The sequence below is a fragment of the Nycticebus coucang genome, chromosome 2, assembly GCF_027406575.1.
Source record: "Nycticebus coucang isolate mNycCou1 chromosome 2, mNycCou1.pri, whole genome shotgun sequence".
Classification (NCBI taxonomy): Eukaryota; Metazoa; Chordata; class Mammalia; order Primates; family Lorisidae; genus Nycticebus; species Nycticebus coucang.
This window is the reverse complement of record NC_069781.1, coordinates 65,933,396-66,005,484: the sequence shown is the minus strand read 5'-3', so window position 1 is coordinate 66,005,484 and position 72,089 is coordinate 65,933,396. Positions and strand designations below refer to the sequence as shown.

Below are 72,089 nucleotides of genomic sequence, written 5' to 3'. Positions count from 1 at the left end.
TTTGAATTGTGGTAAATCTATAAATTAATCTTGGAGAACTGATATCTTAGGTGTGTTGAGATTCCAATCCAAGAGCTCAGTAGTTCTCTCTGTGTATGTGATTTTTTTCCCTCTATGCAAATCAGAGTTTCGTACTTTTTAGGTACAGATCTTGCACATTTTGTTAGATTTATACTTAAGAATTACACTAGTTGGAGTTATCATAAAAGGCATTTTTATTGAAATTCTTCGTTATGAGTACAAAGAAGATGATTGATCTTTGTACATTGGCATTATACAATGGGAACTTGTTAAACTCACATAGTTTTTGGAAATTTTTTGTAGATTCCTTTGGACTGGACTTCTTTCTTTCCATAATGCACTGGCTGAGACTTCATTACTTAGTTAAATAGACTTGGATAGAGTGGACATCTACCTTGTTTACAATCTTACAGGTAAAGAATTCATCCATCTATCATTAAGAATTATGTTAGCTAAAGGTAGATGGGTAGATATTATTATCAGCTTAAAAAGGTATTCTGGGGCAGCACCTGTGGCTCAAAGGAGTAGGGTGCTGGCTTATGCTGGAGGTGGTGGGTTCAAACCCAGCCCTGGCCAAAAACTGCAAAAAAAAAAGTATTCTGTATTTTAATAGCTTTTTCAGAGTTTTTATCATGCATACATGCTAAATTTTGTCAAATACAATTTCTACATGAATGATTATAATCAGGTGGCTTATGTTTTTAGTCTATTAGTATGGTGCACTACTTAAATTCAGGGGTTCTCAAACTTTTTAAACAGGGGACTAGTTCACTGTCCCTCAGACAGTTAGAGGGGTGGTCTATAGTTTAAAAAAAAAACTGTGAACAAATTCCTATGCACACTGCACACATCTTATTTTGAAGTAAAAAACAAAACGGGAACAAATACAAACACACGGCCTCATGTGGCCCATGACCCATAGTTTGAGGACCCCTAGATTGTTTTTAAAATGAACTTCTTTTGGATCCCATAATAAATCTCACTAAAGTGTTACATATTATTCATTTTACATGCAGCTAGATTCGGTTTGTTAATATTTTACATGGGATTTTTGAGTCTGATCATGAGGGAAATTGGTACCAGATGTCTACTGTCCTTTAATATAAGGGTAATTGTGTCATCACAAAATGGATTTGGAAGTAGTCTCTTTAATTCCCTGGATGATACTGCATAGATATGATTCTATTTCTTTTTTCAAAAGTTTGATAAAATTTACCAGTGAAAATATATAGGACTGGAAATCTCCTTTTTGGGAGATTCTAAACTACAAATTCATTTTCTGTGATAGACATAGTCTATTCAGGTTATCTACTTTTATAATGAGTTTGGTATTTTATGTTTCAAGAAATTGAGCTACTTTATGCTGTTGAATTTTGTGCCTCACATTGTTCTTGGTTTTCCCTCACTATTTTTTAAATGCCTATAGTGATATATCCTGCTTCGTTGCTGATAGTGAAAATTTTGTCTCTTCTCGTTTTTCACTTCATCATTCCAGCTAGAACTTTATTAGCTTTGTAGATCTTTACTAGGAAAAAACTGATTATTTTTCACTGTTTTGTTGTGTTTGCAATTTAATTGATTTATGACATTACCTTTATTATTTGATTCTTTCTGCTTTGTGCTAATATTGTTCTTCATTTGCTAGTTTCTTAAGGTGGACATGTAGATTGTTGATTTGAGGTTTTTTATTTTCTAATATAATCATTTTAATGCAGTGGTTCATAATCTTCCTAATGCTGCGGCCCTATAATACAGTCGTGACCCACAGGTTGAGAACCGCTGATTTAATGCTATCCATGTATTAGCTCTATTCCATACATTTTCATATGTTGTATTTACATTTGGTTCAGGTCAAGATCTTTTCTAATTTCCCCTGAGGTTCCCTCTTCGATCTCATAGTTTATTTAGAAGAATTTTTTTTTAGAATTTATACTTAACTTGGGGATTTTTCAGATCTCTTTTGCTATTGGTTACCAATTTAATTACATTATTGTCAAAAACTGTATAGAAGCACTTACTGTTTTTACCTTGTGCATAGTTCCATGTTTAGGCTTTGTTTGAGTTCACACAGGAAATATGGATAAACAAAATGAAACAAAACAAATCACAATCAGGAACTCACCACGCGATCATTCAGGTTTTGTGTTCTTATTTCCTTTCCCTGTCTGCCTCCTGCCACTTGGTTCTGCGTCCTCCGACAGTGGCTGCTCCACGTGTCCAGTTCAGTTTTTAGTTGTGGTTAGTGGGAGAGGTGGGAGTGAGCATGTTGACTCAATTTTGTCTTGAACTACAAAATAAAATTTCAAAAGCAGTTTAAAAGCATAAAGGTATTTCTGCCTCTCCCAGTTTTTCATATCTTCTGTTTTGACATCTTACTAATTCTATATACGAAGCTATTTAAACTGAATAAATCCAAAATAAATATAGTTTTCTATTACTTTGACTTGAGACTTTCTTTAATATATATATGCATATTGGGGGAAGGGGAAGAAGACCAAGCTCGGTATCAAGATTATGATTACTTCATATATTTTAGAGATTATATTTTTTGGAAAGCACATTTAACTAAATTTCAACCGAAGTTGAAGTCCACTAGCGCCTCTAAAATGGATTAGGATACATCTATTTACCTAGCTGGATGATTTCAATATGAACACTTACAAACTAATATTGGGCACAAGAGATAGACAACAGTCTACTTACCACAGAGTCCAGGAACTGTGTATCTAAAGAACATTGCCTCTTGGAAATAGCTACTTATACACAGAAAAAATTATTAATTGTGTATATAGCCTAACGCCTAATTCATAATTCTTAGAGTAAAATATTACGTACATTTTAACATTTATAAAAGAACCACAAATTTATTCAAAATGTAGGGGAAAATATTCAACAAATCCCATAGCAGAATTTTGAGAGAATTGTTAAATTAGCCTCGCAGGAGTCTGCAATGATTTTGTAGATTTAGATTTTCTGGAAACATTTTATTAAATCGTTTTCATAAAAGCACAAATACATTAGTCATCCTTTTGTTTCTAAGAGAATACTAGTGAAGCACTCTTCAATAATCAGAGACAAAATGGATAAACTTTCATGGCATTTATTTTCCTTTTTAAAACATATTTCAAAATATTACAGGGGTACACGGGTTTGGGTTATATAATTTTCTGTGTACATTTTAAGTCAAAGTTATAAGTGTGCCCTCACCCAGAATGTATGCATTGTACCAGTTAGTCATGAATTTACCCAACCCTTTCTCTATCCTCCCACCTACTTGTTATCTATTGAGTTTTACTTCCATTTGTGCACATAAGGGTTGATCAATTAGTAACGACTTAGTATTGAGTACATATGGTGTTTGTTTTTCCATTCTTATGATATTTCACTTAGAAGAATGGTTTCCCGTTCCATTCAGGTTGTTATAAAAGTTACTATATCACCACTTTTTATAGCTTAGTAGTATTCCATAGTATACACATGCTACATCTTACTCACTCATGCCATGATGGGAATTTGGGTTTTTTCCACATCTTTGCAATTACAAATTATGCTATTTCCATCCTTTTGCCTTGAGTCTAAATGAATTTTTGTGAGTTAGATGTGTTTTCTGGAGACAGCAGACACTTTAGTTTGTATTTTTGTAATACATTCAGCCAGCCTGTGTCTCTTCAGTGGAGCTCAAGCTGAATTCACACTTACTGAAAGTATTGACATGTATGGTGGATTTCTGTTCCTCTTACTGGAGAGACCCTTGTTACTTTGTTTTATCTTTTGAGCCATCATGGGGCCTGGGTTCTGAACTTTAGCTTTTGCATGGTTTTACACTGGTGGGTGTCTATTGTGCTAATCAGTGTACAATGCAGTTCTGAATATTCCTGTAGGGCAAGTCTAGAGTTCACAAATTTTTATACTCTGAACCTGCTTCTGAACCTGGGCCCTGAAAAAAACTAGAAGGTTCGCTAATATGCTTTGGAGGGCATGGATCTTTAAAAAGTGTAGGCAAATTGAATAAAAAGAAATTGTCATTTTTCCCCCTTTTCTGACTATAAAAATCTCCAATAGGACAGACTGGACATTTCTCTTTGGTTCTAGCAACTTTTGTCTGACTGTGCCCTAATCTCACTTCTCAGATCAAGTTCATCAAGGAAAAGTAGGTAGCCAGCTCATTGGCTGGCATTCTATGTTTTCATAGCAATGAACTACTTTATTCTTCATGCACACAGCAGCACAGAACCAACCATCTGAATCTGAGAACTGATCCTCCTCGAAGTGCTTGGTGGGAGATTTGTCTTCCGTTGCCCGCTATCCTCTGACTCTGCTCACAACCCCCTTTTTCTGCCCTCTCAGCACAAAGCTCCAGCTATTTAAATAGATACAGTCCTCAGGTTTGCCAGCTCTCTTATATAAGGAAAGAAATAAATAAAATTGGGCGGCGCCTGTGGCTCAAGGAGTAGGGCGCCGGTCCCATATGCCGGAGGTGGCGGGTTCAAACCCAACCCTGGCCAAAAACCACAAAAAAATAAATAAATAAAATAAAAAGCTATATATTTAAAAAAAAAAAAAGAAATAAATAAAATTATGCTCTTCAGGGAGCATTTGCATTTTGATATACTCTTGCCAAAATAGGTTACTTCTTTAAGTTAGAGAATGAGTCCCTTCATTTGATTGTCTAGTACCCTTTGACAAAAGGAAGGAAGATTATAAGGCAGAGACACCCCTAACGTTAAAGAAAGCACTTCTGTTAACGTAAAAGATTTACAGTTAGAAGGGTATCTTTGTTTTGTTTGACTTTGTAGGGGTGGTGTCTATGTAAGTTTGAAGAAAGGCAATTTTTTTGTTGTACACAACATCATAAGCTTCAAATACTTAAAAGAACAGGTAGAGAAATGAGTGACAGAAAATTACCATATTTCCTTAAGATGTATCTCTGATTCTCCCACTGAACTGAATGCATAAAATCTCATCGCATGCTGTGCACAGGGATAGTACAGTGGAATAATGATCCATGATGACTTGTAATACATTTTCTAGTCTTTGGTCATGTGAATGATCTTGCAAGTACAGAGCGAAGATCCATTTCATCCACAAACAACAGTTACAACTGATTACAGATGAGTGTTACGGGTTTTTAGTTAAACCATATGAAAGTATTGCACAAAATGTTTTATGTAGAACAATAATCTCACAGAAGTTTCTAAGAAAAGGGGTTTCCATGGCTATATAAGTTTGGGAAAAGCCATAAAACATATCCTCTCTTGGAGATTTTAAATGTACTTGACCATGTAAAAAACTCTGAGTAGCTTTGCGGTAATAAAATTTAACTGTTTTTTGTTTTATGCCAAATTGATTAGACTGCTGAACTCTTTTTTTACACGTAATTTCCATTAACTTAGGGAGCCAGTAGACTGCATAGCATATTATGGGAAACATTCTGGTAGACCCTTGTCCATTGGGAGGGATATATTCTGGGATTTTTATAAATCCCAGAATTCTTGAATATTACTGTAGCATATGACCTCTATCATAAAATACACAAATGTTAATATTTATTAAAGCAGGCACTGATTCACTGTGTTGTATTGGTTTTTCTATTCCTTTGATGGCTACATGGTAGAATCATTCATATCATGAATCCGAAATACCTTCACTGAATTTAAGCAATAAATTCCTTATTTACCCCAAACTTCTTCATTTCTATCACAAAGATTAGCAGCACATAGTTTTAGGAAAAATCTCTCTCTCTCTCTCTCTCTCTCTCTCTCACACACATACACACACACACACAGACAGGCACACTAATATACAGTTTTGGTGTTTTGACTTTTTTCTGTGCAGCAAGAGAGTAAATTGTGACCCAAGGTGTCAAGGCAGTCCATATAGTAAAGCATCTATCTACATCTATATCTATACCTATCTATATATAGATATATATACATACACACATACACAAAGGTTACATCAGACTTACTCTTTTAATGCATAATGATCTACCAATGTGCCAGGAATTTGGGGGAAATGGTGGTGTCATATTTGAAAGGTTTTTTAGCCAAACAAAATGGGGTGAATTCTAGGTGACCTCAAGCAAGTTACTTGATCTCTTTGAAATACTGTCCTTATCTGTTAAATATCACAATAATAGTTTGCTGGGCATGATGGTGCACGCTGTAGTCTCAGCTAGTATAGAAGCTGAAACAGGAGAATGGTTAGAGCCCAAGAGCTGGAATCTAGCCAGAGAAACACAGGAAGACTCCTCAAAAAAAAAAAAAAAATGTGAGTATAGGTAATAGTTTAAAGCCTAATAAAGATAACACATGTAAAATGCCTTGCTCCTAGTAAGTAATCAAAAGGCAATTAGTAACCACATAAGGAACAGCCCATAGCAGAAATGCCAATAACATCTAAGTCTTTAAAACATTTGTGTGTGAGCACCTATATAGATATCAAGGCCAATAATATGTTTGATTTAATCAATACCTCTTGCAAGCTAATTCAAATGTACTCAGCATAAAAGATTCAATAAACATTTACCGGGAAGCTCTTTTTCATCTGTAAAGAGAGAGGGCAAATACGCCCTAACCCAAATTCTAGAAGCAAATAGAGAATCGCTAACTCCCTGCACCAGTGTTCTTTTCTTAGTGGAGGCAAACAGGACACTAATTTTAAATATAGGAGAACCTCCGTAGTGGACCACCTCCCTACACTGATCACCTCCTCGAGTTGAGCTAATGTGTATAGACCAGACATGCACAGGAGGCCTCATTCCTTATGCTGATCAGTGTGTCACAGTCTCTTGGGTAGTCACAGGGGTTCCCCTGTACTTCTCCATTACTTGTATTTTATCACACGTTACCAATCTTTTTCTTTGAAAAGATACCTGGATAATAACTTTCCACCAATTTCTATTTAGGTCAGCACTCAGTATGTATTTTTTTAGTAAAGAAATAAATATTGAATGAAATTACAGGTAGTCTAAGGCAGCTGTTCTCAACCTGTGGGTCGCGACCCACAGGAACTGTATTAAAGGGCCGTGGCATTAGGAAGTTTGAGAACCACTGGTCTAAGAAGTAGGAATTTATAACAATGACTGACACAGGCAGAAAAAAGTCATACTCATGTACTTATTTTCTGAAGTACAGTTATTTTTCTCCTTCTTCTCATATCCTCTGTTTGGTCTCTCAAATACTTTCTATTTTGCCTGAAACAAAACAAGAAGTGAATGTAGAATAATAATAGAAAACCTTCGTGTCTAATCCTCTTTTGTTCAACTTTTCTGTCTTATGGTAGTGAAATGGGAATCTATATGGGACAATGTGTCACAAAGGACAGAAATGCAATACTTAATATACTGTAATCTATGACACTCACAGAGAGACAAATGAAACCCGTAGCATAGTAGACGATGATTCCTGTAGCTGTAATCAAACAAAACACAAACAATGGCTGGATTACTATGACAACAGAGTCCACGCCATGGTTTCTGGGAAGCTTTGGCAGCTGTCTTTAATTTTCTGGTGTTTGCTTTGCTACCTAATATCATGAAAGCAGCACTGTGAGCCTCAAAATGTGTGACTTGGTCATTTAAATATGTTCATGCATTCTGTGTGCTTCTGCTCATATGATAATAAGGCCACAGCAAGTATATAATACTCAGGGATGAGCTATTTCACAGCCTCCCTTGGAAAGAATCTAGAAGGTCCTCGCACTTGCCCTTTAGCATATGGAATCATTACAGTAGTAAGTTTGTGTGCTGGTCATACTTTTGCAAATTAACTATTTCAGAATTCATAATTTCAGGGAAGGATGTGTTTTTCATGTCCTATCATTGTTTCTTTCATAGAAAAAAATTTGATATGAAAGAAGAGGTCATTTAAACAAGATAGTTCAGTAAAATTAATTTAGCCCTCCAAACCATCCTGCAATGTAGCTGTTATTACCTATATATGATAGATGATAAATATCGGATTCAAGGTTAAACAATTTGCATCAGACTTATAACAGAACCTAAATTACGGCACGAGTACTCTGAAACCTAATTTAATCCTTTCCAATTTATGTCTTCTATGACTTTAACTGTATTCATGAGCCTGGTTCAGAAAAATTATGTTTAGGGAACATCTTTGCCTAAGAAATATTTAATGAGGTCAAACAATACAACTAAGAATAGAGCTATTGGGCGGTGCCTGTGGCTCAAGGAGTAGGGCGCTGGACCCATATACTGGGGGTGGCGGGTTTAAGCCCGGCCCTGGCCAAAGCTGCAAAAAAAAAAAAAAAAAAAATCAGTTGAGATCCAAATATGATCATTGGGGAATAAACCCAAACTACAGCAGGGTCAACATGACACAAGAATATTTTACTGAAAATAGAAAAAAAATCAGTGGGGTTTGATAGTTAAGTATGTGTGGTGATAAAGCAGGTAGAGACATAGTAAATATTCCAAGATTTCACAACGGTGGAAGATGGTCCCTCACAAATCACGGTGCCATAAATTAAATGTAGGAAGGATGGAAAATAGTTGGTTTGAGGAAAGTGACAAATGTGTATGCTGGATAAGATGATCTTAATATAGTGACGAGAAATTCAAAGGGACATGCACCATGAATTTTAAAAAATAAAGGAATAGAAATAATGCAGATCCAGCTAACTGGATAAGAAAAAGTATCAGAAAGTATAAGAAAAGACAAAGGGCCTCATTTTACAGATCAAATCAGTACAGCTGCTAGTTCTGGGCAGAGCATGGAGAAGGAACTCGAGATGTTGAATTATTATTTTCATTAACTAACTTAACATCTCCACATGTTTCTACTGCTTAAAATATTAAAAAGGTACATTAATTCCTGCTATAACTGCTACCTTATGAGGAGAAAACAAAATGGTGATTATTGGAATTCTTAGCAACTGTCAAATCTTACATGAGTTATAAATTGGAGATCCGAGGCAGAGGTTTACATTGTTGCCTGATCCATACTGACGTGGTTCCTCCGCTCTTTCTGGGATCTTACAAAGCAAAGTTACAGTTGTACATTTACTTTCAAGGGGATGGAAGATGGAAAAACTGTAGAAAATGCAGATTTTATTTTCTGAAACAGCAATCCTAGGAGTGGGTTGAGATTTCTTCTTCCAACCAAGTACCTCTATTTCTAACTATAAAATAAGAACAAGACATCCTCTATCCATGTAACAAATGTGTTCTTCAGGCTTCATGAAATGCAAGAACAAGGACCCTGGGTAGGTAGAAGAGGGAAGCGGTGGTGCTGGGTGACAAGGCTGTAGGGCTCTCTACGTAATAGCAGATCTACAAAAAGCTAGAATCAGGTAGAGAAAAAGTCCTGATTACTGGGGATTCTGATTAAGGAAAGAGAGGAAATATTCAATAATGATTCAGCATATAGACTCTGATATAGTCAGAGGGCTGTTTGTCTTTAGATAAAACAGAGGTCCTAGCTGTGTAGCAATGGGATATTTGCTGAAATTAGCTAAGCCACTAATGGTATCACGGGCACAATAAAAGAACTTCCCTCCCACAGCTGTTGTGACAATTCCATGACACACAGAGTAAGCACTCAGTATCCACTAGCTGACACTACCGTAAGCAAAGAGTACTAAATATACTTTACCCAACATCAGCATACCACTCTTTTCTGGTTGAAGTTATAAATATAAGGACAAAGAAAGAAAAGGAGATGGGGAGAGGACAGAGAAGAAGAGAGACAGAAAATTACAAGAAAGAAAGGGTGTGAACAAATGGCAAGTAGGGATAAATGAAGAATGAGAAATAGGAGAAGAATGAGCGGGAATGAGGAAGGAAAGGACAAGAAAAAGCATGGAAAAGAGCAACGGTAAAAGGGAACAGAGGAACAATTTTTTTTTTTTTGTAGTGACAGAGTCTCACTGTACTGCCCTCGGTAGAGTGCACACAGCTCACAGCAACCTCTAACTCTTGGGCTTAGGCAATTCTCCTGCCTCAGCCTCCCGAGCAGCTGGGACTACAGGCGCCCGCCACAACGCCCAGCTATTTTTTTGTTGCAGTTTGGCCAGGGCTGGGTTCAAACCCGCCACCCTCAGCATATGGGGCCGGCGCCTACTCACTGAGCCACAGGCGCCGCCCCAGAGGAACAATTTTTAAAATTAATACTCAAAGTTCGAAATTTGTATTTACTTTTCCATAGCTATCATAATAAAAGCAAAGCAAGATAAAATATAATTGTGAATAAAGCTAGATAGAAAATTTAATGGAATATTCATTGAAAGCTAAAGGAAAACGGAAGAGCGAGCTTTGGTTTTGGACATGTACGAATCAATTGAAAATGTGAAATATGACTTCATCTAATTCTTTTCTGTCTTCTTTTTCCATATTTCTATCACTATATAAAAAGACTATTTAAGTACCATGCAATGCAAGCCTTCTTAATCAAATAGGACTTGGCCTTTATACACTATTTTACACAAAGTACACTCATATAATTAAGAATGGTGGTATAATACAAAGCAAAGGTATTATACTACACCAGGAAACTTCAGTTCTATAAAACAGAGGCTACATTCCAGCAAACTAGCAGATCTTTTTTTTTTTTTTTTTAAATCCCTATTCATACACAATTCAGAATGATGTAATGCCAGGTTATATATCAACTAAACCATTCTTTTAATGAATCTCTGACCCAAATGCCTGTGAAATATGTCCGGAGTTGATAGCATGCTAAAGAAAAGAGTCAACTCTGTGCTCTATCTCCTATAGGTTACCACAGTTCTCACACAAGAATAAAAAATAACTCACGTTAAGATGCTCACATTATGCCTAGAAAATGAATATTAATACCTGAGGCAATCTTATTGAGTTAGGCCTCAAAGTAATTTTCTTGTGAATTGGCATATCCTTTTTACAAGTTGAGATTTATAAATTTAGTGACCAAGAGAGTTTTAATGGTGAGATGCACATATTCAGGGTTGGCCACAGGCAAAAGTACGTAGTGCCTGTGGTTGTATTTGATGATCCATTACTTCTCAACCCCGTCTCCCACCCACTCACCCAGGCAGACATCCATGCGGAGTCATCTGTCTTCCCCTACCCAGGACTCCCAATCAAGTTCCTGTACTCTAATCGTGGTTTTGACTATTTCCAATCCTCTCCCCCCCCCCCCCCACTCAGTTCTTTGCTACCCAGCATGGCATAACACGAACTAGGCAAAGGATTCCTGAATGTGTGTAGACTGAATTCCTTTCTGGTTAACATTTGCAATTAAAGCGGGAAAGTTAGAAGAAATGAAGTGCAATGGTACTATTGGGAAGATACTAATGATGGATCATTTATTAAAAATGTAGAGCACTTATTATATTGTAAAAGTCACATCTACTCTACTTTTGACTATCTTATTCCACATAGTTATACATTCTGCAATAATCTTCTTCAATTTCTAGAATTATCCTTGGCTCCCTACTTAAAATAGCTTTTCCAACATTAAATAACTTGCCAGAATAGGCAGTCTGATTGTCTATGGGAGAGATAAAAAGAAAATTTTCCAGTAAGTAGCCAGAGAATGATATTGTTGGCACTTTTTAGCAATAGCTTTTTATATTCAGTATTAGCAAAGACTATTTTAAAATTGTCCTAATTAAGATATAGAGTTATTGGGTAACATTTTAACTTAGGAAAATCCTCAGGATTCCCCTTCTAAAGTATTCCACCTAATTTTTTTTCTTCAGACTGAAACCAACCAAAACAAACATTTATTATAAAAGTTACACAGAAACATTAAAAATAGTAAAAAGAATAGTTTAAAAGCAATGTTCAGAGTTATTTATATAATTAATCAAAGTTAATAAAAATAAGAAAGCACAAAGATAAAATTAAAATGTCCCATGATCTCATCACCGACTGCTAGCATTTTCAGTATTTGGTAAATATTCATATCTACTTTATACTACTTTAACCGTTGTGTATGTGTAGGTGTATGTATGTATATGTTACATTGCTGACACGTTTTTAACAATACATTGGCAATATTTCCAAAGTCAATAAGTATTCTTCTATCGCCACCCTTTCATCCTTTCATTGGTTACACAGATATTCATAATTTAATTATTTTCCTTTTGAAAAAACTTTACGGCGCAATTTTTGCTTGCCTCTTTTTTTTCTCCCTTAGATTTTGTATTGAGCATATTTATAAATAAATTTCAGTTCTGCAAATGAATGGTGGTGATGGTTGCACAACATTGTGAAGGTAATAAATGGTGCTGATTTGTATACTCGATGATGGCTGAAAAGGTAAATTTGCGTCGTATCTATTTTACCACAATAAAAAGTATATATTAAAAAGTGAAAAAATATATATTATTTGCCTAAGTTATCTTTAGCACAAAACCAAACTGAGAAAGAAACAAAGGCAGAAAGGAAAGGTATAATTTCTGCTCCAAATTTCCACACAGCTGTCAAATGAGTTTGGCTACTATTATAGCAGAATGACCATTCTCCTCTGCAGGAAACTGTGAGGGTTTTCCTCTGTCAGAACTCTCTCTTTCTATCTTTCTTTCACCTGCTCTTTTTCTTTCCTCTTTTACTTCATCTCTCTTTCTTTTTAAGAACATATCTCTTCTGCTATAGTGCTTTAGATATTTCTGATCACACCTTCTAAAGTGATCCCTTAAGAACCAGCATAGAGTCAGAAACTCAAAGCAGGTATGAAATTCTCTCTAATAGATCATAATGAAATTTAAATAGAACTTAGCATGCTCTTAAAACAAATTTTGAAGTGTTTAACTACCAAAGCCAAAGCCTATTATGGAATTGAGGGTCAGCTACCGCAAAATCAGCTACAATGCACAGATTGGGTACAGGAAGATCACCAAGAGACAGAAGAGGCTGAGCAATTGCACTTTCGGCTGCCTTTTATCTTCTGGAATAGCAGAAGGCCTTGGACTCCCCCCTATCTCCATGAGTCTGCCATGCCCTTGGCATTTACCACATGATACTGGCAAGGACCAGCCTCTCCAAGTAAAAGTCATAAACCCTTCTGCCCAGCTCTGATTACTGCACCAACTTTCATACAGAACGCTTTCCTGAATGCTTTGCTTCCCCACCTCCACACTTCTTTTAGAGCCATCACTTTTTTTTTTTTTTTTTTGTAGGGACAGAGTCTCACTTTATGACCCTCGGTAGAGTGCCGTGGCATCACACAGCTCACAGCAACCTCCAACTCCTGGGCTTAAGCGATTCTCTTGCCTCAGCCTCCCGAGTAGCTGGGACTACAGGCGCCTGCCACAGTGCCCGGCTATTTTTTGGTTGCAGTTCAGCCGGGGCCAGGTTTGAACCTGCCACCCTTGGTATATGGGGCCGGTGCCTTACCAACTGAGCCACAGGTGCCGTCACTTTGTGGACCAAAGAATGAATGCCCACATCTGGTCTCTACCCAACAGCAGATTCTGTCTCAAATATTGGCCCAGTGCTAGAGAACGGTGTCACAGTTCATATGAAATCAAAGGTAGAGAATGCAAAGAGCCTTCTAAAATATTCTCATATCCCATAATGATTCACTGTAAATGACTCTTCCATAAATACAATGACCTCCTTCTTTTTCACTTACAACCTTTTTTTTATTTCACACATTTTTGATCCCTACTGTATTATTTGAAATATGAATTTCCCCCAAATTATCAGCAGTAGTAACACATTTTGGTTTCTTAATAAAATCACGCACTGCTTAATGATGCTTCAGTCAACAATGGACCCCATACATGATGTTAATTCCATAGAAAAATTTCTAATCACCTAGTGACATAGTTGTCCTAAGGGTGCATGTAGCAAAAAACATTACCTTTTCGATGTGTAGATACTCTTAGTGACACAAATACCTATTGTGTTACAATTGCCTACAATATTCAGTACAGTAATATGCTATACAAGTTTGTAGCCCAGAAGAAATGAGCTGTACCATATGGCCAAAGCGTTTAATAGGCTACACCATCTAGGTTTGGGCTACACCATCTCAGTTTGGGGAAGTACACACCATGATAGTCTCAAAATTATCAAACCACCTAACACTATAATTATCAGAATCTATTCCTGTCATTAAGCAGGGCATGACTATATACATGTAGCAATAGAACCTCTTAATGGTTTTGAAAAAAGGCTAATGCCTACTTGTAGGTAATAGAAGAGGCATGGGCTTGGGAGTAAAATATAATTTAGGAAAAAAATCTCAGCTTCCTCTCTTGATGCAGTGGAGCACTGGGTGAATGGTTTCACTTCTTGGAATTCAAATACATTTTATCAAAGGAAGGTAAATAACATTTGTTTCTCTAGGTTGTTATGATTAAATGACACAAAACACATAGGGGTCAGTCATAAAATAGTGCTTAATACATGCCAATTCTCCTTGGAGCCAACATTTTTTCAGTTTGTTCCACATTATCACTGTAATTTGTGTTTCTCTGATTTAAAGGTATTTTATTACTTTAAAAAAGATTCTTGCTGATTCATCAAATGGATATAATGACTAGCAATCATCTGCCTTGATATTTTGAGGAAATAATAATATTTTGAGGAATAAATGTATTTTATATAAAATATATTTATATAGAAATACAGACCAAATTTATCATTATGGTCACACAAATATTATCTTTGAATCACACCTACTTTTGAAAACATCACACACACACTTAACATGTGGCAACTCTAGTTAATAGCTTAAGAAGGTTAATTTTCAATAGTAGAGTAATGCCCTTAAATCATAAGACTAGAATATGTAATTCTGATATAAAGGGTTCTTGCGTTTTAACTCTCAAATAATGTCAGATGATATATGTGTATCCATGCATAGAATCTTTGTGTTCTTTTTTAAGATGGAAAAATGCATAAAAATACTGTACTCTTCATTCCCTTCCTCCTATGATAATAAGAAACTAGTAGCCTAAAACATGGGCTGGAATGTATATATTCATAAGATATCTCCAGCAATGAGCATTGATCATGAAGTCGTAACATTCAAGTAGGAATTCTACGGCATATGCCACATCTACAGGTACAAACCATAGTGGAATATCATAGTTTCTCTTTAGACCTCTGAGACACTATCCTCTTCTGTGAACCACTGCATTTCTTACCCTCAATAATGTCATCAATGTTTCCATTGTTTAGCTTCTGTGTTGTATTTATAAAATCAATACTTCAATTAAAATCTGTAAATTCTTTTTCAAATCAAATTTATAGGATCATCTCTAAGTTAGCACATAGAAATAGGATTTTTTTTAGTTCTTTAATGTTTTTTTTTTTTTTTGGCCGGGGCTAGGTTCGAACCCGGCACCTCCGGCATATGGGACCAGAGCCCTACTCCTTGAGCCACAGGCACCGCCCGTTTTAATGTTTATTTTAATGGTTATTTTATATACTGTGTGAGCTCATCTCAGATCAAATCTTAGACACAATAAATGTATTTGATGAAACATACAAGGGCAGAGTACATGATTTTGTCCATGACTATGTCACTGGATTGCAAGATAAGGATGCCCCAGTGATTAGTTTTCTAGTCTATAAAAGCACAATTCAAAAAAATGCTAATGGCAGTTATTATCTAACTCAAAGTAATCATAAGCAATAGATAAAGTAGCCTGTCATTTTTAATGTATAAAAATGTGTAAATGTATTTTTACATTTTAATGTAGAAAAAAGTTTTTTATCTAGCCAGATGTGGTGGCTCATGCCTGTAATCCCAGCACCTTGAGAGGCTGAGACAGGAGGACAACTTGAAGCCAGGAGTTCAAGACTGGCCTGGGCAACCTGGGGAGACCCCTTATCTATAAAATTTTGAAAATTAGTTGAGCATAGTGGCATATGCCTGTGAACCCAGCTACTCAGTAGGCTGAAGCAGAAAGTTTGCAATAGCCCAGGAATTTGAGATTGCAGTGAGCTATGATGATACCACTCTACTCTAGTCTAGGCAAGAGAGCAAGACTCGGCCTCAAAAAAAAAAAAAAAAAAAAAGTTTGTTATCTATTCTTCCCTGTGGCTATAACCTTCTGGGTTACCTATCACCACTGCAAAAAAGAAAAAAGAAAAGTATGAAAAGTATGAAACAAATAGAAGATTCCAGTTTTCCCATATTACTCATAGCCTTTGTCTGAGGTATAACTCCAAGACCTGACACCACAGTGTTATGGGAAGCATTAGGTCTTCTCCAAAAGACATATTGAATTCATAACTCTATGGTACTTCAGAATATAACCTCATTTGGGGAATGGAGTCATTGCAGTTATAATTTGCTAAGTCTTGCTCTCTTGTGGACCCTTAATCCCACATGACTTGTGTACTTACAAGCAAAAAGAAAATTGGACACAGACACAGAGGGGAAATAGCCATTTAAAGACAGGAATGATGGTTGAGGATATATTGCAACAACCCAGGAATGCCTGAGCCTACTGGATTGGAAGCTGGACGGGGCGAGGCAGGATACTCTGCTAGAGGCTTTGGATGGAGTGTGGCCCTGCCCACACCTTGATTTTGGACTTTTAACCCACATAACTGTTAGACAATAAATTGCTGTTGTTTTGAGTGATTTGGTTTGTGGTATTTTGTTATGGCAACCTAGGAAACAAATAATACACAGATTCTCAAGTTCTTTAATCTTCCTGCTTTCTGACCTTGAGACTCATTTTCCCAATTATGATTTTGCCCAACTAACACTTAAAACTCCACTAATTTTTCTGGCTCTCAGTTTGTATTTCCTTTCATAACCATGATTAATGGTATCATGCCAATGAATTTATAAAACAAAGGTTTCCTGGTATCAGCCCATATCACTTTGCAGTTGAAAACTGTTAAATTCCAGGAATTTTGCAAGCCAATTGCTAAACACAGTCATTATTTTAAAAATTACATTGAATAATATTTAAATTATGTAAACAAAAACAAAAGTCATAAATAACCCAAAATCATCACTTTCTGATTATTTGAGTACATTTTACTGCTAACTGTGCTATTGAGGTTATTTTTATCTGTTTTATCTGTTTGATGGAATCACTATATAATGCTGAACTCACACTGGCAGCTTGATATGGGCCCAGTGGAAATATTTACAGCATGAAAATTGTTAAAAGCTATGAATAAGTTGTTTTTATATTTTCAGAGAGTTACTTGTAAACATTTACTAGCACGGTATTGAAATACCCTATAAAGCCAATTCTACAAGCCAAACTGGGATGGCTACAGAGGAGCAGACCAGAGTTAGATGAAAATATCTCTGTTCTGGGCCGTATGTTGTACCCTTTAGTAGGCATTCGGAGCTCAAGAAAGTAGGAAAAAGCAAATAAAAGGCTGTATTACAAATAATAAAGCAGAGAGATTTGACCAGGATTGTGAAGAAGGGATAAGGAAGACTTAGATGCTAGTGACCTACTTTTAGTATTGTCTACTAAATCTCCCAGGGAAGTATTTAGCTCTGATTATAAATATTACCTAGATTTAAATCAGAATACTATTTAAAGGTTCTGTGATCCTGGTAGAGAGACATTTCAGATAGAAAAATAGATGAATTGATAGACTGATATAGAAATATAGCAATATATATTTTATACACATACAAGTTGTTTAAGATGGTAATAAGTAGATTATTTCACTCACGAAAACCAACACAAGCCAGTTACAAAGTTACAGGTGAATTAAATGACTCCATAAACTGGCAAAATAAAGCCTTAGTTGCTTTAGCAAGTATATAATTCCACGATATATGTGTAAGGTCAACATTCTTTAGCTTTGCTATATCTTCCTTGCTATGCATATAAACAGAACAAAAATATTTATAGAAATATGAACTCTACATATTTAAAACAAAGATTAAAAGAACCTTATGCTCATTAAATGGTTACTTCCTTAAGGGTAATTTGAGGCCATTGGCTGCTTGATACTATTCTGCATTGTGGCAATGGAGTTTCAGGTTAGAGACTCTGCCCTAGTCCTTGACCTCTGTGCCAGCAAGAATTGGGAATACTGCAAACTTTCAGTCAGTGCCAGAAAGAAGGTAGAAGGCCTTTCTTCTAACCACAATGCCAGTAGCAGGTTAAAGAGTGGCATTACCCACAAAGTATTGCTGAATCTACCTTTGCTGTAAGCACTGTGTCGCATACCAGGAAGTATTCTAAAGGTGGATATGTGAAGCATGCATCATATCAGTCTGTTGTGACTAAGGCAGTATTTCAAAACTTGTCATCTGAGTCCAACTATGTTCCTATTTAATTAGCCACTATGTTTTATTTTTTTTTAATGATAAATAAGAGACTCCGTTCCTTCCCTATGAACACAATCCAACTGGGAAAGAAACTCAGTCTCCATAGTTTAACACCCATTCTTAGATTCCTTGTACATTCTAAATAAAAGAAGAAGGCAAATCTAGCTCATACATAAGTCAGCCTCAAAAGGAAGCATATAATAAAGTATAAAAAATTATATCACAATACAAACCATACAAAAACTATTTTTATAGTTTTATTTTTTGGCATATTAAGCTTGGGAAAATCTGCTGAGTTTCAGTTGTGGTTGACAAATGCTTATTCTTCAAAGAAAGGGATGTAGTTGGAGATGGACCAAAAAGATAGAAATGGAGAGGGAATGATGCTAAAAGTGAAGGCTCAAAATTTTTTCTCTACCTCAGTTCTCCCCAGAATCTCTCTTCTACTTGTGGAACTCACTCCCAACATTTATTCTGACCCAGGACTGCAAAGTCTTGTCAACTGACCTCTCCAGTCAAGATGTATAATTCACATATCTGGCTAATAGCAGGTGGTAAAACCTCTCACATGTTTTCTTTAAATTATAGATGAATCTTGAAAGCAAACAAATAAAAATATGCTCAAGATCCAAAGGTTTAAAAAAAAAAAAAGTCCTTTATTTTAAAATACTTTGAGTAAGAAATATCCTCAGATGAGACCACATAAAGGATTAATGATAGGGTTAGCACCATCTACAGTTTGCCTACTAAAAGTTCTGTGAGTCTAGTATGTTCCGAAAAGTACCAAAACACACATTCAAATGTCTCTATTTTTAAGTAAAATGTCATGAGGCATTAAACTAAAAAAAAAAAATTAAAGACAGCATATTCTAATCTTCTTTAAAAGTTTACGTTTGTTTATATTTCTTTGGAACAAAGTGTTCCTTTACATATATATCACATTTTTACTATCAGAGAAATTTTCTCTGTAGATTTCTTTTAAAAAGTAAAATATAAATTATTTTTTAGTTACCTTCAGCATCAAATCTAACATTACTATCTATGACTCATAACTAAGTGTTCCATTTTTCCATATTAGGCTATGATAATTTTGACAATAAACCTTTTTTACTGACCAAGTTCAAAGTAGATATTTACATCTGAAAGCTGCTCTTCTCAGCTAGCTTTATGTGAAACTTTGTAAGAGTTTTATAGTAATAATTAAAAAAAAAAATGTTCTTGACTGAAACACAAGCCTTCCAAAATTACATGGGCCAGGGCAATTCTTATGCAATGAGCTTGTGGTTTTCCAAATTTAGGTCAAAGCATGTAGTTTTATCAGCAAGTTCAGATTTAGTCTTGTTCTCCATTGATTCCATAAATGGTGGTTCTGACTTTGAAATGGGCCACCTGACTTAGTATTTTCTTCATTTCTTTTTAAAATAAAGAAATAACATAAAAACTTTGGGCACATTGATGAGAGAATCCAACAACTTTTCCCCTTACATGAAATATTTCATTCAGAAAGCCTATGTTTTCTCTCTTTAGAAGGTTTCATAGAGTAAGCTATGATAAAAACAAACTCTGGGACACATCTTTTCACCATCTTAAATTGTAGAACTTGAGTGACGTCTCTGGGAATGGAGCCTGGGGGGAAGCAAGAACAGAAATACTTTTTTGTTGCAGAAGTGGAAGGGGACATGCTTTGAAATACGGACACCAGAACGGGTAGTTAACTAGATTGAAATTAATATCCTCTACTGGAAGAGTATCGACACAAACTTAATGCTGACCCAAACCTATAATTCATGTAACTCATAGTAACCTAGTTAGTAGAAGTATTTTAGATTAATAAATTACACGATTTGGGTTTCTTCAAAGAGCTGAAAAATTATAGGTAAGTTATCGAAGACAAAATTTTTACCAGTAATGCTCAATATTTTTTTCTGTAATTAAAGTGTCTCAGCAAATGTCTACTTTTAAAATTGAATGTCTCCATAGTCATATAAATTATTCTGGCTACCTAATTATTTGCTTGGCTTATAATAATATTTAGTGTTACAATAGAGTTGTACATCTTTATTAAACTTTTGGAAAAGTCTTTTTCTGTTGTTAATATAAAATTATCCGGAAAGGATAAAACTAGGATTTTTTTTCCTTTTAATAAAGTAAGGAAGTCGGAAATGACATCAAATTTATAGTCCTCTGTCTCTCTAATTTTGTAAAACCATTTTAATGGAGATTTATTTTTTTAACTGAAAATCGAATACACTAACTTTGGGACTCTTAACTAAGGCCGGACACGGGAACTGTGCTGCTGCTGCTGCCAGCCGCGTTGTGCAGATTGAGCTGCTCTTCTTGTCTGTGATATACGGTACAAGGGTTGGCCCTGGTTTGGTCCACCTGCCAGCGGAGTTTAAAGTTTCCGAGGCTCCAGGCTCCCAGGAACACAATGATTTGGATCAAACAGCCTAAATGAGAGGAAGGGCATTTCTGCTGCCTCAAGGAAGCCGTAAACTCCTGCTAAGCTAACTCTTTTTTTATGCGTCTGTGCACAGGACCGAATTCTTCCTTCACTGACCAAAGATTATTTCTGACAATTCGGGATCACTGGAAAGCTGGAGACATATGGCTGGAGAATGAAACGACCCAGGACATCGTTTCTGACCGCATCGTTATTTTGTGTCGCCTGCTACCAGATGGGCAGTCAGTGAACGGCGCAGGGATGCGAACGGACAGTTTTATAATGTAAAATCCCCCCTCTCCCATAAAGCTAAAACATTTCATTTCTCCCTCTTTTTGGTCTATAGTACTTGCTTTCCCTCCTCTTTGCAGTATCAATTAACTCAACTTTGCAGTGAGGTGGCCAAAAAGAAAGAGAATGAGGCGATCCTGATAATATTGGTGAGTGTCGGAGGAGCCACCGCGGTCGGGGGACCGCGGCCCGTGACCGCCGCGTCCTGCGCGGATTTCGGCGCCCAGACCGCGCTGGAGGTTATGGAGCGGACGCTGCACTCCCTCCGCCGAGGATAGAGACCCGGGCGCCGGGAGGGGTCTGCGGATCTCAGCGCAGCCTTCGAGGCCGAGCCTGCCTCCCACCGCTGCGTTTTATTACCATTTTCACGGTTCTCGGGAAGTCATGGAAGACAGCCCGCTGCCAGACCTCAGAGACATCGAGCTGAAGCTGGGGCGCAAAGTCCCCGAGAGCCTGGTGCGCTCGCTCCGTGGGGAGGAGGCGGCTCCCCTGGAGAACAGGGACCCCTGCGCGGGGAGCGGCGGCGACGGCTGCAGCAGCAGCAGCAGCAGCAGCAGCAGAAGCAGCGCCTGCAGCTTCCCTCCCTCTCTGTCGTCCTCCTCTTCGTCCTCCCCAACCTCTGGCTCCCCGCGACGTAGCCACTCTAGCGCTCTGGAGAGGCTGGAAACCAAGCTTCACCTCCTCAAGCAGGAGATGGTGAGTGTGGCGCGCCAACCGCCAGGGTGGGGGCCGGGATGGGGTCCCCAAACGTGGAGATCAAAGAATGAGGCTGAAGAAAGAGCGGCAGGGCCTGCAGAGCACAGTGGTGGGCGCGTGGGAAATGCCGGGTGAGGGGACGCGCGGGGGGTGCGCGTCCGGGGACAGCTGCTCCAAGGCTTGTTTACCCTGGACTTTGCTCAGTCACGGTTTGCCACAACAGCAGTGTCTGCTCTGTTCTGTGTACTTTCAGGGAACGCCCACTCGCGGAGCCGAGCTCTGACTTTTTAGCTGCCGGCCCACAGCCTGCAGAGAACCAGCTCGCCATGGGTTTGTTTGCAGGCACTGCACCCATCTGGGGCCTGTTGTGCGCCGTTTACACTTTGGACAGGTTAGAAAGGTGGCTCAGTCCGACCCTCTTGCTGCAAAATCACTTCCTGGTTTGCCAGGAGGTGGCGCGGAGAGGTCCTTGCAGCCCTCCCCGCTGGCTCACGCTTTCACCAGTCCTGCTCCGCCCTCTTCCCTTCTTCCCTATTTGGTGAGGCAGCTGCAGCTGTTCCAAGGCCAATGTAGAGCAGATCTCCACAGCTGGTCCTGAAAACAATGGCCCTCTCGTCCTTGGTCCTTGATGTGCATCCGAGTAGCTGGTTCCTCTGTTTTGATCCCAGGCAGCAGGTGATCTCCCTTTCCAGGGATGACCATCTGTCATCTACCTCAGTCCTCAATCTGCACTTGTTTTCACTGCTGTTTTCAAAGGTTAGGCTAAGCATAGGGCAGTGAGAGGAGTATGGTGTCTAAGAATACTTGTTATTAGGGCAATGAGACAAGTACAGTCTCTACAAATACTTGTTATTCCGGATGTGCTTAGACTAAGACACTTAATTACTTGCCGTGAGCTCCTGGGCAAGTCACTTCTCTTCTTTACATCTTAGGGTATTTGTACGATGATGATCTGGTTGGGGAAAATAATTCCTTCCTAAATCCTTTGAAGAAACTAACCATATAGCAACAGCATTTTCTTAGCGATGAGGAAAGTTGTATCAGCAGGCCTCCAAAAGAGATAATTTCTTTACATTATCTCCACAATTGCTTTGGGCATGCTTCAGAGTTGGCTAGGAGATTTCTGTCGCTCAGACAGAAAGAACAGAAATCATTTTTTGTCATTCTATGATTTAGTTATCATGAAGTTCTGCCATTAAGTTATTATTCTTTTTTTTCGGGTTGAATAAAAATGTAAGGATAACCCTTAGGCATATAATTGAGAAGCTGGAAAGTGGAAGGCATCTCCCTTGATGAGTTTATGAAAGAGATGAAAGATAAAATAGGCATATAATTTGGGCAAAGATTACAAACTAACACGTTAGCGGCTGCCTCATGCCATAGAACAGATCTCATGTAAATATTGAGACAAACAGATAAAGCTGAGACTATTTCTCACAGGAAACATGTTTTGCCCACAGAATTAAAAATGGTGCTAACTCTGCAAATTAAGCATCTACTATTAGGAGTAAAGACACCAGAGAGAGATGAGGAAATTTGATTCCTAACTGTGACTTCTGTCATTTTGTCCAGGGGATGTTAATACACTTAAAGTAATAAATAAATCTTGTTGGAACACATTTCCTTGCCCTATGGCTCCCAGGTTGACAGCAGAGCAGACAATGGCAGTAATGTCACTATGCTACAAACTCATAGACACAATTTAGATTTGAGGCCCCCAATCCCTGGATCTCCCAGTCCATAGCTTGTTAGGAGCCTGGGCCACAGAGCTTCACCTTCCCTATGCTCCACCCCAACCCCATTAGGAAAAATTGTCTTCCATGAAACTTAGGAATTAGGCTGCACAGCAGGAGGTGAATGGTGGGCAACTGAGGGAAGCAGCTTCATCTGCACTTACAGCTGCTCTGTTCCCCATCCTCACATCACTGTCTGAGCTTCACCTCCCTCTATCCTTACTTCACCCCTCGCCCCCACCATCCATGGAAAAAAATTGTTCTCCATGAAACCAGTCCCTGGTGCCAAATGGTTGGGACCATTGATTTAGACGATGTGTATAACTTGAAAACAGTAACATTTCAAAAATCAATGAGCCCCATCGTGCCCCTAGTAATGCACATTTGAATGATTGGTACACATATAAAGAACATTTTCTGATGAAGAAACAATTATCTCCCATTTAGGTTGCATAATGACATTATCCTGACCAAGAGAAATTTCAAGCTGTATGATAATTTTTAAATTGATGTTCATTTCCATTATAAGATAACAAGATAACGTGTATTTTGCCTTCCACACCAGTGATGAGCCACAATTAAAAGACTTTTGTGTATATTAAAACTTTAGTTTTTTGAGCCCCTACTTCTGGAAATGGGATTCATGGGGACAGTCTCTATGGTCCCTAAGAATTTATTACCTTTTTTATTTTTTCTTTGAAGAATATTTCTTTGCTTTTCAAATGCTAGCCCTCTAGTTTGATGAAAACTTCCCAGGCTTGGGAGCCAGATACACTGGGCCAGACACGTTTCCTGCAAGTTTAGAGTAGGTCAGGATACAAATCAACAAGGTTCAGAAGGCTGTCAGAGTTTCCTGGCTCCGGAGACTTCTAGCTCATCTTCCCAGGTAGAACGTCCTGTGCAGCTCTCTATGGCCTTCACTCTAGTCTTGACTCTTATATTTGCTGTTATGTGGCATTGAGCAAGTTATATAATCACTCCAGGACTCAGCTTTCTTGTAAACATACAGATAAAAGCATCTCTATTATAGCATTGTAAGAATTCAATGAAATAATATAAGAGAAAGAGCTATTATGCGGGCATTCAAAAACAGTGAAGATGGAGGCAGCAAAGGGCATATATAAATGGCATGTCTATTCTGTTCATTGTACACAGGTAGCCCGAGAAGGGCAATGTGGCTTTGGGATGAATATGGAAGTCTAGGCACCTTCTCTACCATGGCACTTGCTGTGTCATCAGGTCTTTCATAGAAACCACCTTTCTATGCAAAAGCAAAAAACAAACATGTGCGGCTTCCTCAGATTTACTGCAGCTGGAAATCTTGATTTTTATTTTAGTATTAGCATTTTTTAAGCACATGCTGTGTGCTCAGCATGCTGCTGATTGAAGTAGCATATATTAAAGACTTGTAGACCTGATGTCTGGCATCCAAAAATTCTGAGGAACTGAGACTAGTACAGTAGTCCCACTTATCTGCAGGGGATACATTCCAAGATCCCCAGTGGATGCCTGAATCTGAGGATAATATTAAAAACTTATACATAGGGTACTGTGTATTTTCTATTTTCCTATACATAAACACCTATGATAAAGTTTAATTTATAAATTAGGCAGAGTTAAGAGATTAAAAACGATAAGAAAAGAGAACAGTTATAATAATATACTATAATAAAAGTTATGTGAATGTGGTCTCACATTCTTTCTGAAAATACTATGATATTTGTGAACTGTGGTTGACCATATGTAATGGAAATCCTTAAAGCCAAAATACTGACAAGGTGAGACTACTGTATTTGGTATTTGCTTACTTATATGAGACTTTTTTTTTCTTTTTTTTTTGAGACAGAGTCTCCGTCTGTTATCTGTCTCCCAATGTAGAAGGCAGTGGGGTCACTATAGTTCACTGCAACCTAAAACTACTGGGTCCAAGCAATCGTCCTGCCTCAGCCTTCTGAGTAGCTAGGACTACAGGAGAATCATGCCCAGGCTAATTTTTCTATTTTTAGTAGAGATGAGAGGTCTTGATTTTCCTCAGGCTGGTCTTGAACTCCTGAGTTCAACTCATCTTCCCACCTTGGCCTCCCAGAGTGCTAGGATTATAGTTGTGAGCCACTGTGCTTATGAGACACTGGGCTAGTTAAACATTTCACTTGTATTATCCTATTCAAACCTTATGATATTTTAACCAAATGTATTTTTCCAACAATTTTGTAAATAAAATATTGAGGTTTATTTAAGTTAATGCTCAAAAGGGTATGAGGATGAGGCAGGTCAGAATCTGAGTTTTTGACTACCCTGTGCTGTCTCTTCTTGTGCTTTAGAATACTTCAGTGCTCACATGGACACCTGAAATTAAATGTACTTTATATATCTGTTCTTGCAGAATTTTAAAGCATCAGACATGTTAAACTGTATTCTTATTTATCATAAGCCTTCCCAGAAGGAACAAGCACAAAAGATAATCTCTGTGCTAGCAAGGCCCAGGAGTTGAGTGACCATATCCAAAAGTCCTGTGGTTCCCAGCAATTGAACCCTTTCCTTTTTGCCACTATCAGCAAGATCTCCATTAGTACTTCCTCCTGCTCCACAGAACAAGGGATCTCCCAGCTCAGCGCTCAGTAGCAAAGCTCAGTGGCATTCATGAGTTGGGAGAGTCAAGACTTTACCATGGGTAACATTTTAGTTTCTCAAGAGATTCAATTCAGTATAGAACTTGGACCTTAGATAACTCATTAAAAAAAAAAAAAAACTAGAGACTAGGAATCCTAACACCATCTTGTGTTCTTTCAAGCAGTACCTTTAAATTGCCGTTTTTTCTAACAAGGAGAGCTTGATTATTCTGTTTATTTTTTTTTTTTCCTCAAATGATGTCAGTTACACAACACTGTGTTGGGGCTTCCTGCATATGTGATTGAAACACATGTTGATACAGATTATGTTCAATGTAAACTGTATTTAGAGAATTCACAAGGAAAGACAAGGTTATTTTTTCCCATAGATATTTCAAAAGTCTGGATCTTTGACTTCAAAATAAAATCTAAATATAAATAATTCAGTTTTTTTAAAAAAGGACTGGAAGTTGTGCTTGATGTTTATATACAGCTATGACAGTACTATGTTCATTTTACAGATAAGTAAACTATGACTTACTGAGGTTAAGTAACTTGTGACAGTCATACTATAGTAAAGGATTTATGATTCCCAGGCATTCATTCAAACAAGAACCATGCTGAACCTCCTTTCTGCTGCATCCAAATTAATTCCAAGCCATACTATATCCATGCACCATTAAACATGCCTATTTATTGTGAATGAACATTTTTTATAGCAATTTCATCACACTTCTACCAGTAAATAATTTTGGAATTCTTTCAAAAGTGTTGTTTCCTTTTTAAAATTTAAAAAAGGCTTTCTCATGGTAACTTTCAAAAATACAGAAATATATTGTAAAAAGAAGAACAAAAGTGTACTTTGCTTTCCCAGGACCGTACTTCTGCATTTTACGTTATACCCCAAAGCAAGCACTGCTTATAATTTGATGTCCAGCCTCTCGGGTCTTTTTGTACATCTTTGCCTGCACGAACTCATGTGCATATAGTCACATATACACTTATGTAACGTTAGTGTGTCTGGGTTTTATTTTCCTTATTTTACATTATAGTATTTATAATATTATTTAGAATTTATTGGAGATTATTTCAGTTAGCATTGCAGACAATTTTCACTATTATATCCTTTTATTCTTACTCCTCACCCACTTAAGGAGGTTAGCACGACAGGGATTTAGGTCATATAAACAGATTCCTGATAGAACTCAAAAAAATTTTTATGTAGTCAAAATTTTATCGTATTCTGTCACTTCTCCTGAGCAAACTCCAAATAACCAATGACATTACTTTTATACAAAGTGACTAACTGAATATTTAACCATTCTTCTCAGAAAGTAGACTCTGTTCACAGAGATCTCGGAGTACTTCATTCTTCCATAGGAAAAAATAATTAAATGTCTTTAAACTGGACTGTATATTTCTTCAATCCAATGTAATTTTAATGTAATTTTGTTTGAGTTTTTATTTTTTTAGTAATAATATTAACAAAACTTCTAAAAATTGGACCAAAAAATTGGTTCTCGGCCTTTTGGCTAAGATCAAGTGTAAAATTGGACCAAAAGCCTAACGGGGCACAGGTGATACTTTTCACCTGGAGAAGGCAGAGTGGCCACCCAGGAATTTAGTGTCCCTCAGTCTTCATGATTCAGAATCCTCCTGGATTTGCTTAGAGTTGGGATGTTCATGACAATAAAACTGATTCTGTTCTCAGAGATCAGATATCTTCAATGGAGAAAATAATTGGTACCCCTCAAATGGACTCCTATGAGAGAATGATGTGTAAAACTTGAACTGTCATATATAACCGACTCATTAGTAAGGCTTCTTTGTGAAGGCCCATGTCATGGAGGGTTAGAAGTTTGGGGAAATGCAGAATCAGCACAACAGTGAAACATGAAATTGCTTGTCAGAGTCCTGACACTAGTGGGCTCAAGGTTTGGGGCAGGTTTGGGGAAGGCCTTCCCCCTTGCACTCTTAGTTGGGCCTGCCATTGCTGTTATCCTCTAGCCTAACAGATACATTTTTTTTTTCTTCAAAACGTTAATCCCATCAGCCAGGAGTTGGTCATATTGAATTGTGATTAAGGGATGAGTTCACATTTGGTGTCTAATGCTGTATGATTGATTTCAGATCTGCAGAGGCTGGTCATTTCCCTCATGGCCAAGTTCTATGGAGCACATCACACTCCCCTGTCTACCCCCACTATCAGCTGCACATTGCTCTTATAGAATAATTTTTAATTAAAAAAACAGTTCCTGGATAATATGGCTTGTTTTATGTAAACTAAAAATTTCAGAATTCTCTCTTTGTAATTGAAATCATGGAATTGTTTTCCTGTATATTATTAAAATGAACTTGAATTAAGTCTCTAGTTTTCTGTATTTTAGTAATTAGAATACAATTATTGTTATTGTAATACCCATCTCAGTAAAGTCATAAAAATGTTTTGACACCAGCAGGCTATCTCTGATACACTTCAGTAATTGGGAGTGCAGGCTGTTATTCTAATTTTTCTGATATACTTGTTCATTTAACCGAACACTGATATGGTATTTTACTGCCAAGTAAACAAAGCTTAAGACTAAGAGTCAGAATGAAGATACCCCCTCAAAGTGATCAAGTTTAACATTCTAGATTGCTCCATTCAGAGAACTGGCTTGAATTTCTTTGCTGAAGATTTAATCACAAATACTTACTATTGGCTTTTTATTGGCATGAAGTTAACTTTGCTTTAGATGTTCCCTAAATTTCATAAAGTTATTAAGTTATTATTTTTAAAATGATACACACCATTAAAAAAACATGCAAAGGATCTAAAGTGAAAAATAAAAGTTTCCCGTGTTGCTATTCCCGATTTTCATTTCCTAGAGAAGACCCCTGAAAAATATTTTATGTAACCTCTAGAAATTGTCTGAAGCATGCCTAATTTCTTCTATACCATTAGCTATAATTATAGCCATATATTTGTGTGTGTATTTACAGTTTTAAAATTGAAACTCTTTGAAGCTCGTGTTATAGACACTTTTTTAAGGTTCAGAAAATATTCTGCTATTGATTTTATTTTTAATATATACTGCATATGCACTTTGCTTCAAAGCACAACGTCGTGTTGTAACTTTGAATAGATTACTGGCAAAGGACGGCATTCAGAGCGCATCTCTTTTATTTGTCTAAAAATGTATCTTAGTTGATGAGGCAAAGAGATGGAGTCAGTAATGTTCAGAAATAGAAGAAAGCCTCGTGGAATCATAGCGAGCGAAGAAACCTTAGAGGTCATCCGGGCCAGTCCTCCACTGGCATCCTAGCCAATTGATCATCAGCACTTGCTTGAACTTTTTCAGTGATGGGGACTTCCCTGGCGCCTAAGGCGGACTATTCCATTTTCAGACACTTCTATGCAGTGTATTTCTTAATTGTCATTCCCGTTGTTCATCAAAAGAGAAATTACATAATCATTCATTATGGGACAAAAAAAATGCTTCAGTGTGGACGCCTGAAAGCCATGAATTTATAATTTAAGATGGAAGTTTTGTTGAGTATAAAATATCAAGAAAGCTTGACCTGTTTCTCATAGTTTTGTATGTATTTGACTAAAATAAAAGGATTTCATACCTTTGTTGCGAAATGAGAAGGAATGGCCCCGTACCTTGCAGTGGCGAGGATGGAGAGGAATGGACACTCCCCTGTACCGCGGCCGGAAGTGTAAGCTGAAAAGCACCTTGACAGCCAAACTTGACACGATAAATTTCTTTAATATGTGTACTTCGAGACCTGGTAGTTCTGGTGCAGTATTACTGTAGAAATTTGTCCTAAAAAATAATGAATTGGTACAAAAATGTAGTTTGCATTCACATTTGGCATTATGCATGGCTGAAAAAATTGAAATAGTCTAAATGACCAATAATGACAGAAATTTATGTAGCTATTAAAGTTGTGTCATAAAAATTATGTATGGCATAGAGAGAATGGTTATTTATGTATATATGCATACATACATATGCATAGAACAAAAGTCTGTAATGAAATACTCTGTACTGTTAACAGTGGCGTCATTGCAGGGTAGAGTAATGAGTGACATTTTTATCTTAAGCTCTTTTATTCTGTTTGGTTTCCCCACACTAAGTATATATTTCATTTGCATAACAAACACTATTGTTATTTAAATAGGCCTTTTGTAATAAAAATCAAAGGATGTAGACTTTGAAATAAGGTAGAATTGAATTCGAGGAACCACAACCCTAGCTACATGCCCTTAAAAAACATGATTTAAATAATGTGGTGAATATATGTAAAGTAGCTAGGATTCTGCCTGCCAAATAGTAAGCACTAATTAAGGATCAGTGTTTTTGCTATTCCCTTTGATTAGTGGTCTAATACTTTGAATCTTATGGGATAATATGAGACTAGAATGTTTCCAATCCTTTACCTATCTCTTGTTTCTATTGTTTTTACTTCCTAAGAAGGGAGTATGGCAATATAAAAAATAACTTATTTTCCTGCACATACCACATCAGAGTCACTAAATTTGGTAGAAAGCAAATTTAGAAGTGGCACCAGGAACAAATGACAAGTGCCTAAGTCACAATTGGTCATTTCAACTCTGAACGTCCTCTTTGCAGAGGAAGGTGAGTTAATAACCAACTGAGCCCTCAGGATTTTGGTCAGAGAGGCTAAAGCTGATCACATCATGGATGCTCCTGTGATAAGGTAATGGAGCTGGAGACTACTTTGAGAAATACTTACAAAGCATCCTCCAGTCTTTTCATAGGAACAAATGAGAGCCCTTCTGCTTCTTCCCTGAAATAGGTGAATAGATAAAACTAAAATAGATGCCCATGTAGATTTTTGCAGAAAATAAATTAGTCATTGTCCAGAGATCAGAAAAGAGTAGAAATAATTAAGACTACAGATGAAGGATTATACAAGAATCATCTGAAACTTATGATCTAGTTAGCTACCAATTTGAAATGTGGTGATAAAATAGTATTGCAAGGAAATAATGCACAAGGATCCACTGAACGTAACTTAATTTTGTCACTTCAGTCAGTGGTGTTTAGTCACACTGTAAACCTTAATGACTTGTTGGTAAACATTATGCATTGACGGAAATCTTTCTGCAAATAAAGCACATTATTGTTTTAAAAATATTTAAAAGTCTCTGTGGCCAAGTCTGCAGATGAAATTCTATACACATGACTTCATTTTCCACTTTCCTATGGTGCCAGATTTCAGGCTCTGCCCTCTAACTTGTATACAAAGATTTCTATCTGCCTCTCTGGTGCCATCATCACCCTGAGGACAGAACCGTGACTAATCAACACTCATATTTCCCTAACGCTGGGCCAATTATTTAGGGACTAAGCACTTGCTTAATGTATGAATTAAAATATGTCTTAGTCCTGCTTCTAATTTCTGTGTTTGGAGTGTGCTAGCAACATATTCTTTCTTGTAGTGGATCATAGACTCCCAGTGCCTCTTCTGCCTCCCCTGGCCAGGGCTAGTCACTTGGATCTCAGGTTCCTGGTTAAAGAAAAGCAAAAACAGAAAAACGAAAAACAAAAAAAAATTACTTTGTGTTACTGTAATAGATGAGTGGGTGAAAAAAGGCAAACAGTGAGAAAACCTTTTATGCCTTGTTTGAAATGGTGCAGCAGGATTTCTTCGCAGGACCTGCTGTGTCGTCAGGAGACATTCTTCTCGGGAATGTTGGTGGAGCATAGAGTGAAGGGCTGTAGTTTCTCTTCATTCATAAGTACAAAAAAAAAAGGCACACATTAGTTTTTGCCATCCTTTTTTTTTTTTTTCCTACTCTAAATTAGGTTTTGAGGTTTCAGGCTAAGAAAAAAGAAAGTATAAAAATAACATTATTTAGAATATTATATACTATACACATTGACATATGGTATAGTCTACATGGTTTTATCTCAAAATAAATAGTGGTTTACGTGGCAGCTTAATTTATTATCTGAGTAGCATTCATCATTAAGGCATCAATTCTCCATCTTTGGCATGGCCCTCAGTAGATAGACTTGGGAATTTGTGAGTAGATGTAACTTGGTGACATTATATGTGAGGTGTGTGAGGCAATTAGCAAACTTGTAGTGAGCATCACGCCAGAGGTTTCCACATGGGTAAGCTGGTGAGTAGACAGAATGGGAAGTCTAGTTTTCCTGAGTGTTCATTGTAAGATTCTAGGATTGGATCGAGTTTCAAAAAAATCAACCCATTTTTCTGTTTGTAGTTTGGATATGGATTTGAAAGATAAAAAGTGGTTACCAAATATTTTAGCGTTGCAACTAGATCCAGAGCCGTAAGGATTTCCTTCTGGATATTTCTGTCTCTATATGAACTTTTTAAATGCTCACTTTCCCAAAGACATCACCACCTTCCAAGAAGCTATACTACATGAGATTTTGTTGCTTTTAATTTCAAATTTTACTTTCACCAAGTCATCTTTTCAGCCAGTACTGCTGATCCATATGAAAATATAAAGGAGTAACTGGAAGGTTTTGGACCCTATGTGGTAGTTAGTAATTATATTTTGAATGTTGAAGTGACAACACTATTGATTTGCAATATTGAAGCTATAAGGGAGCAAGAATTTTGAGATTCAGTTTGTTAGATGTGTAAAAGAAAGAAGGCCAAAGGAAAAAGAAATAATTCATTAGCACTTTCATCTAAAAGATTTCTCCAGAGAGACATTGGTTTTCATTGTATGTATGTTGCATAGTTTGCAAGGTACTTTATGTATGTGACCTTCTTTCGTCAGTCCTAGAATTATGATCTTTCAGTGATTAGATGATGAATATAACATTTGCAGCAGATACTTTCTAGAATATAGTATTTGCCCAATAGATGTGGCTATTAATAATAACCTTCTACCTGCTATTATAGTTGCCTGGCCAAGGAAGTAATGAATGGAGCTATACTATCACTATGACCATGAGCAAAATTAAATTTAGTTTTTAAAATTCACACAAATTCCTTTTAGAGATTTATTTAATAATGAAGTTTGCATATTGAATTAACTCTTGAAAAATAGCCACTTGCTTTTCCCTTAATCTAGCTATGATTAGTTTTTCAGGAACTATGGCCCTGACTATTCTGGGAAGTGAAATAGAATTTTAACTTTTATATGTATGCCTCCTACTTTTCAGTTCAGTACTTCATTTGTAAATTTCCTTTTGTGTTTGCTGTGTAATGTAGTCTAGTTTCAATTATTCCTTATTTGGAAATTTCTAAAAATTAGTTTGGAAATGCCAGAATAAACATGTAGAAACAAAGTTAGTATAACTAAGAGATTTATTGTCGGCTCTGTATTTGATTTTTTGGTGAGTGGGGGAAAAATGAACTAGAATATTACACAGACTATTTTGGTAGACACTGGATTCATGACAGTTAACCCAGATTAAAAGTTGTTTTAATGGGGATCAGACTTAAAGAAGGACTTAGAATGGATCTTGAAATTTACCCTACTCTATCTTGTCTCCCTCTCTCCAATTATTATCCTTCAGTAGCCTGGGAGATAATAAAATACAACCACCGCCATGTCTTGTAATATGTATTCTGCTTCAGGGTAAACTCACACCATAGGTAAATGAAATCTAAACTCTCCACACCAGTATGCTTACTATAAAACAGAACTATATTCTTAGATGTCTGTATTGATATGATTTGTGGTATCACTTAATCAAGTTGATTCATATTAGTATATATTAATGTACAGGTGGCCATTTAAATAGTTGTGCCTATTTAAATTGCACATGAACTTTATGGCTACCCTGTATATTTGTTGTCCCTGACCTTGACCTTGTAATGTTAGTCTGAGGCACATCCTATATGTCCTGCTGGGCATGTTTTGGACTTGTTTGATTACTCAATGACAGTACTCTTTTATTGTCCTCCTTTCTAATGTTTCAATTTACAAGTGGACATTTCATAGACTAATATTTTAGAAAGTGGGAAATTTATTCAGTGAAGCAATAGACTTATTTCCACACTGTTGAAGATAAAATGTTATATAGATTCATACATGATAAAATCAGGAATTTTGAGAAGATCTTAATAACTATTTTGCATTATGATAAAAACACAAGAGAAAGCTGCTTCAAACAGTATTGCTTCTAGTCATGGTATAAAAGAACTGTCTTTAGTGAACGATAGCTTTATTTAATGCCAGACATGGAAAACCAACATGCTTTGAAGAGTGGTGCCAGCACAAAATGGAACTGCCCATTTTGATTTAATCAATACTTAAAATGTGTTTAGAATATGGTCATTAGCAGTCAATAAATAAATAACAAGGGTGAACTCACAAATGGATGCTACTTTCTGTGTCGGAAACATTTAAAAATCATAGTACAACTGTCTTACCTTATTGGCATTAATAAGCTAGTGGGTCGAAATGATTATTGTTAGGGACTGTAATGCTGTATTATTCAATACCATTAACCATTAATTATATCTCCTAGGAGCAATATTAAATTGTCTTAATAGGAATCTCATGCTCACATTACTGAGTTGGAAATGGGGATACAAAGACTGAGTGATTCACAGTACATGAAGATGAGGCCTGCTTTCCTACTTTGCAGCTCTTCTGGGTGCCATAGAGCAGCCAATATAAATAAAGGAAATGTATTTCCACTTATACTTTAATTCCAAAAGTCCAAGCATCATTACTGGGAATGCTCAGTAATTTCATCACAGTAAGTGTTGGTCCATCTTTGTTTGCTTTCAGTCTTAAGACAAACTGATTCTATTTGGATTTCACTCATTTCTTTATGAAAAAAAGTACTGTTACTTTTTTCACTTTTTTTTACTCATTTTTAAAAAGTAACAGTACTTTTTCTTACACATTTAATAAAAAGTAACAGTACTTTTTTTTACTCATTTAATAAAAAGTAACAGTACTTTATTCTACCAAAATGAGTTGATTGTGTGTCAATAAGATCAAACAACTTGAAAAACGTATCATCTATGTGAAAATTCCCCAGTGCCCTTTTGTAAACAGAATTTGGAGCTATTCAAGTGTTCTAACTCTTCTGAGAACAAAGTGAGTTAAATAAATGCTTAGAATGTCGGATTGATTCATATACTTGGAAATGAGTCTAACAAGAATCTCTTTGCCATCTCTATGAGCTTACACATGCAATTAAATTTTGCCCAAACTAAAAATCACATTTGCTCCCATGAAACACTAATGATGAAAATCTATAATAAACATAAATATTTCCAAATCCTCACTCCTTGTTGGGTCATAGAAACAGATGGAAAAACTCTCAACCATACAATATTTTAAACTATGTAAATACCCACCCTGAACATGGTACCCCATCTCTGCTTCTAGAATGTTTCTGTAATAGGGAACAAATGAATACAACACATAGGTATTTTTAAGCATTAACTATATTCCACTCTTATGATAAGCCCCAGAAGGATCCAGGTAAGTTGAAGACATGGACTTCAGGTTAATTGCAAATCAATCAAGTAAAACATGAGGTTACTACAATTTAACCTCCAGGGTATAGAAAATTTTGGTCTAATCTCATAGGTCCCAGATTTGTAATAAAATATAATTTTCATAAGAAAGAAATTATATCATATAATTTAATGCTGTGCCAAGAAGCTGTTCATTCACTAATCAATTTACAACTTGATCAACCCCAAGTCAGTTCTTCAGACGTGGCCTGTGAACTCTTTCCCCTTAATATCTGTAGGCGCTATTTGTTTGTTTGTTTGTTTCTCTGTCTAAGCCTTTTTTCTTTTTCCATCCCTATCTCCCACACTCCATGAATTTTACCTTATTATCCTTCAGATCATACCACTGATTAAATTTGGCTTTTTTAATATCTGTTCCTTGCTAGACTGTCAGTTCTCTCATAACTAGAACCATGTCCGATTTATTTTACCTCTAGAATTTAGGAGATTGTTAAGGGCTCAGTATTGGAGGAATAAATTAATTGTAGATAAATAATAAATTAATTATCTAAAAAATGCTCTTCTAGGAAGTGATTAGAAAAGAGCATAGCATTATTAGTGGTAATATTTTGACAAATTTTAGGGTAGTGACAAACAAGAATGGCTTGGGAAACCATAATGAGAATGACAGAGAGACTTGGATTGATTATGTTGGCATTAATGAAAACAAGACCGAAGAGATAAAATAATCCCAATGCTGAGAGAACACCAAATGCCAAGCTAAGAAGTTCCAGTATGGTTTCACAGGCAATAGGACCAATCATTGTTGTCATTTTAGGCAAATTCCATGATGACAGTTGCATTTTTGCATACTTCCTCTGTGTTTTCCTTATAAATCTCTTCTTGAGAGCCAGTTTCCATGTGTTTTATATTATGGGATCTCAAAAGGATGTTGCACTTTGGAATAGTCATAAACAAGAAAGCACATTGTTGATTACGAACTAATGAAAATATGCAGTAAAATAAGAACAATGACAGAAATATTTTTGGACCAACAACAGAAAGAAAGTGAGAAGATTATGCTTGTATGAGAAATAAATATTTTTTAGAAGTTTGACCCAGATTTTACAATTTCACAATAAGCTCTGAATAAATTATGGATGTTCACTGGCTTTATTACTATGTTGAAGTTCACTAAGCGGAAAAACTAAATGTCTTAATCATTCAAATTATATTTATCCATGAATTTCCCATTTATAATTCCATGTTTACACTTGTTATGTTTTATAATAAAAAAATCTTTTCTGATTAAAAGGTAACTTATACTCCTGACAAATATTTTAGAAAGTGTATAAAATAAAAGGAATGAGGAAGATTAAAAAATGACATTATCTAGATGCCATTATATTACCATTTTTGCCCTATTGAATTCAAGTCTTTGTCTTCTGTAATTGTTTTACATAGTTGAAATTATAATTTATAACCTATATCTTACTTTTGTAGACCCTACTCCTTTGCTTGTCACTGTATTATAAGCCTTTGCCATGTGATTTCCCTAAACCTCATTTGTTTTGGCTAAAAAAAATTCTATTTCATGTGCATTTCCTTAATATTATTATATTGAATATTTAACTTTTTTTATATATTTTTGTTGTTATGCACTTTTCCACATTTCAGTGTAATTCCTTAATATATTTTTTGCAGCATTATTTTCCAATTTTTGATTAATTTTTCTTTCAAATTGAATATTTGAGTATTATTTTTTTCTAGATGAGTACAGGAATGCTGAGTTTTCTGAGGTCTTAATTAGGAGCAAGGAGGTAGGATAAGCCTTGTGGGCTTCAGAGGCAGACAAAGCCAGGACTGAATCTTGCTCTGCCACTTTCCAGCTGTGTAACTTTGACAAGTTACTAATCTCCTCTGAATTGCTGTTAGAAGTTAATCATTTCTAACATGTAAAGTTTTTATTAAGATTAGGTGAAAGAAAGTATTTAAAGTACTTGTCAGCGTCCCTGGCACTTGTGCTTTATTAAAGACTAGCAATTATTGTTCATTCCATTATCAATAGCATTTTTTTGTTGTCACAATGAAAGCTAACATGGGTTAAACATTTTCGTACAGGATAAAAAACAAAAACAATAAGGAAAAAACATCACAATAGCTATATGTTTTCAACAACCCAAACGACCCCTACTTCTGAAATGTCTCCGTATCCCATACTCCTCCTATTTCTGCCATCAGCTGGAGGGCTTCACTTAAGGGAACTGTGCTTCTTCCCCAGGATTCAATATATCACCACCAGGCTGCTCCTTACCCTACTTCCCGAGTAGTGAACTCTGGTAATTACAAACCCAGCCTAGAAAGATGCTACTGCTATTACTGAAGAGTGGCAATGATTTGCTGTGAGAGTTGTATAAAAGAGTGGCTGTGATTGTTTTATAAAAGCACTGCACACAAAATGACAGGAGCTGCTGGCTAGTTGTAGATGGTCACACAAATCATATTTCTAAATCAGGGGAAGACATTGGAGAAGAAAAAACAAGCCATTTTACAACTTTGAGAAGAGGTTGGGTCCAATATACCTGTATGAATTATATTTTTTAAGCTTCATCCGACAGGATTTTATTTAGTAGAAAAGGGTCTCAGATTCTAAAGATAGTTTGAGTGAAAGTTTGGGCTTTTGCTGTTGTAGCTTTGTCTTTTTTCCCCATTGTAACTGAGGACTAGATTTAGGGTTTGGTTTTAACTTCAGAAAATTCTCTAAGGATTTCATTTAAGAAATATGTATTTCCTTGAATAAACAGATATCAAGCCAACCTAAAAGAGTCTTATTTAGAAAATTCATACCCAAGGGAAAGCATATAATTTAGCATCCTCTTTGCTAATTATATGGTGAAGAGTTATGTCCAATAAAATCAAGCTATTATTTAGTTTGACATATGTTAACATAAATATTCTTTTAGTTTTCTTTTTTATCTTCTGAGTCTGCAAATTGGATTAATAAAGCCAACTCCAAATAGGTAATGGAATATTCCTTAAAAAAAGAATAGGAATTTTGATGCAAGTTCATGGGGCACACAGTCCATCCTAAATGATACCTGAAGTGTTTTATGGACGGTGAGTCAAAGTTTTAATGTAAGCATCATTCTTATGTCTATTTTATAATGAAAGGTGTGTGTAATTACAATATAAAATTGTAAATGTTTCATAGGTAAAATTTTGAGTGTAATGTTAGGACAGGAGATCATCTGAGCAAGAATAGAAAAGCTTGGTATTACACAGCCCAGTGTCTGGCCGTGTCCTGATGAGTCTATCACGTGCCCTCTGTGCCAATATTTCTTGCTACCAGCTGCCATATTTTGCCAGTGGGTATTTGTAGAATCATACCTATAGTCTGACTCTTTCCTTCCTGATTTGTCTACCTGGCTATGGACAAGACTATGACATGAAACATTATAGCAATTTATGTGTTTTAATACATATTTTAAAGCAAAACATATTTTAATAAAACTTTTTAAAAAACTGTGGAAAACTAAGGATCCCAGTGGGTCTGCATTGTCTGGGTTGTTTCCTTCTCCGTCCTTTTCACCGGTTGTGATAAGAATGCAGAAAAGTGAAACACGCTATTCCAACAGCTCCTCGCAAATGTGGTGACCCATCTGCCACCAGATGCCAGGCACCTGATTTTATCACTGTCATTTGTGGTCCTTCAAAGCTAGAAGTAACAAATTAACATTGAATTTATGCTAATTTATGTTCAAGAGAGCAGCTTTTTAAACTATTTAACCAGGCGGCAGTAATTTTCAGATGTAAGGAATACTAGAGGAGAAGAATAGAAATCGGAAATTTGTTCCTCAATCAGTGTATGATGTTTAGGCAATTCTAAGACCTCCCCGGATGGATTTCTTCAGCAGTGAAATGTGAGGAGTGACCCTTGATTGTAAAATATTAGTTACAATATCAAAGTGAATATGATATCTAATATAATGGTCTAGTGTCACTCATGACTGCTTGTGAAGGTCAGTGCCCGTTTAATTAAGTTATAGAGTTGTTTCTTTCTTGAAAATGACAATTGGTGGCTCAAGGAGTAGGGCGCCAGCCCCATATGCAGGAGGTGGTGGGTTCAAACCCAGCCCTGGCCAAAAAACACACACACACACACACACACACACAAAAAAGACAATTATTTTTATACAACCTAAACTGTCATCAGAAAGCATTGAAGGAATATTAAAGGGTAATGCCACTCATCAGACTGTAATAAAAATATTTTTCAATTTTTTTTAATATTGTGAAAATACCAGTGAATTGGGATCAGAGGAATGAGATGTCAGTCCTATTTGTGGCACTAAATGGTGACAGAGATTTGGGCAAGTCATCAGTCTTGTGTTTACATAAGACTCACAGGATGTGAAGTCTGATTCCATCATTAACTATGGCTTCTTTTAGTGCAAAGAATCTGCAATTTTCTTTTTGTATATTTTCATTGTTGCAAAAAAATTATCAATATGTAGTTATCAACCTAGTCTTCAATGTGTACAGGTAATTCTTCATTGCAATGACGTTAGCTATTTAGATTAAAATAGCATTGTCTCTTAAAATGAAAAACAAAATTACTTAAGTAATGTGTATTGGGAAGGTTTTCTATGCTTAAAGCAACATTTTTGAGTAAGAAAAATACCATATTATTACTGGAAACAAGTTCAGTCAGCTTAATTGACCTACTTAATTGTAGTCAGCTTAATTGAGCTGCTTAATTGTATTAAATTTCAACATCCTTGAATGTGACAGGCATTGTTGCCATTTTTATTTTATTGTATGTATTTAAAGGGTACAATATGATATTTTGATATATATAATGAAAGGGTTACTACAGTCAAAAAAGTTAATGTATCTCATATAGTTACCTTTTTAAATTAATTTGTGATAAGAGGACCTAAATCTATTTTTTTGCAGTTTTTGGCCGGGGCTGGGTTTGAACCCACCACCTCTGGCCTATGGATATGGGGCTGGTGCCCTACTCCTTTGAGCCACAGGTGCCGCCTCTAAGTCTACTCTTTTAGCATATAATACAGTATTATTAACTACAGCCTTCATGCCGAACATTAGATCTCCAGCGTTATTTGTCCTATGTAACTGCAACTTTGTACTTTTGGACCTATATTATGCCATTTTAAAAGCAAAGAGAATAAATTTTACTGAGCCCTGCTGGGCCAGGCTCTATGCATGTCTGCATGCAGACATTATCCTTTGCAGTTCTCCCAACCATCTTGTCAACTATGTAATATGTACGACTTCATGAATTAGGAAAACTGATACAGAGAAAATGTTAAGTAACATATTTAACTGACAAAAATCCCAGAGCTAATCAGTGGAATAATGGCATTTTAGCCATAGTCGCTTCATATCCAAACATGTTTTTCATAGTTCAAACTGGCTAGAATACCGTTTGACTACCCTGTCTACATTTGGAACTACATACAGTTTTAGCCAAAGGGAAAAATAATGGCCAAACACATTGAATTAAAAAGAACAGAAAGTCTGTTACTCCTTAGCTGAATTTAGACTTAAAGAAACTGTTTAGGTAAACTGTTTCTATAATGGGGTATAATCAATGTCTACTCAAAAATCTGTCAAGACCATTGGATATTTGATGTTTTAGTAATTTCTACAATGGAAAAGAAATACCGTCTGTACAGTAGTCTCTTGACAAGTTCAAACAGAACCTGAGACCTATTATTTTAATTTTGACCATCCGTAAAGTTAATTGTGATACCTAAGTTATAGAAGCAACTAAAAATATTTAGGGCTTTTATATAGCGATAAAGATCAAAATTTTTATCTTTGGTACAGAAATATTCTCCCACTGAGTCTCATAAGCAGAGAATGTGGTCTCTTAATTATAATAATTAAACTGCAATTTCCCATGGCACCATCACCTAGGAACATCTAACCGTTCCACAAGTTTAAATTAATTGAGTCTAGCTGCCTGTCTCTGAAGTAGCCCAGCATCAGGATATTACTTTAAATGTGGTTAAGTGTATTAAAGATGGCGAAAGCTGTTAAGAAACTTGTTCATGGGGAAGTTTTGAATTAAGAGTTGCTGAAATTATGTTTGAAATCTGTACCTCTGTTCCTTATAATGGAGCACAAGGCCATACTAGTATGTATATACTAACATATATTTGTTTCTAAAGGAAAATGTGATTCTCAAGTTATTTATTACTTGATTACATTTTTATAAGACCAATTTCATGAAATTGCTATAAGCCTTCAATTTGAAAAAAAAGTTCTATGCATTAAGAGCATTTTTAAGTGGACAAATGAATTAACTAAAACATGAAGTGCGTTCAGGACTTACAAGGAGTTTTATTGCATTTAAAAGTCATGGAACAAATTGCTTTTGAGTCCATTTTTTTAAAGGCATAAACAAAGACTGCAGAAAAACTTTAGAAATGTCCAAAAAAGTAGAACAAGTCAAAACCCACTTTAGAAATGTCCAAAAAAGTAGAACAAGTCAAAACCCACAAGGAAGGCCAGGTTCCGGGGCTCAAGTCTAATTCTAGCACTCTGGGGGGCTGAGGGAGGAGGATCATCTGAGGACAAAGTGGGAAACTAGCCTGAGCAAGAGGAATACCCTGTCTCTACAAATACTAGAAAAGTTAGCTAGGTATGGTGGCTCATGTTTGTAATCCCAGCTAGTTAGGAGACTGAGGCAAGAGGATTGCTTAAGTCCAGGATTTTGAGGTTGCAGTAAACCACAGTGACACCAGTGCATTCGAGCTATGGAGACAGAGAGCTCTGATTAAAAAGAAAGAACAACCACAGGAAGAACATATTTATCATGAGAATTTTAAGATCAGACTGAGTTTATAGGGAGGAAATGGGAGATCAGAATAAGAATTTAGAGTCAAGCCCTCTGGGCCTTTCTGTGTCATATACTTGAAAAGCATTTTATTGCCTCTGATTGAGAAATGGAAAACAAATATGATTTCACATATACAAATTAACTCTTTTTGAGTTCCCAGACCAATTCCTCCTAAGAGTGAATCTGTCACTCTGGATTCAGGAGAATGAAATATTAGCTTATTTATAGCTGAGCAAAATGAGCACTGGAAGAGTTAGCATATATTTCAGAAAGAGATTTACATGATAAAATTGTTCTGGTGTCAATCTAAGCTGTGGTCCTTACCTAACTTCTTTATCCAGCCCTACCACTTTTTCTTTAACATCCTCTGTTGTACTTATTAGTACATTTTTGCCACATTGAGAATAGATCCTAAGCTTTTTGGAGGGCAGCTCAAAGTCAGTAGCCTGCAGCACAGAGGTGAGGTAAAACTCTGATTTAGTGCTTTTGTTTAGGGGAATATGGTAAACTTCTCTATGGCCATAACTGTCACAAGTCAAAACTTGTGACAGGGTCATCCTTGTTTAATTACTCCAGTTCCTCCCACTTACCATTTTTACATCCTCCTGCATTTTAAATTCCCATCCCCTCTGGTTGGTTTTCTATTTTATGGGCACAACATGAACTTTTCTATCTCTGAGCTTTTTCTTATCTCCCTCATTCCACCCTCAAATTATAATGTCCTTCTTGGCAATGGATGGCCCATCTCAGTGACAGATTTCTTCTGTTCCCAACAAAAAAGGAGTCCATACTCAACTGTCTGCTGAATTACCACATCTCTATCGACCTGTTCTTCCTCTCCCATCCAGTCCCCCATGAGCTCGTTCAGCATGAGCTCCCTGTTCCTCCATATATGAATGTTAGAAACCAGGACTGGTGGGGAGGAGAGAACCACTGCATGGGAGACGTTCATGCTCTCCAGCTCTTTGTCACTTACTTGTCTTTGTATTTGAATGGCACCAATGTGTTGATTTTTCCCGCATCTTGAAAAATTTCCTATCCTGGAAAATATTGGTTCTAGTATAAATCCTTTTATAACAACGCAGCCATCTTTCCAAATCAAACTCTGAGATCATTCTGACAATGCGCTATTGGACACATGGAGGAGCCTTTATTTTTCTTTGCAAACTGATCATGAATCAGGGAGTGAAGGCACTATAGAACAGGAAGGAATTCTGAAGATGATGTTCAATATTTTCATCTGCAGACAGGAAAATGGAGGCATGGGAAGATTAAATGAGTTGCTATGTCTCAGGCTATGTTGCTGATGGCACAAAGACTAAGACCAAAGTTTTAGGTTTTCTTACTATTCTTATTAAAGTTGAGTAGTTGGGTGACAAGCCATCATAGGTTTAAATAAATAACAAACACCTAAGACCTCTGTTTTTAAATTTCTATATATGTTATTTCTGCTGGATATGGATTAGTAAGACACAAACTGGATAGATTTCATCACATTCAAAGGAAAGCAAATTCTTACATGTCCAGGTAAAATTGTCTGCATTAATTAGAATGAAATTCTAGGAGAATACTAAGTGGGAAAAACAAATACAATATTTTAGGCAATATTATTTCAGTAAATGTAACTTTATTTAAAATCGATCAAATGCAATAATTATTCAAAACTATAGTTTTTCTAATTTCTAAAAGACTAGAAATAGAAGAATATACACTTAGTCATTAATATTCTTTGGTACTATTTGTGGGGAATAAAATATAAACAGATAAGTAAGGTTATTGATTCTGAACCATCACAATATTTAATAATTGGTATGTGGTGAATCACAGACATCTGGAAATAAATCTTTTAAAAATAAAGAACACATCTATCCCTCCCTCATAGAAAACTGAAAACACATATTTGTATATTTTAAGTGTTAAATTCAGTGCAAACATCTTATGAAATAAGGTGACCTTATCTGATAAATACAAGGAAAGGAGTGGGTAAATAATGGTTAAAAAGAAGTTGAAAGTCTAGGGAAAGATATTTAATAGAAACTTGTCACAGCACAGGGTCAGATTTCTAAGTTCCTTTATATTATCTGTGTTGTCTGTACTGGGCTCATTTGCATTTGTGTCAGTTTCAATAAAATGTCAATCTTGGTTTCATTATTAGATTCTATCAAAGCATATCTTTTTTAAAAAATAAAAAGACTTATAAAAATATAAAACAAGCCTATCTTAAAGATCTATTTAACTTAGTGAGAGAAAAGGTCACAATGGAAATGGTGATTAAAGGAAGAAATAGATGAGCAGAAGTTAAACCGACCAGTAGGAAAGGTGTACTGAGTAAAATTCACCAGAAAATGTCTTATTATGTTACTTGTGAATCTGAGACCTCAACAATTCATTGCCTAAATCCTGCCCACAAGCACGTAAATACTTTTATTGGAACAAACACTTTTATTGGAACACAAACATGCCCTTTCAGTTACTGTGATCACCCACATAAGCCATAATTCCATCAAACATACTTTGAAGAGAAACTAGAGAATGTACAAGCACTATCATATACAAGTGTTTTAGCAGACCAGCAGATCTTACACAGCTACATAGTAAGCTCCCTACAGCCAAAAAGAGCCCACCTTTGTAGATAGCAAAATTAAGCTATTTATTAAAATGAACCAAAAAAAAAGCCTTTTCAGTATTTCTTAAAAATTAAAGGCAAAGATATTTATAAACATTAGTGACTGTTGTTTCAATATTCTATCTTCCTAAATACTATATAAACATGCATAGTTTTTTATTAACTTGATTTAATACTAGTACAAAACCTAAAAACAAAACAAAACAAAAAACTTACAAGTTATATTTAAGCTGACATGGTACAGAACATAAGTACAGTTGAATTATTATTATTGTCATTCATAGTTGGAATCATGCTCTGTTGCCAAGGCTGGCATGCAGTATTTTCTTAAACTTTATATGGAGGAAATATTAGTAAAAGTTAACTAGTCTCTTCATTAGAAAATATATCTAAATTTAAAAAAAATGTTTAATAGTACATTTATGTTTGTACTGACAAAAGCAAGGGAAAGAGAGCTAGCTATTTGTAAGCTAAAATCACCAGACTAATACATGTCTAAAAATTCACTTTGATTCTTATAAAATAATGCTTGCGAGGTTCATTTTTGTGAGAATTTTTTTCCTTAAAAATCCAGAATATTCAGTGTATTAGTGTTCAATTTCTTATTTTCTCAGAACTTGGAGAATATTAAATTTTTTAAATGTTTAATGACCTTTAAACTTAGAAATGGCAACATTTACTGAAGTGACATTGTAACATAATTTATTGGTATACTCTACAAGTAAGAAAATATTCTCTATTTTTGTCATTGAGAGATAATTTTTTTTTCTCATTTAAATACGCATGTACCTGCAGGACTGGAAATTCAGTTCTACCACCTCGGGCCCAGGGCACTAAAAAACAGACTACATACACTCTCAAAGGGTGATTCTCCCATTCTGTGGAAATGGATGATTTTCTTTATGGATTTAAACAGGTAAATAGACACGCAAACAATATAGACCAATGATCTATATTTTTTGTCCCCACTCATCAAAGACTAGACTCCCATCTTTCCAATAGAAATCATCAAGTGATCACATCATAAAACCAGATTGCTAAACATTTCTACCCAAATGGGGAATAATTATAGATTATGCAACGTTTACTGGCCTACTTGTTCAATTAGGCCCTGAAGTTGGTTGCTTTACACACATTTTATACATGGGGGTTAGTAGCCCTTTATGCAGTCATGAAAATGAACTTGAAAAGCAATTAAATTAAGCATGGAGCTTCCTGGTCCTGATCTGAAACAACACAAAAGCAAACCAGAAGCGCACACACACACACACACACATACACACAAACCCCACATATGCCCAGAATCAGAAGAGCAAAGTTTTATTGATGTTTGTGATTCATTCATTCCAGGAGCTTCAGAGGCAACTCTATTTAACTAGAACTAGTGAGTGATCACACTGTGAAGCTTTAGGGAAACCTCCATGCCTGCCAAAGTATAATTTTTTTTTTAAGTTGAAAATGTGACTCTCATGCAAATATCAAGGAAATATGTCAAAGATTGATTTAGCTCATTTAAGGAAAGAACCAGGAAGATGGAACAATTGATTCAAAGGAGAACGAGAGACATAAGTTATATGCTTTCTTAAATAAACAAAGTCATATGAAATAAGTTTTCTAATTTAGAGACAAAACTATCAAATGTCCAGTAGGACAACACAACTGTAACCTTTGAGATTATTAGTATTATTTTCTGGAAAGAAGTTCTAGAAATAAATATATAGGTCAATTTATAACTTCATAAGTTTGGCCCAATTCAGTAGTAAATAGCAGGTCAGAAATAAGTATACCTCTATAGCTTATTAAAGAATGTACTCACAGGCCTCTTAGGCTATGCTCTAGTATATCATTGAAGAAATATTCAAACCTTGTTTTATTTCCAAATGTTGCCTATATTTTTAAACCAACTTATGTTATTGTTTTAGAAGTCTAAATATTTTCAAGGAAATTTTGAATTTTTTTGATTAAAGTGGATTGTAATTTACTTTTTATTCTGGCAGGGCTACAGGGTGAAAAAATAAGATTTCCCTTTCTCTATTTTCAAGTTCTTCAGTTAGGGCACACTGAGCATAGTCTGTGTTCTGCGAGGGTCTAGCAGAATGTCATGTGTATACAGTCTGTGACTAAGTGTTAATAGCCTCTTTTGTCCCTCTGTCAGTCCTTTGGCCACTACTCAACTATATCATGCCACTCTACTGAATGACTTAAATTCTTTTAAAAATGAGACAATTGGCAATGGTAAGCTGATTTATTACCAATAAGTTTGGAAGAGATTGGCTGTTTCTCACTTGTAAGAGCACTTTCTATGCAGTACAGTTGGGGTGGGAGGGAGAAACTGTATAAATGTCAGCTTCAGCACAATTCTGCCCCTGCCACTCAAAATCTACAGGAATTTTGCGTCTCATTTTCCTTAACCTGCAAAATGAAATTAATCTCTTTGTATCTCTGTATTTATTATAGGGGTTTTGTAGACAACCTAGACAACCTATAGCTGAGTCTTACTTATCCACTTGGTCAGGCCTTTAATTGGTGTATTCAGACTATTCACATTTAAAGAGATAATTGATATAGTTAGGCAAATATCTATCATATTTTTAACTGTTTTCTATTTGTTTCCTTTATTCGTTTATTGGTTCTTACATTTTTATTTTTCCATTTCTTTTCTTTCGTATTATTTTAATTTTTTTGTCTTCTATTTCTCTGCTTATGATTGGTCATTTTATATGTTTTCATTTCCTTTCCTCTTGACATATTATTTATAGCTTTTTTCAAAGTAATGTTTAGGGATTGCTATGGAGTTTTTAGAACACATTTACAACTAATCTAAGTCTGCTCTTAAATAATATTCAGCCACCTCTTGGTAGCACAAGTACCACATAACAGAGTATTCCAAATTCTTTTCCCTTGTCGCTTATAAAATGGCTTCATTCACTTCACTCCTACATAAGCTGTACTCAGTGAATCCATTGTTGTTATTATTTTGAACAAACCATTATTTGTTAGATTAATAATAAGAAAAATGAAATGTTTTTCTTTATCTTCTACATTCTTTCCCTATGCTCTTTCATTCTTTACGTGGATCTACGTTCCTGGCTTATATCATTTTATGCTCTCTGAAGAACTTCTTTAATATTCCCAGTAAGGAATGCCTACTGCCAACAAATTCACTCAATTTGTGGAATTTATTTTATTTGTGTATTTTATTATTTCAGATTCATTGAGGGTACAAAGAATTAGGTTACACTGATTGCACTGGTTCGGAAAAGTCCCTCTTATTATTGTGTAAATAAATAAGTAAAATAAATTTCTTTTATTTAAGAAAATCTTTAGTCTTAAGTTCTCCTTCACTTTTTTAAGTTAAAATCTTAGAAGAGAGTGTGAGAAAAGCCCTTGATTATGTTGGACTGGGGAAAGGTTATATGACAAAGACTTCAGTGGCCATCACAACAAAAATAAAAATTAGCAAATGGGATTTAATTGAGCTGAAAAGCTTCTGCACAGCTAAGGACACAACAAATAAAGCAAAAGAACAACATTCAGAATGGAAAAAATATTTGCAGGGTATCAATTTGAATTGAAATACAGACAATGGCATGGATGGGGGAGAAGGAAACACTTTTACACTGCTGGTGGGAATCAATCTTGGAAAGATTGATCAATAGATCAAAAGATCAATACAATCTTTTTGGAAAGAAGAGCCCTCAAAGAACTCAAAGTACACCTCCCATATGATCCTGAAATCCAGGCATCGACCCATAAGAAAAAAAAAATAAATTCTTCTATGATAAGAACATTTGCACTAGACTGTTTATCACAACTCAATTTACAATTGCCAAAATATGCAAACAACCTAAATGCCCACCAACCCAGGAATGGATTAACAAGCTGTGGTATATGTATACCATGGAATACTATTCAGCTATTTAAAAAGATGGAGACTTTACATCTTTTGAATTAAGCTGGATAGAGTTGGAACACATTCTTCTTAGTAAAGTATCACAAGAATGGAGAAGCAAGAATCCAATGTACTCAATTCTAATCTAAAGCCACTAAGTGATCTAATATACACTCTCATAAGAGAAAAACTCAAATCAATTCAAGGTGAGGGGGTAAGGGAATGGGGAAGTGGGAAGAGAGGAGGAGAGAGAGAGATGGAGGTGTGATGTGTGGCATACCTCTTAGGCTTGGGACACAATTATAAGAAGGACTTTACCTAACCAGTGCAATCAGTGTACCCTAATTCTGTGTACTCTCGATGAACCTGAAACAATAAAAAATAAATAAAATAAAATAATTTTCACAACAGCCCTAAAAATGAAATAAGAAAGGAAAATCTTTAGTCTTTATTCCTCTTTCACTTTTTAAGGTTGTGGCTAAATATAAATGATGAAAAGTTGACTGTTAACCACTTTCAAGTGGTTCAATGACATTAAGTACATTATTGTTGTCTATCTATCACCACCATCCACTTTTCCAAACCTTTTTTTAATATTCCTTAACTTTTCATTCACCTCTGAAGGATAATTTTGTTGCATACAGAATTCTGAGTTGTTGTCTTTTCCCCCCAAGTCTTTAAATGTTTTACTCTACATTCTTCTTGCTTACATCGTTCCTGAAGAAAAATCTGGTGTGATTCCTAACTCTGTTTTTCTGCAACTAAGTTAATTTTTTTCTTCTTGCTTCTTTCAAGATTTTCTTCTTATTTTTGATTTTCTAGAATTTGAATATAAAAAGTCGGGGTGTAGGGTTTTTATGGGATTTTGGTTGTTGATTGTGTGTGTGTTTGTTTGGTATTTGTCCCACTAATGTATTTTCTGAGCATTGTGGATCTGCATTTGTCAGTAATTTGGGAATATCATCAGTCATTGTTGCTTCAAATGTAGTTTCTGTTCTTTTCTTTCTTCCCCTAGTATTCTCATTACATATATATGTTATATGTTTTGTAGTTGTCCCACGATTCTTAGATATTCTGTACTTCTTAATTCTTTTTTTTTCTTTCTGCTTTTCAGTTTTTAGAAGTTTCTGTTGATGCATCTTCAAGCTCACTGATTCTTTCTTGGCCATGTGCCATATACTTATGAAACCATCCAAGGCATTCTTCATTTGTAGTACAGTGTTTTGATTTCTTGCTTTGTCTTTTGATCCTTTCCTTGAGTTCTCATCTTTCTGTTTATATTACTCACCTCCTCTTGCCTGTGTCCACTTTCTCCATTAGAACCATTAGCATATTAATCATAGTTATTTTACATTCCCAGCCTGATAGTTCTAAATTTTTTGCCATTTGGGGGTCTGATTCTGATGATTCTGATGTTTCCTTTGTCTATCCAGGCTTTGTTTTTGTCTTTTAGGGGGCCATGTTATTTTTTATCGAAGGCTAGACATAATTCGAAAAGGAACTGAGATGGATGGACCTTTAATGTGAGCTCTTACGTTTATGTGACTAGCAGTTAGATTCTGTTTACTGTTTGCTGTGGCCGTAGGTGTCAGGGACAAAAATCTTCTCTAGTATCCTTGTTTTTGTCTTTGGGTTTTCTTAGACATCTGTTTAAATGGGGTCAAAGTTCTTTTAGCTGTAATTCTCTATCACTACACAGTGGCCCTATTAATGTGGTGGTAAGATGTGGGGTAGGGGACATGGTCAATAACCCATGATTATAGTGAATCTGAGTTAGTTTTTTTTTTCTTTTTTCTTTTTTGTTTTGTTTTGGTTTTGTGCTCAGGTTGGTTTGGCTTTGTTAAAATCCCAGTCTGTTAGACTCTGATAGAAAAGGGCAGGCCTTGTGAAGGAGAACAGAGTGGTCTGCATATATTTCAGAGCTTCCTCCCACTACCATAAGCACAGGGGATATCAGGAACCTGGTAGGGCTCCTAGAGATAAAACTTATGAAAGTACAGGGATGGTCTGAGACCGGGCCCCTTTGGACTTTTTAAGTCACAAGCTAATCCACACTGAACCTCCAGCAATTCATTTACAATCAATTACAATTAAAGTGTCCCTACAGAGAGCTGTGGCCTTCTGCTTCTGGGCTTCTGCTGCCAGTAAGCTTTGATTCTCTGTACATACCTGTCTGTCTCCTGGGACTACAATTTGTCTAGGGGCCTCAATTTTCTAATGAATATTAGAGTAGTGGCTGATTTCCAATTTCTTTAGCTTTTTCCTTGTGAAGATGGGAGTTAAGACTTCTAAGCTCTTTATAGGTCAGAATGAAAGTGTAATAAGAATAAAAATCAGCTTTGTCACAAATTTGTTGTAACAGTAGCATTTCCTTTATTAGGTAAGTAAGTATTTTTTTTTTTACTGTTGGGGATTCATTGAGGGTACAATAAACCAGGTTACACTGATTGCATTTGTTAGGCAAAGTCCCTCTTGCAATTGTGTAATGCCCCCAAAAGGTGTGGCACACACCAAGGCCCCAACCCTCTCCCTCCTTCCCTCTCTCTGCTGTTCCTTTCTCCACCCCTCCCTCTGGTAGTATTTAAGGCACCTATGTAAGCACAGGGAACATAGGAAACATTGGATAAATGGAAGAAGTATTCATAAATCCATTTTTAAAATCTGAGATACTAAATTACTAGTCAAGAAAGTTAATATATTGTGAGTGAATGTTGGAATATGTCAGATGTTTCTTAACTGGCTGCTCTTCAGATCACTGTTCTCATCTTTGAGACTCACCCATCTGGAGGGTCCCACCCAAAGTTTTCCCAATGAAAATATTTCGTCAGTGTTTAGGCATAATGTGAAAAACCAAAACGAACAAAATAAAATTGATCTTTAACATCATAAAGTAAAGCATTTCAAATTGCTACCAAATTGTCAATAGTAGGTAAAATGAATAATTATCACAAAATACCACTGGCTCAGTTATATTTCCTATGCAAAAGGATCATTCTACAAAATGGCCTTTTCTAAGAAAATATTTTAACATGTATATAAAAGCAACTGACTCACAGGAGGCAACTCAATAAATGTAATTCCTTTTCCCACCCTACTTTCCTCGCCTTTTCCCACTACTGAGACCAAGTTAAATTACATTTTCAAATTAAATGAGAAATTTTGAAAACAAAAATGTCAATTTAATAAATTTTTCAGTATTGAAAATTCAGTAATGGCAGTTTACTTAATCTCTTGGTATGTTCTATACCCTTCAAATTATATCTGAATATTATTAACTTTATCTTATCAATGTATACCCTACTTTTATGACCCTCATTTGTAAGTGGTATATTTTGAAAGCATCATCTGTGTCATTAATTAACAAACATGTCACTTGTCATTTCTCTCCTAGAGTAAGAAACCACCTTTTTATATGGAGAAAAAAATTGTCCTGTGGGAGATAGGGACAGCCTCTTCAAGGATGGCCTTGACTTTCCTTAAACAATTGTTGATTTCATGAATAAATATTCAAGTACTTTGTTAATTTTTACAAACTACAAAGCAATTTATCAGTAGAGTAACATTCCATAGATATAGTGATCGAGCACTCAGCATCCCCAATTATCCACAAGTGGAAAAATCTCTAGGCTATTGCTACTCAAAGTGTGATCCATAATACCAACAGTATTGGTATTACTTACGTATATTCCTGCTACATTACAAGCGCCCTAAAATTTCATAACTTAAAATCACAAACAGGTATTATCTCATAGCCTCTGTCAATGGGAGTCTGGGTGCAGAGTAAATGAGTGCCACTGGCTCAGGGTTTCTCATGAGTCTGCCATCAAGGTGCCAGTTGGGGCTATACTCATTTCAAGGCTCAGTTCAGGGAGGACCTGCTCCTACCATGTAAGCTCACTTGTGCGGACAGAAGCAGTTGACAGGTCTAGGTCCTAGTGGTTGTCTGGAGATTTGAGCTTCTTACCACGTGGGGCTCCACAGCATGGCAGATGGTTTGGATGGCTTCCTTCAGAGCAAGTGAATGAGAAAGTCTGCCCCAAACAGAAGCTGCAATCTTTTCATAACCTTGATTGTCTAGGCTTAAGAACGTGGTAGAGAAAATATTAATACTAACACTGCAGATTAAATTTTTAAGAGGTGGTATGTCCCTAGCTGTTACATTGCCAATAGGGCAAAAAAGAAAAAACAAAAGAAGGAAATCTGCTCCATGTATTCAAAAACTATTATCTAATTCAGCAAAGGAATTGTTCACATCATTGATGAACCAGTAATGTTCTAAAATAACTAGTGCTAAGGCTACAACAGGTTTCATTTTGGTGAATCTAATTTGCCCTAGGCTATAAATAGTTTAGCAGTAGATCACATGTCAGATTTTATGGTAAAAATTATTGGGAAAAGAGTTAGAAGACTAAGATCAACTGTATTTGTGAAATTCCGTTTGAGTTGCAGCCAGAGGTTGTTATGCATATAAATGTTCATCAAGGATAAACAAACATGTTCTCTAAGAATCAATTGGTTATGTAGAATTTACAATAAAAGGAAATGTACATTTTATTTTTCTTTGTAAAATGTGTGTTACACATCTTTTATGTCAGCACAATTTTTATTACATTTATATATGTATATAGGCATATTTTTGCTAGGTAGCCAGTTGTTAAATATAGACCAGCACCCAACCCTGCATCCTTCCCTTACACTGTAACTGTAAGCATGGCCACTATGAGTTACAGAGGAACACAGTACCATGCCCTGAACTTCCATGTGAGAATACTATTTTAAGTTTTAAATTCAAAAAACACATATGCACATTTATTATAATATAGTGGAATCACTTCTTCGGTGTGTGTTCTATATGTATTAGGCCTGACAATTAAGTTCACAAACTCATCCTGGACAAAGTGCCGCAAAGCTCATTGCTGACTATGGTCATCTTTGAGGTACTCTGATTGGGCAGCTGTGCACCAACACTAGTGCCTAGTCCCCCTTGCAAAGCAATTTTGGAACTCTTTTTTTCTGGAAGGACCATCAGAGTTGTCATCATATTACCCTTGATGTCCTGAATATCATCAAAAATGTCTTCCTTTTAATAGTTCCTTTATCTTCAAGTAGTGTAAAGAGTCACTGGGGACCAGATCAGTGAGTAAGGAGGGCATTCCAATACAGTTATTTGTTTACTGGCTAAAAACTCCCTCACAGACAGGAAGTTCTACGTAAGCTTGTGCATTGTCATGATTCAAGATCCCATTTTGCATACACCTTGCTCATGGTGAGATTTTCAGTTCAGATTTTCCTGTTTATTTATGTTTACTTGGTCTGCTATGCTTCTTACATCAGCCAATGATTTTAAAGCACAATTCAACAAATTTTTGCAATGTTTTTGTCAGTTCTACTCATTATTGGCCTCCCTGACCTCTCTTCATCAATGACAATTTCTCTTCCCTCAGAAAAACATTTAATCCATTTGTATACTGTTGTTTTTTTCATGACATTATCCCCATAAACTTTGACTAATATGTCCCTGATTTTGCTTCCACTCTTGCCAAGTTTAATGAGAAATTTAGAAGAGCTTGTTCCTTGCTCTAATTCAAGCTCCCACATTCTTGTGATGACACACAAAAACAAAGAGCAACGATAATGAATGCCACTCAGCAAGACACTGCCATGCATTGACCCAAACACAGCTGTGAGACACTGATATACCAAGGTTATGAAACCATACTGACTTATTTGTACATACATAGCTATAAATGTGGGGAATCCATATTTTTGCTAAATTCTTCTAAATGAATCTTGACTTAGGTGGTTTACCGTCTGTTGCAACAACCAACATTATACTTTGTATATGCATAATTGAAAGCACTCAGGGAAACAATTTCAGCATATTGTAATATAGAAAAGGAGTTGATATCACAGGCATCTGAGTATCAGCTTGACCTAGAAACTGATGGACTCATGCTGAACAGCTGCATGTCTTAACTTTGGTAATCAGAAGACTCACCAGTGGAAACTATACAGGTCTCATGAGCAAGTGTGGTGGCAAGAATTTATGTTTAAGATTCATGGGAGTCCTATGCGCCTCTTTCAAATAAACCAGATGCAGCTTTCCACTTTATCAAAACAACATCAATCAGTCAGCTGTGCTGATGACAGTGTTTTTATGAATGTAATTTAGTCTTTGGGGAAATTATTCTTCTATACGGTTCTGGGAAGAGAGTGAACTTTTAGTTTATTGTTCAATTCCCATTTAAATAACACAAATGGAGGAAGACAAAGATGACTGATATAAAAACGAATCCTCTGCTGCCCAATTAGAAACAAATTTTGTTATAAATTTTGCCCTGACTGAAAAAGTAAAGAAAAGCTGTGGTGGAAGGGATAACACAGGCTTGTATATAGCTGCTGGCTTTTCTCCTGAAGCATTCCAAACCAAAAGCACTGAGTGAAAATGGTGTACATTGTCTTCTCAGTCTGCAAAGATATTATAATATTCTTATGGATCCCCTGAGAGAACAGTGAGAAGAGAGCTTTATAAATACAGCTATTAATAAGGAAACTTTAAGGATAGGTAGGCAGAAAATGTTCCATGAGCATCAAATTGAGGACACAGTGAATTTGGAGATGAAGCAAATTTGGACTTGAGGAGGTTATGTAAACGAAACTGGAAAAACAAATCCCATGCAAAAAACTGGAAAACAATATCCTAAGCAGCTTTACAAATAGCTCTCTCTTCAGTTCACATAGATGCTTTAATATTACGTGTGTGTGTGTGTGTGTGTCTGACAGACTCATAAACTCCTCCTAGAAAGTGCTACATACCTTACTTCTGAACATTACCATGGTCACCTTTGAATTACTACTACCCGTGGGAAGCTTTGCACAGCACCTAGTCCACTCTCCAAAGCAATTTTAGAATTATTTTCCTGGAATGGCCACCAGAGCTGTCATCATACATCTGACCATTAAGTTCGTGAACTCATCCTAGAAAAAGTGCCATATGCCTCAATGTTGAATAGCTTTACAGTTATCAGGTGGTCAGTGGGAGCACTTCAAAAGTGACTGTTCTGAGGTATGTAGCACTTTTTCTAGGATGAGTTTGCAAACTTAATTATCAGACCTTATAGCTTTTCTTCTAGAATTTTTATGGTTTCATGCCTTACATTTAAGTCTTTTATCCATTTTGAATTAATTGTTGTATATGGCAAGAGATAGGGATCTTGTTTTATTCTTCTGCTTCTGGCTATCCAATTTTCCCAGCACCATGCATTGAACAGGCCTCTTATGTTCTCATGATGGCACACAAAAGCAAGCAACAATAATGAACACCACTCAGTATGACACTGCCACACATTGACGTGAACACAGTTGGGAGACATGGATAAGTACGTATACAAAGGTTCTGAAACCTTACTGAATTGGTTGTATGGTGCTTAAACATAAATGCATGATGGCAAGTTCATGAACCTAATTGTCAGACCTATATATATGAGATTTGTCTGGAAAAGTATCCAGCCATCGTTAATACTATTTTGCATATTGCAGGGCTGTAAAATTTCTGGACAGCCCGTGTGTGTCAGGAGGAGGGGGTGTTAGAAATAAATATAACTAGAAAAGAGACCTTGCATTAACCTTTCTTTCACCAACTACAGATCTGAAAAAACTGCTGTTTGGTTTCTCCTAATTAGCAACTATGGTTAGATCATCATGTTCAAAGGCAAACCTAGTATTTTTTTTTTTAATTTGTTTCTGCTGATAGGTGATTAGGACTTGCAAAGAAATCTTTCTTTCTTCTAACTCATATTACAGCTTGCAAAAAGCATGGGATTTATATCAAGAATAATGTGGATTTTACGGCAGGAATGCATAACTACAACATGGCCTGTTTTTTCTGTTTAGTCAATGATCATAAATAAAAGGATAAAAATAGTAGGGGAGGAGTTTCTGAGAGATACAAGCACACAGTGCCATCTAAGCCTCTGGTATGATGAGAAGAGTGAAAAATACCCCTATTTGGAAAATATATTCAGAAGCTCATCCACATTCCAGTTATTATGCAGACATGTGAAAGACAGTATGCATGTTTGTCTTGGAGCAGAACACAAATATAAGTCTCAAACCCACTGACAAGAGCAAAAATTATTAATACCTTACAGCTTCTGAAAAGATAATTAAAATTCACATTGAGCTCAATCTTCTAACCTAAGTCAGCAGTTTTTACCGGTAACATCTTTTGCCGGAACTACTGAGAAGCAAATTTTATTGTCCTATCTCCTCTATAAATTGTATGATTTTCTCATGGCTGAAACAATTTAGTAAACAAATGGCCATAGGAATGGCAAAGAATCAGACAATATGTCATAAGAGAGAGAAACCTGAGATTATCTGATCTGTAGAATTTTCCTATTAAACAAATAACTTCTAAAATGAAACCTCAATATGACTATCAGGCCAGCTGTGGTGGATCACACCTGTAATCCTAGCACTCTGGGAGGCAGAGGCAGGTACATTGCTTGAGCTTAGGAGTTCTAAACCAGCCTGAGCCAAAGTGAGACCCCATCTGCACTAAAAATAGAAAAACCAGCCAGGTATTGTGACAGGCACCTGTAGTCCCAGCAATTCAGGAGGCTGAGGCAAAATGGTCACTTGGGCCCAAGATTTTGAGGTTGCTATGAGCTGTGATGCCACAGCACTCCATTCAGGGTGACAGAGTAAGACTATGTGTCTCAAAAAAAAAAAGAAGAAGAAGAAAGAAAGAAAAGAAAAGAAAAGCAGAAAGAAATGTTAGGAGGGTTCCTCTGTTGAATTCAGTCTTTATTGCTGGGAAGATTTAATTTTTGTTTAAAGGGCTGTTTTTCCATCTCCATGGAGTCTTATGGTTCACTGGGGCTCGGAATAAAACCCCTCGATATTTTTTTTTTCTTGATGTATGAGGGAACTGAAGTCCTATACGTTAAGCCACTTTGCCCAATGGCCACCCAGGAAGACATGTGGCAGGTTGGACTCGGCTGCATGCCCCTCATATGACACCAAAAAGAAACCAACTTGATTAGCAACTCCCTGACTAACGGAAAACTTGATCCGTTCTTCCCTGGATTCCGTCATGCCAACTCATAACCTTTATATTCTCTCATTAACAAAATAGGTAGTCTAGAAGGAACAGTTTCTTGGAAAGTTTACTACCACCTATTAATAATAATTGCTGTTTCAAGATCCCTTATTTCAAGTTCTACTTCACTGACCCAGCTCATCATCCATCAAAAAATGACATGACATTTCAGCATTCTTTCTGTCCTATGAAGACCTGTTAGGCCACAATCCTGAAGCGCGAGAGACTGAGGACGAAGGTGAAGCACGTGAAAGGGCCCGAGCTGGGTGGAGAAGTGAAGAAGGAAAAGGGAAAGGAATTCCAGCTGTCTGTGCATCAAACAGTCCCAATCGCATTTTTTTTATTCTGTTTTTTGGTACTTGTCTTGTTTGTCTGTTTCCTTCGTTGAATTTATTTCAACAAGTGTTGACAGAACACCTGTGCTGGGCCACTACCACTTATCACCTCTAAACAAACAGAACGATGTTTGGAGTGTGACTCACACCTTGAAGTCCACTTCCTTCTAGAGATAATATCTCACCCTCTGTAAATTTAAGCTAGGAATAACCTCACACCAGTCCTGCTGTGTTTAAATTCTGTGAATGAATAGAAATGACAGGATGTGCTAGGAATGCTCCCACACTGAAACGTTCTTTCCTAAGCTCCCTCTGTTTTTCCCCTCAAGTCCCATCACTGACCAACAGCAAAATCCCAGATTCCTAACAGATGGTCCAATCTGATGCAAAGTTGGTAAACCAAGCCCTGGCAGGTACTAACTCAGCACCCACTATGCGCCGGCAGGCTTCTTGGACTTGGCACGGAGTAGTGTACAAGGCAGATGAAGTCCCCTGCACTCTGTGCCAAGCACTTCCATGTTCATGGGTGTGATAGGAAATAACACATAAACACAGTAAACAGGACGATTTCAACTAGTCACAAGTATTATGAAAAATAGACGCAAAAACATAACATAAAACAGCATGAGAACTGGAAATCGTGATTGTTTAGTAGTGGGCTATCCAAAAACATGATATTTAAACTCAGACCCTGTGGAAAGTCCCAACTCTCAAAATCCGTAAAGTTGCAGGACTTGTAAGAACCCAAATGAAGGAACTGCCACCATGGTTTTGTGCCACCAGGGCCAGGCTGCTCTGTTCTCAGGTGAAGCTAGATCTCATAAAGACTGACATGAACAGCAGTTCATGAGGAAAGGCAGGGCAGCTCAGAGACAGAAATGACATTGTGATTTGGTGCTTTGGTGGATATTTTTAAGGCCGTCAGTAGCAAAACCGCACCTCAGTGTTTAGAGAAATCATTCGCACCGCCGGGCCAGGCCCGGACTCCCACACCAGGAGCACCTGCTGATGGACCAGCTGCTGTGAGAACTGGCGCGCCCAGCGCTCCCACCACGGGAGCTGTTTACTCTCTACCTGGAGGACACGGGGTTAGACGCAGTTAAATGTGTAATCATTGTCAGCCGGATCAACACGTTTTAACTGACTCGCTTTCGTCATTTTTTTCCCCAACAGTGGTTCGATGACTTCTGATGTTTGGCCTTCAGAACATTTCCTTATTTAAATAAATCATTTCATGGCCAAAGGAAGCTTATCAACTCCCCTTTTATTCTTAGTTCTCAGTCAAATTGAAAAATGTGTATTTGATGCATCCACTGTGTCTGCCGGGCAAAAATTGCTGACAAAAGGTTTACTCTTAGGTGGGTTTTAACTCCTGAGCTGTGGGAACACGGAGTATTACTGCCTTAAGAGCTAAATTTCCACAGTTCCTAAAATTATGACTATTCTTAAGGCCAAATGACAATGCTCGGTGGCGGTATACAAGAGTACAAAGTTAAGAGGTATCGTGAGATACAAACTAAAAGGACTGGAGGGGTTAAGGCTGGCAGAGGAAGCTGGAGCCAGCAAATAGCACTTTACCAAAGAAGTAGGACTGGAAGATTGGGGAGGATTTGGAGTGGAAGAGAGTGAAGAATTTCAAGTGAGGGATATAATGGGCACATTTTCACAGGATAGGGTGGAGGCCTGAAAAACGCAGCTGTGGTTCATGTGGGGAGCTGTTAGGAAATGGTGAGATTGGCATTGCACCAGGCCTTTCAAAGGGGCACTGCAGGTTCTCTCAGCTGCTGGAGAATTTTGTAAGAGTCTGACTCATATTGATTTTCTGGGCTGCTCAGTGACCTAGGCGAATTGTTGGTGATTTGTAAATATTTGTATTGTTTGTAACTTGACCAGTGTCACAGTGGCTCACGGGGTGTGTGAATTTGAACGTAAAGACTGTGAGAAAGTCCTCTGTCCCCTGCCCCACAAAGTCATTGAAGGTCATTGAAACAGGACCACAAACAGAGAAGCATCTCAAGACCAACTTCATATCCTTGTGTTCAGGAGCAGCTCAGAGAGAAATGATTTTCACTGTTACCCTCCATGCAGTTTATGTTTGGCCTTTTCTCAGAGGACATGAGAAAGTTACTCAAATCACTTTAATAGTCCTGCAAAATTAAGGGTTTTTAATTTGTACTGTATACATTCATACTTACATATATTTTTAAACGCTTAATCTTGAATGTATTAGAGTCATTAGTGGAATTTCCATCCTTCCTAATGTTTGTTTACAATGTTCATTCAATGCAAAACTCCCCTTCAGTACGGCTTAACTCCTCACCAGGAAATATTTTTGCGATATGAATGCATACTTTTGAAAACAATGGACTTCTTTCTCCTTTCTGGCTTGAGTCATTCAAGAATGAGTGTCTTTGATAATTCTAGAAACCGACACAAAGCTGAATTAGCCTGGATCTTGAAGAAAGAATTAGCTTGGCTTAGTCTTTGTGGTTAGTACTCCAACTGGAGGAACAGGAGGAATTCATTTTCAAGCCATAAAGAATGTGATTAGGACCTCTAGTGGACAGAGATGTCCCTGCCTCCCAGGTGAGGGGCTGAAATCTTTACAGGACCCACATCTCTTCAATTCCACCAAGAACAGGGGCAACCAGGGAGTTCTCGCAGCTCCTGCTCCCCAGACCACTACACCCTTGAAGTTAGCAAAAGTTCCATTTAAACTGTGAGACCTACGAAGAGCCTCTGCTTTGTGATTATGGAGACTGATTTCTCTGAAATAACTTAGAACTTTCAGGACCACAAACCCGGAAGGCAGTTTAGGGAGTTCCAGGACCTTATATCTCAATTTCTGAAACAATTAATCAAATCTACACAAATATTTGTACACGTCATCTTGTAAACTAGATCTGCCTAGTGTATCAGGACTTTTTCCTCTGAACATTAGAGCAATTTAGTTCTTCTTCTTTTTTTTTTTTTTTTTTTATTGTTGGGGATTCATTGAGGGTACAATAAGCCAGGTTACATTGATTGCAATTGTTAGGCAAAGTCCCTCTTGCAAAAGCAAAAGCAATATTCAGGACTACATCCATATAATCATAAAGAGTAGAATACAGGCCTTTCTTGTGCTTTTGACTCTTTTCTGTAGATTTATATTTCTTCAAAAGTAAAATGAGGACAAATGTAATAATACCTATAATGCAGTATTATGAGATTTTGCTAATGAATGTTGAGGTTTTATAATGATGCCTGGCACATTATGACTCAATAAATAGAGGCTTTTCTGATGCTTATGAAGACTCTTTAATTTCTACACCTTCCTCTTCTCCCCACCTCTCAGGATCCATACACATATTCCCATGTAAATATGGATAAACTAATAATCTAGCCAGAGAGAGAATAAATATTTTAGCAGAGGACCTGCTGTTCAATAGATATGTGCAGGCAACTCAGACAGGGTCAGGGATAAAATGGGAATGTTGTCTCTTTTGGAACTAGGACTAGATGCATCTGGCAGGAAGTAAGCTCTTCGATCATGGCTCCTAATTAAATCCTCAGTCAGCAGTTTTCAAAAAGATCCTGAGATCAAGTGTGCTTGAAATTCTGGACTGCAGCAGTCTGAATCCATATGAATATGGGGTATTCTTCAATAACAAAGAATAAGGCACGTCTTTCTTCTCCCCCTTTTCTCCATAGGTTAACCTCAGAGCCACGGACGTCAGGCTCATGCGCCAGTTGTTGGTTATCAACGAGAGCATCGAGTCCATCAAGTGGATGATTGAAGAGAAAGCCACCATCACCAGCCGGGGCAGTAGTCTCAGCGGCAGCCTGTGCAGCTTGCTGGAGAGCCAGAGCACCTCCTTACACGGCAGCTACAGCAGCCTGCACGACGGCAGTGATGGGCTGGATGGCATCTCCGTGGGAAGCTATCTGGACACTTTGGCTGACGATGTCCCAGGCCATCAGACCCCATCAGATTTGGACCAATTCAGCGACAGCTCCATAATAGAGGACTCACAGGCCCTGCACAAGTGTCCCAAATTGGACTCTGAGTACTACTGCTTTGGCTGATTGCCCAGTTTTTTGCATGGGACTGGTGTGCAATTAACTTGTATTTATCCTTCTTCTCCGCTGCTATATTTTTGGTGTGATTTTTTTTTTTTTTAAATAAGACAACCTTTTTAAAAGAAGCTTATTTTGAAATTGCTTTATGGTGTTTCTGTTGCTCCTAATACTTCTCATCTGAACTGATTTTGCTCTGTTACATCTCTATTTTTATTTATTACGATGATTTTTCTCCCTTCTTTTACAATGGCACAAATAGAGTAGGGGGAAAAGAATAAGCAATAATTGTGTTTTTGCTTTTGTTTTCAGAGCAAGGGGTCAGGGATTACAAAAAACTTTGCTAAAATTTTACAATAAACCAAAGTCTGATAACAGTTAATTTTGTTGCTTGTGTTCTTAAATGATTTAAGCTTTTCTCTTCACTTACATACAGTAAGTTTATAATGAACAGTGCTATCACTTGTAAGACCCAACTGTGTATATGCCATCTGTTCAACTCACCTTTGTGTTGATACATCTACATTAGCTTTTTGTCATCAGTGATTATAATCCAAACCACAGACTTATCTATGTGATAATAGGTATTATTTTCCCAATTTAAAATAATACTTGAGATTAGGTAAATAGATGATTAGAGGCAAAGATGTCCCAGAGTTAATGGTATTTTGAGATTCTGTTGACATTTACTTGTATGAATTTTTTAATACTAACAGGATATATCAACACATAGGATACATCCACAGAGATGGATGAATAGATATCATTCATTATATATATCTATATCTCCACTATCATTATAGTGGAGAAGTAGAATCATTCTTTAATCCTGGGATGGATAAAAAAAATCTCCTGATTTTCTGACATGATACCTGAAAATATTGCAACTCATGTGCTAAGTGAACATTAGTTTTAATGTGATGTTATTGATCTTATGAATTTTTTTTTGGTAATTCTTAGGGAGGGAATATAATTAAAATTTCAAGCTGTTCTTCATAATTACATATGTTTCTGCACTAAACACTTTACAATACAAAGAAAAACGTCTTCTCATTTATAACAGAGACTGTTCTTATGCAAGAAATGTTTTCCCCAAAATTTCCTTTGTTATTATATATCCTCTCTATATCCAAATTTCCTTTGTTATTATATATTCTTATTAGTTTCAAATACATATATTGTTATTCACTTTCCATTGTAATCTTTCAGGAACTATACTTTGTGTTGACCTTTCCCATAAATTGATTACTGTAGTCCTTGATCACAATGATCGCATTATGTAGGGGAGTGTCACTATTCCATGTTTGAGGAAACTGGGGCACATAGAAGGCACATGACTGTATCAAAGCTAGTACCTAAACTTGGGTCTGCCTGTCTGCCTTATCCCTTTTTCCCTTTTTTCTTTATTTATAACCAAATCTTGCTCTGTTGCCCAGGCTAGAGTGCCATGGTATCAGCCTAGCTCACAGCAACCTCACACTCCTGGCTCAAGCGGTACTCCAGCCTCGTCCTCCTAAGTAGCTGAAACTACAGGCACCTGCCACAACACCTGGCTATTTTTTCTATTATTAGTAGAGATGGGTTGATCTTTAACTCAGACTAATCTCTAACTACCTTGGCCTCCCAGAGTGCTAGGATTACAGGTTTGAGCCACTGTGACTGGACATTCTGTCCTACTCATAATAATAACACTCAATAACCTTTTTTGGTACTTATTGATATTATATCATGAAATGTGCATAATAAAGCAAATGTAAGGCTATGCACACACCCCCCAAAAATGTAAGCAACCGATTTTCCTCCAATCAGTGGGATCCAAATTTTGTAGTACTGTATTCACTGAACCTTTCTTGAAACATGTGTCCAGAGTCAATTTTATGCTGGTAGATGAATTAGGGAGTTGGTCTTACACCCACTATTCCTAATATATCCATCTCCCTTTCTATGTACTTTTACTTTCAACTTAGTAAAAGCTGGTTGGTTGATTATTTTGTTTGGTTTTAATCTGGAATAAAACCAAGTAATTTTTAGCACATATTGCTTACCTTGTTAAAATTCAAGGGTACACATTAGGACGTAGCAGTCAAAGCATCCTCAAAAGCAAGACCGATGAATTTCAAACAGAAAGTAATGAAATATGTAACCATATGTCTACAGCACTGCAGGAAGAATATTCTCAACAGGAGGGAAGCAGGCAGGCAACAAGAGCACGAGACATCAAGAGCAATTCTAGCTCCTTTAAAACCCAGCATTTGCCTTGCAGAAGCCAGGCACATGAAAGACAATTTCTGTTCTCAGATCACAGTTGCCGATTCTAAATTCAATCTGATAAATTTGTTCTGCACCCTCCTTGTCCAACCAGCGTCCCCTGCTATGTGTCTATCCCATACCTCAACAAATGTCTCCTCTGTTAAAGGAAATGAAAAAAAAAAACAAAAAAACCCACAAGAATATAATGTGGGAGAAGGGTGCAGAATAGTTTTCATTTATAGATTGTATTTTAAGGAAACTGTAATGAACATTGGCAGAACAGTTGAGAATTTTTTGGCTCTATGAGTTTCAATATTTTACATGGTACACATTTTTCAGAAAAGATGAGGTATATTATAATTATACTATATATTATAAATTACATGATATAGGTATATGAAATCACATATAAGCCAATGGTGTTTTAACAGTTGATTTTACTAAGAGGGAGGGAAAAGGCAATTAAACAATACTAATTACTAACAAAGTCATTGGTCTCCAGTAATATGTGGAAGTACCACATTTTCAACTAAAGAATCCCCAAAACTAATCTCTAACCTGGAGCATTTGATATCTGCTCTCTGTCAGCATCAGAGGAAATGGGGTAACAACTTAAATCAAAAGTGTCTTTTAAACTATTCTGCCTGCACTGAGTTATATTTTCCCAGAGGACAAGGAATTTTCCAGAATTACACTAACTCTTCATTTTTATGGACTTAGTCTTCTAAGGGAAGGGAAATAGTTGGATGTAAGGAATGTAGACAAGTTAAAGCTAGTACATTTTTAGTGTCTGAAAATAAAGGAATTCTAAATGACCAACCTAGAAGTCTTAAGTAAACATCAAAGAAATCCCAAGGTGTGTATTACCAGTCAGGCCCAAACTGTATAGTATAAAGTTTTGAGCATTCATCAATGTTTCCAAATGCAACAGAGATTCTTTACTATTGAGTGGACTGTAAAGACACTTGCCAGTGGATCACTGGAGTTTTGAGTCCAGCTCAAGCAATGTAGTGTGACCCCCAGCTCCAAATAAAATAAAATTAAAATAAAATAAAATAAATAGTTCTTTTCAGGGCCTCATTGTAGAGCCACCTCAGCAGCAGAACACACATTTGATCACTCCTTTTTGCACATTTGATCACTCCTTTTTGAAAGAATGGAAGTGGCTTCCATTCACCTCTGCCTATTTGACTGCCATTTGCATTGCTGCTTTATTCTTGTTTTTCTCACTTTCAAATGCAAGCATCTCTGGTCCCAGTTGTCTTCTACAATGGCTCTGCCTGAGGAATTCATCCAGTTTCAGTTTTAAATGTCACCTGTGTGCTGAGATTTCTAAATGTATGTCTCCAGCCCCAACCCCTCCCCTGAATGCCGGTCTGCCTTGTCTAAATGCTCCCACTGCGTCACTACGTGATGTCTGGTAAACACCTCAATCTGAACATATCCAACACTGAAATTTCACATAGTTTGAAATCTTTTACAGGTTATAAATAAATGATGCCTCCACTCATCAAATTCTTAGCCCAAATCCTTAACGTCATCTTCAATTACTCTTTTCTCCTCACACAACCAAATCATGGGCGCTCCACCTTAAAAATATATCCAGAATGCTGCGACTTCTAAACACCATCACTGCTGCCCCTCTGATCCAAGTCACCACCGCTTCTCCCTGGGACTATTGCAGGAGGCCTGTCTTGTTTCCTTGCTTCCACCCTCACCTTCCTCGTAGTCAGTTCTCAACACAGCAGAGAAAGCTCTTAAGATATAAGTCAGATTTGACACCCTCTATTCCAGCCATGGAAGAGACTTCCATATTCCTTAGTGTCTAGTCCAAATGTTTAACACGGACCCTAATCCTGTGCAGACTGTCATCCTTCTGCCTGTCTGATCTCGTCTGGTACCTTTCCTCCCGCTGCCCCACGAAGCCTGTTTTACAATCTTGTTATTTCTTAAAAATTTCAAAATCTAAGCATGTTTCTCCCACAGAATCTTTGCATTTCTCCCCTCCTTTTTGTAAAATATTCTTCTCCTAAATATTCATAAGCCTTGATTCCTCAGTTGTTTGTAGGCTCCAATCAACTGGCATATTGTCTTAAAGGACTTCACCCCGACACTTTTCCTCTTGTTTTTTCTTCATAGCCCTTATTAGCTACGTGCACGCTTGCTTATTCACATTAGAATGTAAGGTCTATGAAAGCAAGAACTTTGCTTAGTTCACTGCCATGTCCTCCAGAACCTAGAAAATTATCTATCACATAGTAGACACCAAATAAATATTTTTAATGAAAATAACTAGTAAACACATTCTGAGTGCCTTTGAGATACCAAGCAAAAACTGTGCTAGGTTTTGGGGGGCAAAGATAAAAAAGATATGAATGCTACCCTCAAAGAGTTTGTCCATCTAATGTGTTTCTCCAGTAGAAAGAACAATTTCCTACACCCCGGCCCCCAATTTTCCAAATGCCCAGGTCCTGATCACTGGAACCTGAGAACATATTACTTCACATAGCAAAAGCAACTTCGCAGATGTGATTAAGCTAGCTAAGACTACCTTGAGATGGAAAGATGACCGTGGATTATCTGTATGGGCCTTATGAGAGTGTCAGAGTAAGAGTGTGAAAGAGAGGGAGAGCGGTGAAGATGTGCAGAATGTTATGTTGCTGGCTGGGAGGAGAGGAGAAGAGGTTGTGAGCCAAAGAATGCAAACACAGCACAGTTGCTATTTCTCAGCACAGACCGATGCATCAATCTTACATTATTTCTATGTAATCACAGTTATCATTGTTTGAAGGTTTAGTGGTGCGTTCCTACTAAATGGTAACAGTTAAATGTTCTCATCTGTCATTATGGATTCCTTTTGGGTAGCAGGCTAACCCCAAGGCCTGGTTGAGCCACACCAGAGCCTGTACAGGATTGGTATCACATTCACCTGCATATGAGTGCTGGTTACATTCCAAACATTGCCCAAAGTTCACATTCCTTCACGTTGTTCACATCATGTACAGCGTTTGTTTGTCCAACGTGGGAGGAAGGATTGTCAGAGCTGCGCGATTTCATTTTTTCCTAAGGAGGGATCTTGTACCAACAGGGAAATGTATGTATTTTTGACATGTTTAGATTATTCTCAGAATAATTTACTACAATGATTTTTACACCAGCTAAATCCACTTATATGTCAAACATAGTTCTATCGACCCTGCATGTTTTCACTCTCATGCAAAGGAGTATTTGCAAGGTGTCAGAAGAGCCTCCTTTCTTTATCACTGATGCATTCCAGCTTCTCGGCACTTGGCCTTCCCCTCAAAGAATTTTCTTTGTGATTTTTATTCAAGATTCTATGTGAAATTATTAATGATGCTTAGTAATACTGTAGTACAGCTAATAGATATGGGAATTTTTTTTAAAAAACAAAACAAGTTCTCACCTCTGCAGTCCATGCTTTAGAATAATAGGTCTTCAGGATATTGAGAAAGAGCTAAATTCAGATGCTGTTTTCTCAGATTTAGTTTCTGGAAACCAACCAAGGTGCATAGAGAAGGCTTTAGATATCAGGTAATCACTGGACATTATCTTTATCATAAACAATAGACTGAGGTGATTATGTATATTCTGCAAAACTCTCAAAAATCAGAATGTTTTAAAAATTCAGAGATTATAAGATGTTAGGTATGGAATGGCTGCTAAAGGACATGGGGAAGAATATAACTAAGGAAATGAGGCATTCTTAGGTAATGTGCACCCCCAATAGACAGTGTGGCTATGTGTTTCCAAATTATGTGGAAAATAGCTGATCCCCACTTGCCACACAGAATGAATGGCTCGAGGTGTTTTAATGCAAAACAAACAAAAGTAATTAATTTCATTTACAATACAGGTAGTGTAATGCCAGTAAGTATAAAAAAGACATTGCAGGAGTGAAACAGCACAGTCCTAAAGTTGAAGTTAAGGGGTTGTATAACGTGTCAAGTCTCTGGCATCAGAGGGTCTCTGTTTTGCCACTTAAAGAGATAAACTTGGGATAAGTATCTTTACTTCTTTGTGCCTGTTTACTCATTTGTGAGAATGATGAAACTTGTTTCATAAAATTGTAGGAGAATTAATTAATATTTAGAAAGTGCTTAGAATTTTACTTTGCTTGGTAAATGATGTTATTAGCATTATAACAAATAATTAAGTGATGAAATGTTTTACATCCATGAGGGAAGAAATTAAGACATCATGATGTATATAACTTAAGTCGTACTTTTGTATGACCAACTTGGTAAATACTCCTAACCAATTTCTCTTTTGACAACCTTCTCCATAGTGGCTGCAGAAGTAAAATAGTTAGTTTGTAGACACCCTTGTAACCAGCCATGGCCATGGAACAAAGTTTTGGCCAATAAGCTATAAGCAAAATCTTACAGAGACTTCTGGAAACCTTTTGCTAACTGAGCTGTTGATATAAACCAATATTGAACTCAGAATATAAGGACTCACATTCTTATTTTTTATGTGAGTTGTAAAATCTATCAAGAAAGGAACTAAATGTACAACTTGCATTTAGGACTATTAATACACAGTGGCAGAGTGAATTAAATGGACTAAATACAGTTATTATTATTCTGCCCTCAAGGTTACCATAATAAGGCTGTGGGGATTTTCTTTTACAGCAAAATAAGTTTTTGCCTTCACAGTCCATACTTTATAATAATAGGTCTTCAGAATGATGAAAAAGTGCTAAATTCAGGTGATGTTTTCTGAAATTTAGTTTCTCAAAACAAACCAAAATTCATGAAAAATTCTTTCAACAATCAAGAAGCATTGTTAATTTGCTATCTCAAACTTCACTTGAAACTCTATTAAAAATAGAAAACAAATATTTATGTAATGTGCCACCTTGTTCTTTTAGCTCTTGTAAAGATGTAATATCAGATAAATGATGATGACTTAGTTTATTAATTATTACAGATTGAAAAACAAACCAATATTCATAAGGTATAGTTAAATATGTAGCTGTACCTGACCTACTTTTTCCTGCCACATTTGTTGAATCAATCAGTGAGAAAATTATGGGTGACAAAATGATGTCTGATGATACTACTTATAGTGACATAGACCAATTCTCATAGAGATCATTTTTTTCAATAGACGTGCACCAAATGATTTATTAATAATGTATCATGATTCTACTTTCTTCCAAATTTTCATTACTCAAATGACTTTGGAACACTAAAATCCTTGTGGATTTTATTGGTATGGTTCTAAGCCTAAGTATTCACCAGCCTATAAGGAGAAGGCTTTTATGAAGTGTATCCCTAGAGGCTCCCACTTTCGTAAACTCTCAGACACTATCTCTAAATTCTGAGACCACTGGATCTATGAAAATGGCTGAAATCTCACGTAGTGTAATAAGAAGGTAGACAAATTAGGATACGTTAAATCCCTGAGCCTTTCAGAACACCTGCAGCATTAGGCATATTTGCTTTATTAATGCAATTTTGAAAAAAAAAAGGAAAATCACATTGAAAATGTCATTCTTGGCGGCGCTGTGGTTCAGTGGGTAGGGCATCAGCCCCATATACGAGGGTGGCGGCTTCAACCCGGCCCGGGTCAAACTGCAACAAAAAAGTAGTCTGGCGTTGTGGCAGGCACCTTAGTCCCAGCTACTTGGGAGGCTGAGGCAAGTCCAGGAGTTGGAGGTTGCTGTGAGCTGTGCGGCCACAACAGTCTGCCGAAGGCAATGGAGTGAGACTCTGTCTCAAAAAAAAAAAAAAAAAATAGAAAAGAAAATGTCATTCTTTTCTATTTGAGGTTTCTATTTTGATGGAAAACATATAAACTCACAAGTATTGAAGGTCTTAAGAATTCTATGTTGAAGATTCACTCTGGAATTGGAAACAGAAAAACAAATAACATGCAGTTTTCACCACAGGATGTAGTATCTTAAGAGTGCTACAAGAAAATCCCATTTACTAATTGCTGGAATCATCATCATGATTTGGTAACTGAGAATTACTTGGTTTTGTTTTAAATTAAATGATTCAATAAATATTCTTATCCATTTGTTTTTCTTTTGGTAATGCAAAGGACTCCCACATTCTTGTATTCTGGGTGTGTGAGTCTCATTGTTAAAGTTTACCCAATTTCATATTTTGCATAGGTTGGTTCATTTTGAAGAAGAAACTATAAAAAATTTCTTATGTAAAATGTTTCTTCAGTCACAGTTATTCTGTTGTTCTGTACTCTCGCATTCTCCTTTGGAGAGCTTTCTATTGCAAAACAGTCTCCTTACCTTGTCATTAAAGCCTACAGCTTTATCTGCCCAATTAAGTTTTGCAACATAAACGCTTTCTTCTCAAATGAGAGACGTAGAAAGACTAGAATTGTCATCAAAACTAAGAGATAAACAGATAGTAAAGTCTTTCCTAAAGACTTCATTGGTAATAAACATCAATGGTAAAGCCAATGATAAAAAGTTATACAAAGCCACAAATAATGCTTAACAACCACGGACCAGAAGCCACAAAGATCAGAAACAGGCCACATGGCCAGAAAGTCAGGGTGCAAGGCTGAGAGTGAGAGACCTTCACAAAGGAACCCACAGAAAGAAGTTTAGGTTCAAATAGAGAAAAAGGGTAAACTCTGGTCCACTACCCCCAAATGTAAGGCAACTCTGAAGACCAGCTGAGAATTACAGCTCATGAGCAGGTCAAGCTAGATTAACAGCCAAAGAAAGGCAAACACTTACTGTTCCCAACATGAACATTAATCTCCCTCTTCTCTGAATATGTCCTGGGAATACTAAAGCAATGCCCTTGCTTTTTCTTCTTCACACTTAAGAATGTCTTTTTCTCTGCTCTTTTTATCTGTCTTCTCCAGAGGCAGTCAGCTTTAATCTAAACCTATAATATTCATTGATTGTACTACATACTTTGGGACTTAAAAATACACTATAATATGATATGAGTACGTGTATATGAGTTTACTTACATAGAAACAATTTGAGGATAGGACAATACATTTAGCTTCTAATTTTCTAGAATATTATATATTTCATTATATTCATTCTCATTATATGCTTAACAGATATTTCAATAATTAAATTAGTTGAATTTTTTAAGACTTACCAAATAAATAAAAGGAACTTCCTTCTCATTAAATCAATAGAAGACTGTATTCATACCATATGACTATTGTTACTATTATTTATTTATTACTAATGTTTAAATTGTAAAATTTTATACATATTACTATTATTGAAAATATTTAAATTACCAGAAAAGCTACTGTGTAAATTGCTTTTACTATATGCTAAAAAAAAATGACAACAGAAATAAAAGGTATAAAGAAAGAAACATTAAGAAGTTATGTAATATTTTGGCTAGAAAAAGCAAATACCAAACTAAAAATTTTAAATTAATGAGTAGATAGATTGAAAAATCTATAGTTTGGCTATATGTCATAGTCATTTCCAAGATGTGACAGAAGATCCCATTCACAATAAGAGAAAAATACATAAAATATTTAAGAATAATTTTAATAAGAAATGAAT

The 72,089-nt window shown here is 36.4% G+C and overlaps 1 protein-coding gene across 1 annotated transcript; it reads left to right on the top strand.

Annotated features, from left to right (window-relative positions):
- Positions 1-20,642: 20,642 nt before the first annotated feature.
- LURAP1L (leucine rich adaptor protein 1 like) lies at positions 20,643-62,687 on the top strand. The gene is made up of 2 exons (XM_053572931.1): positions 20,643-21,666; positions 61,940-62,687. Exons 1-2 carry the CDS (start codon positions 21,355-21,357, stop codon positions 62,312-62,314), a joined length of 687 nt encoding a protein of 228 aa, XP_053428906.1. The 5' UTR covers positions 20,643-21,354; the 3' UTR covers positions 62,315-62,687.
- The last annotated feature ends 9,402 nt before the right edge of the window (positions 62,688-72,089 follow it).

Excerpts from the sequence above, each read along its gene's own strand:
- LURAP1L (XM_053572931.1), top strand. The coding sequence starts at position 21,355 with ATGGAAGACAGCCCGCTGCCAGACCTCAGAGACATCGAGCTGAAGCTG. Across the intron at positions 21,667-61,939 it reads ACCTCCTCAAGCAGGAGATG|GTTAACCTCAGAGCCACGGA; the intron begins GTGAGTGTGGCG and ends TTTTCTCCATAG.